The 70,851-nt window shown below is 43.5% G+C and overlaps 7 protein-coding genes across 13 annotated transcripts in view; 4 read left to right on the top strand and 3 right to left on the bottom strand.

The window, feature by feature from the left end:
• On the top strand, positions 27,400-29,874 carry LOC8079296 (S-type anion channel SLAH2). Its single transcript, XM_002440293.2, has 2 exons — positions 27,400-29,071; positions 29,175-29,874. The coding sequence occupies exons 1-2, from the start codon at positions 27,569-27,571 to the stop codon at positions 29,598-29,600; spliced, it is 1,929 nt and encodes a 642-aa protein (XP_002440338.2). The 5' UTR covers positions 27,400-27,568; the 3' UTR covers positions 29,601-29,874.
• On the top strand, positions 34,677-36,335 carry LOC8064752 (S-type anion channel SLAH2). The gene has a single exon (XM_002440294.2). The coding sequence runs from the start codon at positions 34,677-34,679 to the stop codon at positions 36,333-36,335; it is 1,659 nt and encodes a 552-aa protein (XP_002440339.2).
• Positions 36,963-40,822, bottom strand: LOC110430112. Of its 6 annotated transcripts, none has more exons than XM_021447109.1 (6): positions 40,335-40,822; positions 40,045-40,124; positions 39,880-39,943; positions 39,261-39,557; positions 38,110-38,190; positions 36,963-37,664 (listed from the first exon to the last, which is right to left on the bottom strand). In XM_021447109.1, the coding sequence occupies exons 2-6, from the start codon at positions 40,079-40,081 to the stop codon at positions 37,643-37,645; spliced, it is 501 nt and encodes a 166-aa protein (XP_021302784.1). In that variant the 5' UTR covers positions 40,082-40,124; positions 40,335-40,822; the 3' UTR covers positions 36,963-37,642. The 6 variants fall into 6 exon arrangements, 2 of the variants coding, with proteins under 2 accessions (XP_021302784.1, XP_021302783.1); XM_021447108.1 differs by having other exon boundaries at positions 40,045-40,259; XR_002447338.1 differs by adding an exon at positions 40,201-40,259 and having other exon boundaries at positions 36,963-39,562.
• Positions 44,326-47,353, top strand: LOC8064753 (probable protein ABIL4). Its single transcript, XM_021447749.1, has 9 exons — positions 44,326-44,927; positions 45,074-45,156; positions 45,779-45,929; positions 46,014-46,113; positions 46,207-46,287; positions 46,386-46,455; positions 46,571-46,605; positions 46,720-46,808; positions 46,921-47,353. The coding sequence occupies exons 1-9, from the start codon at positions 44,799-44,801 to the stop codon at positions 47,074-47,076; spliced, it is 894 nt and encodes a 297-aa protein (XP_021303424.1). The 5' UTR covers positions 44,326-44,798; the 3' UTR covers positions 47,077-47,353.
• LOC8064754 (calcium-dependent protein kinase 1) lies at positions 47,799-51,573 on the bottom strand. The gene is made up of 8 exons (XM_002441547.2): positions 50,689-51,573; positions 50,159-50,302; positions 49,870-50,022; positions 49,534-49,649; positions 49,261-49,428; positions 48,851-48,978; positions 48,657-48,756; positions 47,799-48,262 (listed from the first exon to the last, which is right to left on the bottom strand). Exons 1-8 carry the CDS (start codon positions 51,416-51,418, stop codon positions 48,176-48,178), a joined length of 1,626 nt encoding a protein of 541 aa, XP_002441592.1. The 5' UTR covers positions 51,419-51,573; the 3' UTR covers positions 47,799-48,175.
• LOC8079297 lies at positions 53,003-57,153 on the bottom strand. Of its 2 annotated transcripts, XM_021447748.1 has the most exons (3): positions 56,952-57,153; positions 55,439-55,552; positions 53,003-55,309 (listed from the first exon to the last, which is right to left on the bottom strand). In XM_021447748.1, the coding sequence occupies exon 3, from the start codon at positions 55,138-55,140 to the stop codon at positions 53,353-53,355; it is 1,788 nt and encodes a 595-aa protein (XP_021303423.1). In that variant the 5' UTR covers positions 55,141-55,309; positions 55,439-55,552; positions 56,952-57,153; the 3' UTR covers positions 53,003-53,352. The 2 variants fall into 2 exon arrangements, with proteins under 2 accessions (XP_021303423.1, XP_002441593.1); XM_002441548.2 differs by having other exon boundaries at positions 53,003-55,552.
• LOC8064946 (protein LAZ1) overlaps positions 67,865-70,851 on the top strand; it is a 5,273-nt gene continuing 2,286 nt past the window's right edge. Inside the window, exons 1-5 of the mRNA XM_002440296.2 lie at positions 67,865-68,125; positions 69,251-69,535; positions 69,632-69,688; positions 69,773-69,881; positions 70,749-70,851. The exon at positions 70,749-70,851 is cut by the window's right edge and continues 82 nt beyond it. Coding sequence (XP_002440341.1) covers positions 69,383-69,535; positions 69,632-69,688; positions 69,773-69,881; positions 70,749-70,851 — 422 coding nt within the window. The 5' untranslated portion in view covers positions 67,865-68,125; positions 69,251-69,382. The remainder of the gene's footprint in view (positions 68,126-69,250; positions 69,536-69,631; positions 69,689-69,772; positions 69,882-70,748) is intronic.

The raw sequence follows: 70,851 nt of genomic DNA on the forward strand, positions 1-70,851 counted from the left end.
CTCCCCGATTGGAGCCGCCGCCCACCCATCTCACCCAACCCCAGCCCCCTCCCACCCTGCGCCGCCAAGCGCACGCCGCCCGGTCCTCCTTGGTCCTCCCCCACGCCGCCCACCCCTGCAGGAAGCGCACGCTGCCCGGCCATCCACCCGCCCTACGCCGCTCGAATACCTGGAGGATTGGACGGAGGAAGACCCGCCCGTCCCTGCTCCCTTCCTGCGACGGCTGGAGGTCCTACGCACTGAAGGAAGCTGCCTGCTCTCTACCTATGCCTTGCCTGGTGGATTGGACGGAGGTAGCCCGCCCTCCCCTACTCCCTTCCTGCGGCCCCCTGCTCCATTCGTGTGAGGATTGGACGGACGAAGCTCCGCCCACTGAAGGTCGAGATGAAGCTGCAGCGATCGAGGAAGTCACACGTGAGGTGAGATATTTTTTCCCCTCCACTCCCATTCTTTCTAGGTGGTGGAATTCTTGGGGGCTGGTGAGACTCCCTGGCCGGACTGTTTCTACACTATGCCTGTATTGAACCTGTTGATTCTGATTTGCTGAACGCAGTGATAAAGGTGGGGCGACACTATAGATCGATAGGTCTCCTAGTAGCAGGTGGCGTTGGAAAGGATTCTGTGTTGCTTGATGTTCCTACCTGGTTGTATTGTTGTTATTCACTGACCTCTGTGCCTGCCTGTGAGATCCAAACAATGGCTTTGTTCTAAGAGTTTGTACCAATCTGCTTGTCCTAATTAGCGATAGTAAAGGGATAAATAATGGCACATTGTGTCCAAAATAATTATTTTAGAGGCCAAGTAGTACACAAGGAAGAATTTAGGCTTTTGTTTTTTTTTTCTAATAATGAATCAGAATAACCATGACTCGTGTAATGCCAAGTCCAAGTGATAGCAACTCTACATGTTCTGGTGGCAAGTGCTGAAATCTAAAATTAAGCTTCTTTAATTCTCTTGGCATCGATTGGTGATTATGTGCAGCAGTTATGTTCCTAGCTATTTATTAGTGATGTTAACTTGACATGAACTGTTCTTCTTTGCTCCTGGTATGGAAAGGGTGGAAATTAGCTTGACCATGCCTGAATCTATATAGTTTCAGTGAGCAGGCAGACTGCTATCTGAATCTTGTATTTGAGTGTTGGTTTGGTTTCAGTACAGTCAGGTGGTTCACATAGCGAATGAGGTCAACACTGTCAATTATGCTTTGGCAAATAAACATCGTGCAGTTCCAGTTCTGGTGGGCTACAGTGATGTTTTCATTCCTAAGATGGTTTTATCCTAAGAAATATGTGTCCCAAATTACTGTTGAATTCTGAATGTATGTATGTATGGTAGCAATTTTGAGGCCTTGATATATTTAATAAATTAAGAGATTGTTGTTTTCCATTGTTACAAGTAGGCATAATTGATTTATTCTTTCCTATTTATTTCAGTTTCCTAGGTGAAAGTACTATGGAGCTGCCCCACAAAACCCAACAAGTTGTAGATCTACTACATCGACGTCGCCCTCTTCTCATTGCTTGCAGCCAATCATGGCTACTGCTCTCAATATGAACATTGCATGGCCATTCAATAAAGTAATAAACTAGACTTGACTTAATTTGCACTTTGGTTTGATCTGTGATGCATGACCAATGTTACTAACTAAACCTATCTGTGATAGGTAAGGGAATGCAGGAAGAAGGAATGTAAGAAGACATCTATACCTCTCAAAGGCACTGCTGGTATGTCCATAAATTAGAGGCTGACAAAGTGAATAGAGGTTCCGGCGCGATGGGCCGAAGGATCGAACAGTGCCGGCGCTGGCACTGTTAATGTACAATGTTGTGAGTCAGGAGCAGTGGTATACACTTATAAGGGTATGGGGTAGATATGTAACTAAAGTTCACAACTTTCTGTTATTTATAGTAGATGACTATTTAACTGCATTAGGAGAAAATTCCTATAATTTGGCTTGAGTTTCTGGAAAATGGATGTCTACACTTGCTAATTATGCACATGCACAATACCTTCACATATTTCCTCCACTTGACTAATTATGTGGTTGTTATATTTTTCAGGAAGTATTGGGCAGTCTTTGGCTTGAGTTTCTGAAAAATGGTTCTGCACATAACCTGGTGGAGGCTTTAGTGTTGACAAGCCATTGCTTTTGGTTTTTGAGTTCCTAGAAATGATTGTGTGCACAAACCTTAGTATGTCAAACACAAACTAGTAGTACTACTTGTATATGCATTCATGTGATCTTTTGGTAGCTGACCATGTTATATGATGTATGCAAGACAAGATTGTATGTTTATTTGTATTGACCTCCATGTGATGTATGTGATGGACCATAAAATTGAATCCGGGCTGCATGTTTTCTCATTGTATTTTTTTTAATATTTATATTGTCCTGTTGAACGATCTTACGCTATAAATATATGGATTGTTGGATGATCTGTCGGTATATGCCTGGTAATGGGCCATCCGTCGCTAAAACTTGATTTTTCAAAGCGTTAGACGATCTGTCGCTAAAGGTGCTGTCTGACGCTAAAGATTTTTACCGGCAGGACTTACACCGGCAGTAGAAGTCTCTCGCTATAGGTTTTTAGCGTCAGATCATCTGCTCCTGTAACCGCTTTTGCCGTCAGGTCATCCATCGCTAATCTTGGTGTTGTGGTGTAGTGTGATTTTTGAATGTGAATTTTTAGGATGTTACAGCCGAGCCCTAGCTCGGACAAGGACACGACGATGGTTACACAAAAATGTGGGCAACATTCGAGCATTCAGATAAGGACACGTAAATTTTAAGACGCTTGTTTTTCACATCACTAATATGCTTCTTGAACCGTCACTAATGTTCTGTTTATCATGGTCGTGTTGAGTATCGGAGGGTTATAATCTGAGTTTTAGTTATTAGGGCATAGACTAGTCCTTTAAGTAGAGTCGAATGGCATCTAAACCATTACAACATATTTAGCATGGTGTGTCATCTAAGGTCTTGTTTACTTCCACCCAAAATCCAAAAACTTTTCAAGATTTCCTGTCACATCGAATCTTTAGACGCATGCATGGAGTATTAAATATAAACAAAAATAAAAACTAATTACACAGTTTAGTCGAAATTTACAAAACGAATCTTTTGAGCCTAGTTAGTCTATAATTGGACAATAATTACCATAAACAAACGAAAATGCTACAGTGTCGCGAAAACATTTCGAGAAGGAACTAAACAAGGCCTAACATACACTCCCCTCCGTCCCAAATTAAGTGTCATTTGAGGTTTCCGTGCCACAAGTTTGACCGGCTTTGTAGAAAATACGTGTAATATTTGTATCTCTAAATAAACTTGTTAAAAAACTAGACTCAAAGATCTTTTCAATAATACTAATTATATACCATAAATATTAATGTTTTTAATATATATTTAGTCAGAGTTATTTCTTAGAAAACATAAACGATACTTATTTTGGGTCCGAAGGAGTATATAACAAGTTGCAGAGCTCAACAAAACGAACTCGATACAAGTACGTCACATTGGTGTGTCGGCTATTATCTAACGGTTGACCTATGGTGACATGTATGTAGGTCCTGTTTTGACTTCGAGTGCCTGGTGACCAGTTTTTCCGTACAGAGCAGCAACCAAACAGGCCGTAGAGTGTGTGTTATTTGCTGACTAAGCATGGTGTAAGCATCATGTGCCACACCTTATTTATATATGTACTCAAGATCATCGGTCGTGGTATACTATTGGAGAAATAAATAAAAACAATCTTATTAGTTGGACTAGTCACGTTGACGTGGACTCGGTGTCGTTATGATGAATCAGCAGCAGTTCTTGCACTGGCATATGTGGGTCATAGTGCGTGGAGTAGCATTGCTATAGTCCATGGAGTGGAGGAAGCTTCCATGGACTGACCTGGCGCAGTACAGTAGTAGCTTCATTTTGTGGACTGATCTGGCGCCTTGCACATCAGAATTGAATGGACTGAGTGCACGCGTGCTAGCTTGTGGAATAAACTTTAACCTGCATTCAGCATCATGCTGCGCAGGATTGCAGGAAGCCGTCGTCGACGTCCGAACCGCGTTCCACTGCACCACCGTCGTCGTGGCCTGTGAAAATCTGTCTAGCTTACTGTACGATAGATCGGAGTAGCAATGTGCGTGCGTGTATGGTCTCACATGCATGGTCGTCGTCGTCGACGACGACGACGTTGAAGCTTAGACGTACGGCCGGATACCTGCCACTATTCTCATTTGCCGGCACCAAACTTCCACGAGGCGATATATGCGAGAGGATGCACACGATGATTTGCGTGTGGGGTGGGGTGCATATATGGTTCACAGATGACTGATCAGCTAATAAGGCCATCCTCATCAGCTAGTTGTTCATATATAATATGCATGGCCCGTGGCGCACTGGAATGCACGCGCTTACTGATAATGAATGATGGCGCGTGCATGCATGGCCCCGCATCCGCCAGAGACGGCGTCTGTCTGTCCAATGGGGCGGCGCACCTGCCTGCTTGGAATTTCCACCGGATCTCGTTTCGCCGACCGGCCGGTCATCGTCTTGCTTTTTACCGCACGTACGGTACGCACCAAGGCAAGATGGAGGCTACGACGGCGGCGACGAATTCGCCGTGTCCCGGCCGGCTGCGGCACGCACCATGCACCTTCTTGTTCGGTTCTTGCACGGCCAGCTTTTGCCGTCGGCCGGAACGCGGCGTAACCCAAAGCTTTTCTTCCATGCATGCACTTTTTTCTCTTCTCCGGCTCGCCTCTCGTACGTACAGGTGGCAGCCCGGCCACTCCGGCCCCCTTAATTTCGTCGCATTCGTCCACCCAGTCAACAAACAAACGCACACACATTTTTATTGGCTCCCAGTCTCAGAGGCTCCCGGCCGGCCAGGTCCTAGCTAGCCCCAGACGGCAACGCTGCTCCGCCGCGGCGACAAGGAAAGAGATGTACGTACGACGATGGTGCTGGCTGGCCCTGGGCCTCGTTTAGTTTCCAAAAAATTTTTGTCAGATTTTCCGTCACATCGAATCTTTAGACACATGCATGAAGTACTAAATATAGACAAAAATAAAAACTAATTGCACAGTTTGGTCGGAATTGACAAGACAAATCTTTCGAGCCTAGTTAGTCTATAATTAGACAATATTTGTCAAATACAAACGAAAAAGCTACAGTGTTTATTTTGCAAAATATTTTGGAACTAAAGAAGGCGGCGGAAATGCTGCATGCACTGGACTGGACTGCTGGGGGCATCTGCATGCTACCCGGCTGCAGCATCGCATGCATGCATGGCGTACGTACAGCCTCCGATAATCCACCAATCCGGCTGCGACGAACGAATCCTCCCTCGTACGGTCGCCGGCCCGGCCGTGCACCAGGCCGCAGCGAAGGAAGACCAGCCTCCTGAGTCCTGAAGCCCTGCTGCATATCTGCTCCTGCGCGCGTTCACACCGTCAACGTCGTCCGATATGAAAATGTCATGCACGCATGCTTAGTGGTTTTCTTTTCTTCACTTCGCTTTTAATTTCTTCTAGTAAGTTGGGGTAGCTACTACCGCTAGGCGTCTAGGATATTACGTCATCAGAGACAGTTCTAATACTGTAGTAACGTAGCTAACTACTAATTAAGTTATTCCTATATATGTATAGTTATTTTTTAAAAAACAAATTCCTATGTAGTTTCAAGCCTATTGGTTGGCCATAGAACAAGAACTGAACAGATATGAGAGCACAAATAGGAGCGAGGAGAATCAATAGCAAAATTTATTGTTAATTTTTCCCATCCCCATTCTTTAAAAGAGTTATATTATTTACACGCAGCGAAATTTATTGTTTTTCCCTCGGAGGATCGCCATCGCAGCCATTAACTAAGTTCTGTTGTCGACGCAACACGTACACATGAGACCACAAGATCGAGCAAGTCGAGCGAGACGTGCTGGAAGAAGCAACACATCCAAGACAAAGAGAGACTAGCTTCTCCATTGTCCGGCCCTCTGCGTCTAAACGGTTGACGATGCAGCGATGAAGTACACTGTGCATGCACCTAGCAGCTATATATAGCTACAGTCGTGTGCTGAATAGTCAGTCCACGTACTGGCCACTCGTTTCCCATGTTTTTGTTCCCCGTTTGCATGCATGCCGGCCTCATTTCATAAAATGGTTGATGATGCCTGCTTAGTTCAGGAGTACTTGCTATACACATATCGACAAGTGTTCAGAGAATTCAGACGGCTCCTGACAGTATGTCTCAAATATTTCGAAAGAACCAAATTAAACACATGTATGTGATGTGAGTGCCTAACGCACGTCCGGTACCTTGTAGCTTGTAGCTACTGGTCCCTCTAGCTATCCATCCACATCGCTGACATTGTGCACCATGTGACAACTCTCTCCGTCTAAAAAAATTTAATTGTATTCTTGGTTAATAAATAAATACCTAAATTATGACCAAATATATAGATAAAAATACTTAACTATTAGTAATTTTTATAAAAATATGTTCAAATAAATACCTAAATTTTTATAAAAATTTTAATTGTATTCTTGGTTAATAAATAAATACCTAAATTATGACCAAATATATAGATAAATATGTTATAAAAATATGTTTCATGATAAATTTAATAGAACATATTTAAGTACAATAACTATTAGTAATTTTTATATAAATATGTTCAAGTTTGACATACTTTACGTAGCACTGTTCTAGAGAATTGTATCCTTTTTGTGACGGAGGGACGATATAAGCAAATGTAGATGTGACCCCCATGTGAGGATACTGATGTATATAGTAATGCAAATCCACTAAATGACAATGAATGAGATGATAATATATAGCCAGCTGATGGAACAACTTTAAAATAATCTAATTAATCCCTGAAAGATGCATAATCTAAAGACATGTTTGGTTGGCAACTAATACGGTACACATTCATGGCTAGGGTTTATATAGCTAATCTTAGCCTTTCCATAATTTTCTAGCACAAAAATTGCCACCTATGCATGGTTAGGCAAGGAATAGTAGTCTATAATATGCATAAGCCAAGGTGGAAAATAAATTAAGATTTGTGGATGCCAGAAGTTAGGTGTGGCAAATTTAGTAGTCAGCAACCAAACAAGCCCTAAGTTTGAACCTAGGGGTATGACCTTCCTAGGGGCACTACTATCATATATCGTAGAATAACTCAAAGGACATTACTGTTGTGGATGCCAAAAGTTAGGCCTATAAAATGTAGTATGTAGCCAACAACAAAATAAGTCCTAAGTTGAAACATAGGGGCGTGGCCTCCCTAGAGACATTGTTATTAAGGTAGAATAATTCAAAGAACTTTATTTACTATTGTGGATGCTTAAAGTTAGGCATGGCAAATGTAGTGCCCCGCAACTAAACAAACCCTAAGTATATATATGGAATAGGGAAATGCATGGTGTAAACTATATCTTCGGCGGAAACATGAAAATGAATACAAGAAACATATACTTTATTTGGTCGCTCGGAATTTTTTGAAACATGACATATATATATATATATATATATATATATATATATATATATATATATATATATATATATATATATATATAGGCTATAGGACTATCTACACGTGTATTATTAGCACCTAGAAAAGAGAAGAAAATGTAAAATATAGTACTACATGACAAGGTTAATTGTCGGCATCAACTGATACTCTAATATAGAAAGTCCAATGCGTGCAAGCTGTTCGGGCAATAGTATGTTGGCTCTAAGATGGAGGAGTGTTTACTAAAGAATTTTAACGACTATAAGCTAAGCTATAGGTCCATCCACACATGCGTTATTACCACCAAGAAAAGAGAAGAAATAATAATAAAGTAGTCTACAACGTAACTCTACATGACAAAGGTGAACTGTCGTCATCAAGAGACGATACTCTGATATCGAAAGTCCAATGCAAGCGGCCGGGCACAATGCAAGCTAGTAGCTAGCGTGAGGCGCAAAGGTGACGTTCGATCGAGAATTCTAGCGTGCGTTGGGTAGTCTAGTCGTGAGTCGTCAGGATATATATATATATATAGACTTCAAAGTAAAAAAAGATACTTGTCAAAAAAAAACTTGTCAAAAAAAGATAAATTTGTTGATTGAAGTGCTCAATTATATTGACCTTTGCATCGCATGCATCTAGATTGTGGTGTACTTGTTCACGAAGGAAAAGACCTAACCTTTTCACATATGCCTAGCTAGGTAATAACGGCGCACGAACTGCACGTCTGCTGGGGACGACGGAGCAACAAATTAAGGCAATATGAAAGCGATCGATGGAAAGGCCGGCACACGCGCGCGCGTACGTGTGGTAAGCCATGACTGACTCAGTGACTCTGACCGCAACGACTGATCATTCCATTCGAAATTCCATGCACTATTATCGCCGTCGCCGTACGTGCGTCTAATAAGGTCTATCTAACCCGGGCGCGCACGGCGCGGCGGCAAGCTAAGGGTTTTCTTCTTTAATTTGCATGCATCTAGCTAGTCCGGTCCTGCAGACCGGACCTGCATGACCACGCACCCTTCTTCGTTTCGTTGCTGTTTCTTACTAGCTAGCAACTAAGTCATTTAAAGTCGTACCTCTGTAATTAAAAAGCGGCATCAAAATTCAAAATACGTACTATGCCCAATTCTCATTCTTTGACGTGTCCCTTCAGCTCGACCCTGATTGTTGTATTCCTATTCGCGCCACTACGTACTGTATCAGGCAAGAATATACTATATATACACCTTTTGAACGGCGTCGTCAAAGAACGAACGCATGCATACTATATGCTATATTGATCGATATGTCCCCTTTTCCAGACCTTAGTAGCTACTAAGAAACAGCAAGGAAAATGAAGAGAAGGCGCACGTACGTGTGGGTGGTGTCAGGGTCCGGTACGGTGATATGTAACGTATAAGGATGACCCTCTATCGTCCGTAGTTCTTGTTTAGTGTAATTTATAATAAACTAAATAAATATTTTTTTCTCTTATTTTGTTTATTTAATTCATTTAGTTACACTAGAAAAGAACCATGAACACCTGTTTAGAGCACCGTCTCTATCCTTATGTATACTGGATGCAATATTAATGCAACGAAGAATTAATTCTGAACCAATTAAGCTATGAGCAGCCGTGGGCGCGCGGGTTAGACCTTATTTGACGCGCGCACGGCAACTGCCACAATAATGCACATAGCCATATCATATCCAGGGGGAGCAGCTAGCAGTCAGGAGTCAGGCATGGCATGCTAGCTCGATCGATCCCACATTCTAGATGCAAGCAAATTAGCAGCTAAGCTAGGGTGCTTTGGCATCCTATCCGTCTTCAACTCCCCCATCGTGATCGAGTTCAGACTTCAGAACAGATGAACAATCCACGGTTAATTTACTGGCCTGACAAAAGCAAGCTACTGTAGTCTCCATGCATCATCTGTAGGTGCTCGACAAATTTCACAAGCGACGACGGTGCAAACGGATTCAGATCAATTCCGCGAAATCCGTTCAACTCCCGGGCCAGACCGTAGGGGATCGACATACATATCTGTGTCGCATTATATATATTCAATTTATTTAATCGAGCATGCACTTCAATTAAATTTAGGGTATTTTTTTTTAAAACAAAGAGAGATAAATTTAGGTTTACTTTGAAGTCTATATATCATGTCCAACACCCGTATACATTGTACTCTTTCTGTTCTTGAATAAATATATTTCTAGAGTAGTTGTCTTAAGTTAAACTTTTGAGTAAGTTGCATTTAGGGTCCTTAAACTTTTGGGACGTTACATTTGATTCCTCAAACTAAAAAAGATCCCATCTAGGTCCCTAATCTATGCTCGCTGCACACCAGCAGTCCAAAACCCGCCACGCCAGCGCCAACATCTGACATAGCCATGCCACGATGACAGCAAGACGCTGAGGCCGTGCCAACTTTTCTAAAACCCCCTTGTCCTATTTCTCTTTCACACTAATGGCTCCTTCTTCCTCTCTTGAACGAAGGATAGCGTCGCCTGTTGCCTGATTCTAGCCGCAAAAGGGCTCCATGGTGACGACGGTCCGACCAGAGGGGTGCACAAGCCCCACAAAGGACCTAGCGCCTCCCTAGGCTCCATGAGGGAAAGGTTGCAATGGTCCACCCGCGGGAGCAGGTGGTGAGCATGGCCGCGACCCGACACCAGCTTGGACATGGGTGCGGCGACATGTGCCACTCCCCAACGGCGGGTTGCATCGCACCCGGGTGGCCGCAGCAACGCGGTGGCGCCTACTCGCGTGCTCATAGCGCAACGCCAACCGCTCGCACGACATCATCACATATGCCATCGCAATAGCCGCCCCTTCCAAAAGTTCATCTGCCCCACTGCATCCTTCTTCGATTCCTCATAGTCATGTCTCCCTCACCTCACTAGTAACGCCCTTGACCTAGCTGCTCGCAAGACTGACGAAGATAATTGTTCAATTTGACAGATTTTGTGCCACCGGCCACCACAATGCCATAGTTCGAACTTCACATGCTGCCGCACAATATTTATGATATTAGATTTATCATATAATATATTTTATAAGGTTCTCATTTTATGGGACATAATAGTTTTAGCTAAACTTAAAAAGTTTGGAAAGGTACTAAACTCAATCTTGCATAATTGCGAGCCATATTATATATTTTTCTTTTTGTTTATATGAATAATCTTCCTTCAATTCTCCCATGCATGTATGTCCCATCGAGCGAGGTAGCTCACGAAGATTGGAACCGTTCATGCATGCGCGCCCACAAATGTACCCATGCTCGACCGGCGGTAGAAATAATAATTAAACTGATCGAACGCGCATGCATCGTCATGTATGATGAAAAGCATTGATCTCTGACGACTGACAACTACTGATCTGAATCTTAGTCCAAGTGCAAATCAAATGTTACAAATTAAAACGTGGAAATATTTATATTATAATTTTTATCTTTTATTTATTTACTAGCACGTATATAATTTTCACACGCCGCGGGGTTCATGTAGTTTTTTTTTTTCCCGAGAACGTGACTTCACACAGGCGGTCCCTGTAGTCATGTTGAAAAGCAAGAGCAGAGCTAACAGCATGCAGAGTAGTTGATGCCCAACCCAACACAAGAATTCTGGATCAAACGTCACCTTGCGCCTCACGTTAACTTTTGCCCGGTCGCTTGCATTGGATCCGACTTTCTATATCATCTGGGGATCACTTGCCTTTTTTTTTACGGCAGCTGTCAGAGGTATGCCCAGGGTGACCATCGGTGGCGTGGTGGGGGTGGTGATGCTGGTGGTGGTTATACTTGGCTAAACGGGCGGCCCGACTCTGTCACTATACGGCACTATGTGACACTATGTCCTATCGTGCCGTGCTGTCTCGGACCACCGTGCCAAACTCTCGGCCCAGACACGGCACTATGGCTCTATAATCGTGTCGTGTCATGCCGTGCCGATAGGCACGACAGCCCATCGTGCCCGTGCCGGCCCGTGGCTTCGAGAGGAGTCGAGAAGCTCGCTACGACCTACCTCAAGAAGAAGACGAGCGCCACAGCTATCGTATAGCCATGCGGGAGAGAGTGGCTGCAGCAAGGATGCGTCTGCGCTGCCGACTAGAGAGTTAGGGTTTGGAATGGTTACGTGATATTTATATACGTGACTCAGAATATATCCAATGGTCATGATCTATCTTCAAAGCATAAGACAATGAAAATAATCGGGCCAGCGTCGTGCCAGCCTATTAGCCGTGCCGGCACTGCGGGCCGAAGTTGCGGCCCAGGCACGACATTACTATCGGGCCGTGCAGTGCCTGGACCGTGCTTTTTAGTGTTGTGCTCGGGCCGGCCCATTGTGTTAGTGCCAGATAAAAATCTATAGTGGTGGTGATGAGAGGGAGGGGGCGGAGGCAGGAGAGAGAGGAAAGAGCTTTGGTTCTTTTTTTTTATTGATGTAGTTACGTGTCTTTTATTTATATAGTTTTTATTCGACTTGACTCACAAGTAAAACTGATAGATTCTTCTTTCCATCAATCAACTCTTCTATTTTTTATTTTAACAAAATAGTTTCAAACTCAGCTAAGACTAGATATGGTAATCGAATATGATACAGAAGGAAACGGTGGCAGCGGTAGCGGCGGTGCCCTCCCCGGCAAGCTCTGCCCTAGGGCAGGCCACCAGGCTCCCCAATGGGGCCATCAAGGGTACGGTGGCATCGCCCCCTTTACGGGTCTCTTCTGGCCCGCTCTTGCCGTCGATTGTTACAGGCTTACAGCCTGCGTTGGGCGTATGACAGCAGCCAACAATTAACCTTTATTATGATGTATATTATTTCTTCTCTTTTTTTGTGGTAATAATACGTGTGGATGTGCCTTACGATTCTTTAGCACCTCCATGTACATGATCTGACTTACCGTAGGAGCGAATATTAAGCAGATTGAAAAAAAAAAATCTGGTAGTCTATGAGAGACTTATTCCCTCCGTCCAAAATAAACATTTTTTTAGGTTTAAAACTTTATTTGACTAGAATAATGCTGCGTGCAGTGTATAGTGTCCTGGAGAGACTGTAGTTAGACTGCAGATGATGATGACAGTCTGTGCCAATTCTGTCATGCATATGTAGCTAATGTTACTGATCACACGACACCGTTTTATTCTTCACTAGGAAAAGAATTTTTATGAAATGAGGCATGAATGCAAAAACTGGGGACAAAAACATGGGAAACGAGTGGACAGTGGAGGTACTTTGTCGCTGCATATTGTCAGCACACAACCGTAGTCAACCATTTACTGATTTACCGTAGCTAGCTAGGTGCATGCACACAGTGTAGTGTGTAGGTACTTCATCGCTGCATTGTCAACCATTACGCACAAGGACTAGCTAGTCTACGTTTCTCTTCGATCTATTGCTTCCAGCACGTCTCTGTTTGCTATTTTCTGGTCTCGTGTTGACGTCGATGACAGAACAGGACATAGTCAGCCGCCGATGGCGATCCGAGGGTTTCTTTCTTTGTGTACTATAATCAATCCTATACTCTTTTGAAAATATCTTAATATCAGTTTTCAATGCTACTCCCACGTTCGACTATATTTTTTATATCAAAAATACTCCTTTGCTGGTGACTGAGATGTTGCAAATCCCCCGGTGACCTGCCTCATCCGTTTGATTCGCGCCTGCCCAATCCGGCGACTTAGCGTCAGTTGTACACACAAGGCGCGATCGAACCTCCTCCTTTTATTTTGGCCACAAGGGAGATTGCCATGGAATTCCTGTGGATGAAAGTATTGGTCTGTGCTCCTACTGTGCTCTACTTGGCTAGCTGCATGCAGCAGGCCGGCTCTATCCTTGGCCGGCCGCCTGCTGCACGTACGGGCGACCGTACGATCGATGAGGAGGGTTCGTCGTCGCAGCTGGCTGTACGAGGACGTACGAGTACGCCATGTCGCCAGCAGGCATGCGATGCGATCGAGCCCATGCAGGCAGATGCAGATCGATCGAGGATGCATGCATGTCCAGCACCAGCAGTGCAGTCCAGGCTAAATAAGTTGGTCGCCGCGCGTGCAAAGAAACTAAGGAAGAATAGATGCATGGCGCTGGCGGTGCATGCATGTTTATTTGCATGCGCGCGCGCAGCCGGCAGGCCGGGGACGACGGCGAATCCCCGGCCCACTCCCCCACCGTACCGATCGATCCACCATGTGGCGGCCGGCGTACGTCGTCTAGATCGGTGACAAGCAAGCGGCCGGCCGGCCGGATCGAGTCGTGTTGGACGACGACCCGATGCCAATGCAATCGATCGAGTTCCCTGGACGAGGCCGTCGTCCGAGCGTGGAGCCTGCCAGATCGGGTCCGGTCCGACTTAATTGGTGATGCATAAACAAAGCTAGCTAGAACCGTGAAAAAAAGCATGCATGGTCACTTTTGAATTCGATCAATTAACTAATCGTATAGGTCGATCGGTACGTCTCCATTATTCCACAAGATGAGCTAGCTAGCGCGCGCGTCATCTTAATTTTTACAATTTATTTCCAGTGCGCACGCCAACAACAAAGTCTCGTCGCAGCATCGCAGAGATTTTTTTGTGCTCTTCATCCACTGAACGTGTACAGATCTAGATGATATACCATGCATGCAGCTCAAATTCAAAAGGCACCTGATGACCTGACCTGACCCCAAATAAAAAGTCTACTCTTAGCATCAACCGTACGCCACCCTATAGTAGTAGCTTAAGGTGCTGTTTGGATGGGACGTTGGTAAGAGCAACTCCAACGCGTGATATGTGTTTAATTTAATAATGACATATATGAATAATTTAATGTTAGATGCCAACTTAACTGAGTTACCAAAGATTATCTACTATGACGACTGCATTTAATATAAGAAAAATCTCTAATTTAAATGAGGATATAGGAATTAATTTCTTTTGTACTTATAATTTGTGGCAAAGTTAGGTACCATTTTAGGAAAAATAATAGATTTGATAGCTGTTTTGTGCTTATAATTAGTGGCAAAGTTAATTAGGTACCATTTTAAATGAGGATGTAGGAATTGATGGTTGTGTTTCTTTAGTGTTTTAATATTTTTTATATCTTCTCGTTTTTAGTGTGTTTTTTGATGATTAATGTGGAGGCTTTTTTAGGACCTCCCTTCAATGATAGTAAAATGTTGCATATTGCTTATTACCTTAGCTTGGACAACTGAACTGGATAAATAGGAGGTAGCCATGAAAGAGAAATCCATAATCTCGATCGTAGTCGTATATCTCCGCATTAGTGGTCCGCTTGGGGTGATGCAAGTGGCCACCAAGTAAGCTTTAATTTACTCTTACATACACCTTTTAATTAAAAATAAAATAAAGTAAGCCACATTTGTGCAACGCCCTTTACATGCCATAATGCATCACTTTATTACCGCTGGGCCTAATCTCTCTCTCTCTCTCTCTCTCTCTCTCTCTCAGCATTTTCTCTCTTCTAGTTCTAGCATCTTGCAGTTCCACACGTGCCACTCAAATTCAAAGGGCCAATAAGGCGTAAATGATCAATGAGGCCATAGAAAAAAATGGTCCATTCGGGAAAAATAAGAGGGTAATGAAAAACATGTGGGCATCTATATGATGACCTACACCATGAATTAGATCTTATTATGATCAAAGCAGGAAAAATATAGCTATTATTGCAGCAGCATTCATTTTTCCAAGGAAACTTTAAAGCATTCACATATATTACATGTCCAGAGGCGCCCCTAAAACGAATAGACGGCGACCGCACGACCTGACCAGTACGTGTGATCACACATGCATATGCGTGACCATCATGAAAATGGAAATGGAAATGAAAATGCATGGAAGAAGGAATGGAGAGAGAGTCATGCATGGCATTATCGATACGTACGTGCGCTTTTGCTTGCTTTTCCATGGAAAGACAGACCGAGACTTGCATATGCATGTTCCCCGAAACGTGCGCCATATATTTTTTGTTCTGGTTCGGCAAATAAAGTCCGGATCGGACGTAGCTAGCGATGACCGGCCGGGCGGACAATGCGCACGACGGACTGCGTTCGAGACTTCGATCGAGATCGAGGTCACTGGCTGGCTCTTTCGTTCGTGAACCTATATATACACCACACACGCACCGTAATCGATCACCCAGCTGCAACACTCGGCAAAACTAATCTTTACCGAGTGTTCGATTTTTGCACTCAGCAAAGAAACTTACATTTTTGGCAAATTCCGTGAGTCGACGTCGGACTAGAATTTTGAGAATATAATACTAGTTAATTATTAGTATAGTCAGTCATGACATGTAATTTATATATATACTTCTACGTGAGGCAAAAAAAACTAAAAAAGTGTACTAGTGTGAATAATAATAAGCTAGCTACTTAAAGAGCATCTCCAACTGTATCTAAGAATTAAGCCTAAAAACCTTAGTATTGGAACATTTCTAAAAAAACATTTGATACAGCAAAAAACACTTGATCGACAATTTTCTTTTATTTGTTCCAATAAATGCTCTGGTATGTATCGAGGCACACCAACCGTCGACGAAATAACTCACAGTCATGCCTAGCTAGCTCACACATAAAACCTTTTTTTGCCTCCACTGTCTCCTAAATTTTTTAGATGTGAAAATAGTGTCCGTAGATTCAATTTCGACGAGCCATCTAGACGGAGACAATTAGACCATGGTCGGCCATCTCGATACCGTACGTAACTCACATCTAGAATCTCTTAAAATCTTAAAATAGTGGGTATAGTATTGTTTCATTTTGATTTTCCCGTAGTTTGTGGATGTCTCCAACCAAAGTTAGGTTCTATCGACTTTGGAGGTGGCGTCTCTTATTGTTCTTGTACCACATTTAAAACAGATTAGTAGGCACTAACTAGTGACATTAATTTCAGTCCCTAAGAAAATCTGGTGGTCAAATTTCAAATTTCAAAGTATAAAACAAAGCATCACATGGAATTAATCACACCTACTCCCTTCATCAACACATATATTCTAAATATGGCCCTCCATGTAATCTATATAAGCGTTGATAAGCTGCATACGCGCGGCAATGTGTCCCGTCCTAATTAATATATATATATATATATATATATAGGGTGAGTTTTCTATACTTCCAGGAGTAGTTACTCCCACCAAGAATGTATACAGCAAGCCGGTGTCCGCCTAGTTAGGTGCTAGTTAACGGGGTGACAAACAACACCCGTTTATACAGGAGTAGTATTTATCTGGAGGTATATACATGAATTAAAAAAAAACTCCTGGCCAGATAACTCCCGTACGTGAAAACCGATAATGTTGTTTAATGGATTGGCCGCTTGCGTATATATATACACGTATATTCGGACATTCGTCTGACCTGTTACTTTGTCACTAGTGTACATATATACTTTTGTGTGAATATATAAAGTATGGATACATACTTTAATAAGAAAAATAGGTATACTTGTATATTTGTTTAACGACACATACTTAAGATATATTCATACTTTTAGTTTATAAAAAAAGTATATATTCATACTTTTAGAAGAGGAGTATATACATATACTTTTTCTTATCTCTTGAAAGAAGTTTTTAATCATACTTTTTTTAAAAAGGAGTATGTATGTATACTTTTTATACCATGCATACATACGTCTAGATTTAGCTAATATGTATACATACTTAGACAACATGACTAGAGTATATATACATACATCCACGTATCGGGATATACAAACAACAAGAGTATGCATTCATACTATTTTGGGGAATAGAATATATGTGCATACTCCCGTGAGAATGGAGTATGTGTATATACTTTTGTAGCCACCATATATGTAGTATATGTAGGAAGAATAAAAAATGCATACGCATGTCACTGCCATCGGAGATATGATAGTAGCGGCTGATGGATGCACGGTAGAAAACGAGAGGTCCAGCCGCCGTCGTCCGTATTTATAATAAAATATACACCCAACCCGATGACAGAGACAAACAAACAATCAGATCCGTTTTTCTCGTAATTTATTTGCATGTCTCCTTATTATTTTATTTCGCACATATACTGTATTTAATAAAAGTACCTATATACGTGGGAGCGTATCAGGCTGCTGCCAATCCGTTTCTATTCAACCTGATAATACTAAGGGAGTAGCTACTCCTAGAGAGTAGAAAAAATTTACCATATATATATATATATACACACACAACCGTTGGATTATCCAGCATCGCCATAAGAAATACTCTCGAGCTTTTCTCTCCTTATGCAAACCCTAGATTCAATCATACAAATATCTAGTTCTTGAAACTTCTACACTTCACCATGAAGCATGGTTAACATCATTCCTTTGCCATGAAGCACATTCTACAATCGTTCATGATAAATATCTACTCGCATCGATCGCCTCATGAAAAGTTCAGTTAAGTTTGGGGCGAATGAGAATAATAGTATTAAGGGTATCACGTATCCATCTTCAACAAAGACGACGACTGTGGCTCTCCCCTTGGACCATGGAGACCAAAGTCTTGAGGATGGAAGCTGGTCTCTAGTCTAAACATGATGAAGCCACGTTATCAACCTAACCAGCTGGTCGGGGCGTGCTGGTTAGACATTTAGACGAATATGGACGGCGACCACACCACCACACACATCGCACATATACATGCACCCCATGGAAATGGAACTGCATTGAATTATAACTTGCCATCATGGCTGGCCCTCCATGGCACCCTAGCTCACACACAATCTTTTTTTGCCTCCTAGTATTTTCAGATTTAAAAATAGTGGCCAGAGATTCAATTCCCACTAGCCTTCTAGACATCAACAATTAGACCATGGCCGGCCATCTCGATAAAGTGGCTCACACATGGAATCTCTAAAATAAAATTTCCTCTATCTCTTATTCTCTCGGTATTCTCAAAATCTAAAAAAATAGTGGCCAGAAATGGTCCAAGCGGAGGCGGAGTCGGGGGCAATGGAGAGAGTCGAGGAAAAACCAATAGGGGGTATTGATTGTCCGCGTGAATGCCTCCATTTCTCCAAGCACAAATAAAGAACTAGATTGAGTTTTTTTCCATCACATACCAAAGGAACTGAACAAGATTGGAGATGGGTTTAAACTGCTGGAGATGCTACGCTACGCTTGCATGGTTTTCCATGGAGGAGACTTGCTCCCGAACGTGTGTGACATTACACCGTTAGTTAGGCAGGATCAGACGTCGCCACCGATGACCGGCCGGACACAATTCGAGAGCTCTAGTCTCGCTAGCTAGCTAGCTAGCTCTGTCATTTGTGATTCGTGAAACATGCACCCCACACGCACGCACACGGCACATCGTACGACGTCCTCGATCGCATCGTCCTTGAAAAGTTTAGGACCGGCGAACGAGCTAGAGAACAATGGTACATATGGTAGGTATCCGTCCTTCTTCAACAACACGACGACGACGATCGAGCTCTCAATTCCCATCGACCATGAAGACTAGAAGTAAATAAGTAATCCATGCATTGCTATAGGGCGATCCTATTGGAGAAGCTAGCAGACAGATTTTTCACAGGCGACGACGGTGTGCAGTGCGCGTGCAAAGACTGCCTAGCTGGTTCCTCCAGGCTGCAGCTGCAGGTAAAATTTTTCCATGCCACGAGCACACGCATGCATTCAGTCCATTCAATTCTGATGGACATGGAGTCCTTTTCGTTTGACTGATAAGTCGGCTTTGTTCATTTAGCTGTTGTTGGCTGATTTGTTGTGAGAGAAAAACATTGTTGAATGATAGATTTAACTGATAAGCTATTGGTATTGTACTGCTGTACTAGTACATTGCCTCCATTTTTTTTTATCTATATATGTATATGAATCTTCCTAGCTCGATCTCATCGAGACTGGAATAGGAAAAGTTGAATTTCAGTAGAGCTGTATATATACTAGCTAGCATCCATACGTGCAGATAAAATGTGCACGCCCTCCCTCTTATGCATGGCTCTATATCGGCGGCGGTGGTGTATGTGTATAGAGAACTGAAAACTGCGTGCTAAAGGGACAGAGCAGCTGCAGTAGGTAGTTACGCTCTGACGACGACTATATATACAGATGGTTTATTTGGCTCTAGTCTAGCTTAGCTTTCATGTCTAGGATTATAGGAATTACGTTTTTTCTTACTACACAAGAGCATCTCCAACAAGTTGGTAAAAATTACTTATCAAATCTTGAGTTTTAGCAAGTTGCTATTTCATTTGGCAAGTCAAAAAAAGATCTCTCTCCAACAATTTGCTATTACAACTTGTTAAAAATAGAGGATACCAGATTGGAGGTGGGTTTAAACTGCTGGGAGATTTTGTGATTTTGCAAAATTTATAAGGATAGCAAGTTATTCTAAGGAGTTGTTGAGTTAGAAAACTGAAAGCTGATGAAAGCACACGTACTTAGACTGCCAGCTTTTGATCCAATATATATAATCGTTTTTGTAGTATATATAAACTTTCTATATAATTGGACTAGTTTTGTTAGTCAAAAATTAATTACAAAGTTTAGACTTTGAAATGTGTGCACTTATAATTCAGAATGCAGTTAGTAGTAAGATATTCCCTTTATTCCAAATTATATGACGTTTTGGCTTTTCTAGGTATACAAATTATTTTATTATGTATTTAGACATTGTGTATATCTAAATGCATAGTAAAAAAATATAGATCTAGAAATTTTAAAATGTCTTATAATTTAGAACGGAGAGAGCCACGTCGCCAATGCAAGATCTCTATTGCTGATCCACCGACACCAGTGAAAGTCCAACGTCAACGCGATTATTAGTCCACCAATAAGATTCTTTTATTGTTTTCCCCCAATGGTATGCCACGAGATGGATGATCTTGTGACCACATATTTACTTGTGTAGCACATGATGCTTACACTACGCTTAGTCAGCAAACACATGTGCTACATAAATTACAAACTGAGATTGTATACAATAATCTCAACCGTACCGTACCGTACTGTTAGATAATAACCCAAGCACCCCAATGCAAGTTGTATCGCTTAAATTTAACGACTTTGTTTTGTTCCTGGAGCTCTGCAACAAGTATCTCTAGCTAGTACTACAAGTCAGAGATTTCGTTTGAAAAATACAAGTCAGAGACGTTTTACTTTTACTACGTGTGTCTTAGAAGTAAATATTATAGACGGCATAGAAGCAAATCGTCTCTGGATGATTTTTGACTTAATTACTACATCATCCGTCTTATAATATGGTGATATATTCAAAATTTGTTCCCAAATATAATGTGTTTTAGAGAACAAAAATCAGTTTTGCATTAAATATTTTTTATTTATCAACAAATACCATTATCACGTGATCATATCGTTTGATTAGGAAATAAAATGAAAGTACATGTATTTTTTATGTTCTCTCTTAATTTATCTTAAAGTTTCTAAAATGCACTATATTATAAGACAGTCATATCTTTCAAGTCAATTTTCATTTGACGACATGCATGTTTGGATGCACATATATCCACCTTATTAATGCTCTTTGTGCATCCAAACAAGACCTCACAAATTATCTTTGCAAGGATGACCCTATTGGTAAAGAACCAAAAAGGTAGATATACATATACTAGATATCATTCCTCTTCCTCCTCTGAGCAAATACGTGCATTCTATATTATCTTTTAATTGTTTAATTGATCAATTAATGATTCGTCCGGCAGATAACTAATTATATATATATATATATACGTATATTATAATGGTGCTTGCATGTATTGTTTCTGTCATTTTTGGCTTCTGCATGCGTGCATGCCTTGTATTGGGTGAGACGCACGACGACCGGGAGGCGGGAGCAGTGCATGCATATGAACATTTTTCATGGATCGCCGTTGAACACGCGCGCAGTCTGTGGAAGAAGACGAAGGGGCAGCAACAGCCGCCGCCACCAAACTGTCACGACGCACGTTGGGCTACGGAATTCAATTCTCCGTCAACGTCGTCGCTTGCGCCTTACGCTTTGGTTTCTATTTGGACTTCAATTTCTATCTGTTGATGCCGACATTCAAATTTGTCACTACTTGTATTTTGTCTATTTTCTTGGTGGTATATGCTTCTGAGTGTAATAAGCCGACGCTTATAATTTTGACATTTGCTTGGTAGACCCAGAGTATTGGTTTAAGGCCGTGTTTAATTATGGCGGTACTATGGTCACGTACGAATGGGTGGCAACAATAGTTTTGCCAACCAAAAACGTGCCCTTATTTAGCTTCTACTTCTCCGTTTTAAATTATATTTATGCCGCATAATTTTTGCCTAAAATTTATATATCTATAAAAACTAGAACACGTACAACCTACAACTTGGAATATAGAGAGTATATATATATTTTAGCGATTAGTAGGTCTCGATTCTAGCTATTGTATCATCGTGTATATACATGATCCCTTCATTTTTTTTAAAAAAAAAAAGCTTGTCAATTTGTTAGATCATATATATATCAGTGAGTATCCACGGAGAGTCGTCATCGGAGATCATATCTTGGTTGTCGTCAGACGGACGTTGTCATCGTCGACGACAATAACGTGGTTGGAGAATTACTGGGCGTGTAAGACACACATTTTTTATGTTCTTCTTCTCTCGATCTTGCCATTTCGTTGGACTTAAGCTTGATGATGATGATATGAAAAGTGTCTCACAAGACAACATTAACTACACCTAAAAGTCAAATATTTAGCTGGTTACACAACAGCTGCTGTCTGATACCGTATACATACTGCACATGCCAAGAAGTCTGAACACTTGTTTCCATCGTTTTGTTTTGTCTTGTCTTGTGCGGTTGACCTGAAAAACCGATCTCATTTTAGGTGATTTATTTTATTATTTTGTACGCAGCGAGATGAAACTGTGTTGCTTTGATTTGACGATCCACCACATCAGCACTTAAATAATTACTAGTAGATTATCAGATCTAGTGTCGTACTAACCATGCAGTCATCAGCTGATTTGTTTAGCTACCCGGTTAAGCAATGCTAGATAGGAGGACCCGTTCCATTTTTAATATTTCACCAGGGAATTATGCTTTAGGATCTCTCTGTGCATGCATGGTACGGTGCAGGTTCAGTGCATGCAACCTTTGACTCGGAAGGATAGCAAAGCACTGTCGATCGTCGTTGAACAGAGGCGTCAATACTTTATACGTACGCTCCTGCTCCTTCGATCTCAAATATCCATTTAGCCTTCATCAAATACAACAAACTAGTAGTTAATTAAGTTATCATTGCAAATTAAATAGCACAGATACCTATCTTTTTAAATTTATTTTTTAGTTGAGAATACTTTTTATAAATAGTTTTGTTTGCCTTTTCATTATGTTTTTTAACAATTATATAATTTTTCTCTCTCTATTCGCCTTTGTTGCATCCATCAATAAGAACCCTAGCTATAATCGACCAATTCCTTTCGTATCGTCATCTTCCTCTTCTTTTCTACTTTTCCTACTTTTACCCCGTGGTTCTGCAATTTTCTACTTAGACCATATCAAGGTGTCCTTTAGTTTTCTCTTAGTGAGCTTCATTCCCAAATTTCTATCCAAGTGTCTCACACATTATTCAGTTCCTTGATCCCCTTATATATTTAGATTTTAAACCATCTCTTGTTACCTTCTCCTATCAAACCATAGTTACCTTCTTCGTCTTTAACCGTCATCAGATTGATCATAGCACTGCACATATCTGCTGGAGTCACTTCCACCTCAAGTAGCTAGCCACTGGCCGATTACGTCATTGTCCCGTCATATATCATACCAATACCCATGAGCACCTTAAGCTTTTTCAAACACACAATGAAGCAACCACTGACACCAATCAATTATTGATCCCAAGCATGCTACCTATGTATGTTGCTCCAACTTGGTATCTATGTGCCCATGATTATCTTCTAGCGAAGAAAAAAATGATTTTTGCTTCTTGCTAGACTCTCACGCATGAGCATTGAAGAATCAATATAATGGACTGGTTGTATGTAAGATATCTAAAGTTGGATATAGGTTTTATGACTTTGTTGTAATCTTAGCTATTGGAACATGTTCAATGCTAGATCACCGTTCTAAAAACCATCAAACATGTTCTATTCGGTGGCATTCTAGACTCATGATTGACACGTTCCAACCACCCTAGCATGAAAGGGGGCGCATCCTTGGGGACCATCCCTGATCGCTTGGCTAAGGCACCCTCACCTAAGCATGATCACGGGGCGACGAGGGTACTGACAAAGGTGTCCATAGTCTTGCCACCTTCACCGACAGTTGCTAGCCCTATGAAACAACATCATCCTTTGAGGTTCGAAAGGAGTGCCGAGGGTGGAACTAGTGAAGATGCACATTTGATGGGAGAGACTGAGACATGTGATAGGAAGATGGAGCCTCGCATCTAGGACCTCGAAGGAATGCAAGCAGAGGCTAGCCCGTGAACCTACATATTAGTCTTCATTTTATTGATCGTCTGCTCGAAGCTGAGTGTGACGTGGATGAGAGAGAGGATGTTGGGTAGCGACGAGCAAATTAATAGTCAGGTTGTTTCTCATTGATTGAGAAAATGAGAAAATCCATGAGATCAAAAGATAAATGAGTACTAGGAGAGAAAGAAATCAAGAATTAGGGATTCAAATTAATATCTAGTCTAGATGAAATCTCATTGAGTCATTGGTCAAATGAAAGAGACGGCAGCACGCTAACAATTCACTCTTAGTTAGGCTCACACGTTCAAAAAAACTTCTCTCTCACAGCCTACGTAGTGGAGTACTCTAAACATTTATTATTATTATTATTATTATTATTATTATTATTATTATTATTATTATTATTATTATTATTATTATTATTATTATTATTATTATTATTATTATTATTATTATTGTTATTATTATTGTTATTATTATTATTGTTATTATTATTATTATTGTTGTTGTTGTTGTTGTTGTTGTTGTTGTTGTTGTTGTTATTATTATTATTGTTATTAGTATTGTTATTAATGTTGTTATTACTGTTGTTATTATTACTACTATTATTATTACTACTATTATTACTACTACTATTACTACTACTACTACTACTACTACTACTACTACTACTACTACTACTAACTAGTATTATTATTATTATTATTATTATTATTATTATTATTATTATTATTATTATTGTTATTATTATTGTTATTATTATTATTATTATTATTATTATTATTATTATTATTATTAAGCTAGTGATTTGTCTCTGTCACCATTACGGACACCCTAAACTAGCCAAGTAATAGGTCTAAACTTAGACCTATCAAGGACGTCCTAAGTTAGCCAAGCCTATTTTTTACTCAGAGCAAATAACATAGGCCTTGTTTAGTTCACCCTGAAAACCAAAAAGTTTTCAAGATTCTCCGTCACATCGAATCTTGTGGCACATGCATAAAACATTAAATATAGACGAAAACAAAAACTAACGAGACGAATCTTTTGATCCTAGTTAGTTCATAATTAGATAATATTTGTCACAAACAAACGAAAGTGCTACAGTACCGAAAAGTGAAACAAGGCCATAGTGTTTTATTTATCGCCGCAGATAGATCATGCATCATCAACTAACCATGCATATTATGTAGGGTACAGAGACTAGTCACTCACCTAGTCTCTAGTCTTTGTGCTGCTTCTTCCAGCATGTCTTGCGTTGCTCGTTCATCAATTCCATCTCCTATAGCTAGCTAGTCTCGTGTTGACGTCGACGAAAGGAAAGTCAATAGCGATGGCGACCTACGACGACGGTGGCCAAGGGTTTCTTCGCTTTAGTTCATGAAATTTTTTTGTTTTGGTTCCTATAGTACTTTTGTTTGTATTTGATATTTATTATCCAATCACAGACTAAATAGACTCAGAAGATTCGTCTTGTAAATTACAGACAAACTGTGTAATTAGTTTTTATTTTCGTTTATATTTAGTACTTCATGCATATGTCCAAAGATTCGATGTAACGAAAAATTTTAAATTTTTTTGGAAACTAAACAAGGTTGTACTCTTGTTCAAGAAAGGAAAGGAATGCAAAGTGCAATGACGACTGTGGTGTTTTCCCAAGTTGGTTTTCGTATCTTGTGGTTGTATTTGCTTTTGCACAGACGACACAAGAGAGAAAACCAAAATATGGTTATTATGGTACTTACTTTTAGCCAAGATCTATTAGACACTCAAGATAGCATTTAACAAGAAATTTGATACACATAAAAATGCCTTTATATATTATTAGTCTTACTACATATAGATACAGAAACACAATAGGTACCATTAGAGAGATTCTCTCAAACAAGGATTCACATTTTCTTTCGTACTCGTTGAATTGAAAGAATACATATATGAACTTTATTAGACAAATAAAAAGGATTCGTCTCGCAAAAAAAAAACAAAGATTCACAAATAACACGTGTCACACTCAACCTGTTATATATGAATAGTAGGTGTCCTTATAGAATACAGTTTTGCTCATACGTGCTACGTAGTTTCATGGATTAATATTGTCTTTTTTTGACCAATTATTAGTATACATATGTTGCTTTACGACGGCTGCTTTTGCTTATATGTTAAATACTGTACATGCCCACGCACATTAATATTAGTTTCTAAAGTGGGAGAAGCTTATAAAAAGAAAAAGTGAGGAGATGTAGGAGTATATTTATGTAAGCCTAACGACTAAAAAATCTCCTATAGGCATGCAACTTGTGCAATCAGCGTCGAAAATTATGAAATGAAATAAGGTACATATAGGACACGCTTTCAACGAATAAAATATCTTTCTGTTCGCTTAAGCTTATTTGCTGAATCTGTCAGTCATTTAATAATTTTTTTCATAATAAATTAGAAAATAGTACTTTCAACCATGACTTATCAGCCAAATGAATAGAGCGACTTTGACTTACCCAATTTGGGTTCTAAAAGTACGATATCTTCCTAGTAATAAATCAAACTGTTTCAAAATTAATAAAGTTTATAAAAAAAACCAATATTACTCATAGTACCGTAATAAGATCATTAGATTCCTCTTGAGATATACTTCTATATAATCCTTATTGGATGTCATAAATATTGACATCTTTTTATATATATAAATCTGTTATATGCTCAGAAAAAATATAAATTTAGTTAAACTTTATACAGTGTTTAGCTGAAAACAGCAGACTAGGAGCATTTTATTCCGGACAGAGGTATACATGAGAACCGTGAAGAAGAAGAAGAAGAATAATAATAATAATAATAAAGTACTTGGCGTCAGAAGGAAGAAAAAGATATATTACTTAAAACAGAGATGGAACAGTTAATAAGAGGATGATGGTTTGGTTTTTCTACGCGAGCAGTCCGTGCCAGCAGTGACCTCTTCGCCGTCGCTGATGGTCCAGAAACGACCGACCAGGCCCCCTCTCCCACGGCCGGGTTCGCCGTCGTCACGGGCGACGCCGGCAACCCACGGCCACGGGAGCAAGATCAACGGACCGACCGGCAGCTAGCTTGAGCATCACCGCCGGATCCATGGCGGTGCACATCGCATTCGCATCCGGTCATGAACTGATGACAGATCCAGCTTGATTGATCATACGTACGCTAGCAGAAAATATCCAGGGAATTTCGTTCACTCGTAGCAGTCCGTCGATCAAGTGGGATTCTGTGTACGAGAGATGCAGAATCCCCCTGACAACTTGGTGGATCTCACGAATCAATTCTTCCTCTCGCCTTCGTCACTGAATGTTCAAGTGGGATTCTGTGTATCGTATTGAATGAAAACAGAAAAATCCGAGGCCTCTACTCCTTTTATTTATAAATACAAATAAATTCGTAATTTTTCTCCGAGGAAATTACTGTACATATAGAAAATAAAAAAATATGAATTGAGATACGTGCCCGGAACGAACCTTCAAGATGCGGCCACGCGCCTGCTCCGACGTCCGCGTCCGTCGCTGACCGCCGGCGTCGCACACTGCTGCTCCACCTCTCTCTTTCACTTGCACGCACCATTCCGCAGACGCAGCAAGCAGTGCGCAACCATCTTCCTCTCCATGCCGCTCTTACACCTGACATGACCTCAGCTCTATATATACGGGCGCCGAGCGCGAGCTCGGCTGCACATCCTGGCGACCGAGCTGCCATGTCCACCAGCGAGAGCGTCCAGATGGCGAGGGTGGGCGACGGAGCCAGCACGGCGCGCCCGTTGCCGGAGCTGCTCCGGCTGCCGCTGCCGCAGGCGCGGGACACCTTCGTCGACGGTGGTCGCGCTCCCGGTTCCCCCGTGGCTGCTGCTGCCAGTGCCAGGACTGCGGAGTCGATGGAGACCCTGTACTCCGTCGCCTTCAGCGTGCCGGCGTCGCCGTCGGGGCTGCACCACGGCGCGTGCGCGTCCGTCGTCCGCAGCGTGACGCCGCCGACGCCACAGCTGGCGGAACACCAGCACAAGCACGCGGAGGCAGCGCCGCTGCCACAGCTGCTCAACCAGGCGAGGTACCACTCGCAGCCGGCGCTGACCATCCGGACCGAGGAACCCCCGCCCCTGCAACGGGTGCGCACCGTGTCGCGCAGCGACAGCATGCGCGACCGCCGCTTCGACCAGTTCAAGACCTTCTCCGGCCGCCTGGAGCGGCAGCTGTCCAACCTCCGCGGGGTGGCCGTGGACATCGAGCCCGCCGCCGCCGTCTCCAACTCCCACAAGAAGATGATCTCCGAGGAGGAGCTGGCGGACACCGACGACGACGGCGAGATCCCCACGGCCGACCGCTACTTCGCCGCGCTGGAAGGGCCCGAGCTCGAGACGCTGCGGGCGACGGAGGTGTCGGCGCTGCCGGAGGACGAGACGTGGCCGTTCCTGCTGCGGTTCCCGATCAACGCGTTCGGGATGTGCCTGGGCGTGAGCAGCCAGGCCATGCTGTGGAAGACGCTGCAGTCGGAGCCATCGACGGCGTTCCTGCACGTGAGCCCCGCCGTGAACAGCGCGCTCTGGTGGATCTCCGCGTCGCTCATGGCGCTCGTCTCCTTCACCTACCTGCTCAAGATCGTCTTCTACTTCGAAGCGGTCCGGCGCGAGTTCCACCACCCGATCCGCGTCAACTTCTTCTTCGCGCCATGGATCGCCTGCCTCTTCCTCGTCAAGGGCCTGCCGCAGCCGGTGGCGGACGTCCACCACGTCGTCTGGTACATCCTCATGGCGCCCATCCTGTTCCTCGACCTCAAGATCTACGGCCAGTGGATGTCCGGCGGCGACCGCCGGCTGTCCAAGGTGGCCACCCCGACAAACCACCTCGCCGTCGTCGGCAACTTCGTCGGCGCGCTGCTGGGCGCCAAGATGGGGCTCCGGGAGGTGCCCATCTTCTTCTTCGCCGTCGGGGTGGTGCACTACCTGGTGCTGTTCGTGACGCTGTACCAGAGGCTCCCCACCAACGCGAAGCTCCCCAAGGAGCTCCACCCGGTGTTCTTCCTCTTCATCGCCGCGCCGAGCGTCGCGTCCGTCGGCTGGGCAAGGCTCTGCGGCGAATTCAACTACGCCGCCAAGATCTTCTACTTCACGTCCCTCTTCCTCTACATGTCACTGGTACATACGTGTACATCTATTGTCTTTGTTCTCTTCCTCGACAAGCGTGATGTATATATACAACATGCATTTAGTGATCGTGTATATACGTATATGTATACAGGTGGTTCGTATCAACCTGTTCCGGGGCGTCCGCTTCTCGCTGGCGTGGTGGGCGTACACGTTCCCGATGACGAGCGTGGCCATCGCGGCGGCGGTGTACTCGTCGACGGTGACCAACGTGCTCACCCGGGCGCTGGCCGTGGGGCTGTCCGGGGTGGCGTCCGTCACCGTCGCCGGCGTGCTGGTGACCACAGTGTACCGCGCGTTCGTGCGCAAGGACTTGTTCCCCAACGACGTGTCCATCGCCGTGACGCAGCGGCCCAAGGCTAAGTTCGGCAAGATCCTCGCGCACATCCGCGCCTCCGGCGACGGCGTCAAGGACCTCGTCTTCGCCGTCTCTAGGCACGGCAGCGGCTCCGCCGACACCAACAGTGCTAGCGAGTCGCCGTCGCCCATGGCGCGCGGCCGCCGCAGAGCAGAGCTGTAGGCTACCGTCGATCTCCAAACAATTCTCTGCTACTTGTCTGTACAGGCTTCAGATAGGCTAGTAGTAGTTCTTGAATTTTCCATGCATCCGTGCAGCAGAGATTCACTGCACCTGCGCTACACATAGCGGTGCCTGCCGGGATTGGCAGCGATAAATGTGCGTCCTTTGAGCGATTGCCATGACAAGGATGCAATCACGGGATGACACTATTAGTTCAATTCAGTTTGTCGAATTATCTTGTTACATATATAGGATAATTACCTTTGAACCTTCATGACTGATTCTCTGATGTCTTTTGTAAACCTTGGGACACTGTACTGTATCATTCTCAGGGGTAGATAACGTGTGACCCGTCGCATGGAACGAGAGCATGTGACCCTGTCCCGTTCATCTTCCTCTCTTAGAGATTGTGAAAATACTGTTTTCTAATTTATTATGATAGAAAAACACTGTTAGCTAACAAAAAATATGACTTATAACCACGTTACAAGGATGTCACGGGCACGGTTCATTTTCCTCCCTTGACCACGCCAGGCCTGCCAATGCCCAACACCCCGCTGCAGCGTGCTAGCATCCACTAGAGCTCCACGGACGCGGCGATGACCTCAGAGCTCTAGCGAAACCTAGGCCCCTCCTCCCACGGTGGCAAGCTTCGACCATGGCATCCCCACCTTGACCTGCCTCGCCGCCATCCCCACCTCCCGGTTGGCCTTTCTCCCGCCCGAACCCCCATCTATGCCTGCCAAAGATGGAGAAAAAGAGGAGGAGAGGCTAGAGAGAGAGAGAGAGAGAGAGATAGAGATAGAGAGTTGAACCTTACCTGACGCCGGCGAGCTCATTGCCTTGGTAATGGTCGGGGTACACTAAAATGCTCAGCTTTAGTAAGGCTTGCTCACAAAGACTTGTGCTCAAACACTATTTCCTTTGTATACTAAATCATCTAGCCTTTGCATAATTTAGGACCAATTTGATATGCTCTTTGAAACAGTGCGCGGAGGAGCCGGAGGTGAAGGAAACAAACAATAGCTTTATTAGCTCCTAGTTTATTTTAAGAGGAGAAAAAAAAACCTCCCTCGTAGCAGTGCGAAAAAAATCGGAACCGGAGCCTCTCAAAGTTCTACTCAACGGACCTCAATTCAATGCTTCAAGTGACCGGCAAAACCGCAAAATTGAATAATAAAAGGATTGCTGGTACGTGGTATTATCCTCTAAAGCATGCATTTTCTAAGAAACCTTTCCGCAGGTTTTTTTTTTGCTTTTTCAAATAGCTGGAACCTTGTTTTTTTTTAAAAAAAAAAGAAGAACGCTTTTGACTTTGCACTTGTCCTGAGCTTTCCATTCAATGTTTATTCCTCGAAATAAAACGTATATAGATTTGGGCCTTTGTATATGTGTACGAGTTCAGCCCAGTACGATCGGGCCCATTATTACAACCTTGTTTTGGTTAATGCCTTCCATTGGATTTCATTTGCCCGCCCGGAAGCGACACCAGGCCCGGCCCTGGGGCAGGGCGAGCGGGGCGGCCGTTCCAGGCCCTCCGATGCCAAGGGGCCCTAGCGGCTATACGTGTACGTACATATTACATAGTGTAGCTTTTGTGGTTTGAGCGCTGCCCCAAAAGTACATGGGAGCATCCACTAGTACAAGCTGAAATTGATGCATTATTTCTATCCGCTGGAGCTATATGCCTGCACAACGACCATCACACTAGAGAAATTTGTCATCGCTATAAGTTATCGTCTCATCTTCAGAATTTAGGTCCACTAGTCACGGTTCAAGTGATAATTGTCCTAAGTGAAACATCTCTACCTTTAAGTAAATCTATAGATCCTAATCTAAAAAAAAGTAAATATATAGAAAATGCACTAATGTCTGCAACATCAAACAAGATTCTTTAAATATACCATATAAATATAATATATTTAGACAACATATTTTTTTGATATTGTAGGTTTTAATACCTTTTCTTTAAATATGATCAAAACTAGAGAAGCTTGATTAGGACAATTCCAATATGAACTACAATTTCAAATGAAGGGAGCATAAATTATTTCATCAAATATGTATTTTTTTTATATATTCCAAGTAATAAATATATTATGCATTATACTATTATTGTTACAATATTAAAATTAAGGGGTCCTAATCGCCGGTTTCGCTCTAGGCCCTAGAAAACACAGGACCGGCGCTGAGCGACACTGTAGACACTTGACAAGTTTTAATGGTACATGACGTCTTCATCTTTGCGCAATGCAAATCTATGTGCATGGCGTCAGCCTTGTTAGAGTAGAAGGAATAAATACCGTATATTCAACGTTGCATTGTTATCCAAAAAAAATATCTAGATTATTTGCTCAATAATTAGAGCCTATTTAGCATAACTTTTTCTACTTCTGAATTTTACAAAATAACTCTCTAAGGAAAGTAGTTATGTGGCTGAAACTGATTTTGTGTAGAAAATAATTTAGCCTCGAAAGATAAGGTGAGAAGATAGGTTTTTTCAGCTCACATCTTCTAGTTCGTTTCATGGAATCACTCATAGAATCAGTAGATTCATTTCTCTATAAAATATGGTTTGGTAGAGCTACTTTGGATCCAACTTAGAAGTTGCTTTGAGAACCCTCCCAATAATCTCTTATTAAGCAACTCTATTTGCACCCAAGCACCAAAAGTTAGCCAAAAACACCCGCCCGAGACATGCTTGGCAATTCCTTAAAATTCTCGTATGAGAAGAAACATCCTTACTATCATTTTGGTTCACCTTAATCATCGTTAACAACAATAGCCATCTCATCTAGCCTCTCTCTAAAAGTCACAATTATAGTTGACCTGAAGTATATGCCTTTAAATTATCTATCTCTATCATTATAAAAAAAAATAGTTCAATGCTTGCTTTTTAAATTGGCATCGCCTATTATGATATAACAAAACTAACCCAAAGAGTTCATGTCTTGCATTGCTCCACATGCTTTTCGAATAAACATTTTACTCCTTACTCCCTCCGTCTTGTAGTACAGTGCATTCTAGCATTCAAAAATATTTCATAAATATAACGCATTCTAAAGGACAACAAAAAACATTGCATTAAGTACTTTCCATTTATCAACAAATCACCATTAATCGCGTTGATGATAGTGTCTGATTAGGAAATAAAATGAGGATAAATGCGTCTTTTATGTTCTCTCTTAATTTATCTTAAAATTTCTAGAATGCACTATATATTCAAAACAATACCATTATTATCTGTACTTGAACGCTGATACTCTCTGTGATTCCAAAATAGGATAATCCAAGCAAGGCAGTACCAATTTCATGGCTTGACTCCATATCTAATAAGTACTGTATTAGTTTTGGAGCACTGCTATCTGATCTGAAGCTGCACCTTCTCAATATAGCAAGCAACAGCCTTCACAAAATAACCCCTGTCTCCAGCAAGCAACAGCCTCTGCTTGCGCTGTCTCCGCCCTCGTAGAGTTTTGAAGCAGGTTTGGAGTGGCCCTTTTGCAGGTATAAGCAGGGTTTGATGCATGGACACCGTTGCGTCGATCACCCACCGGGCTTATAGCTCCAAACCGCAGTAGCTAAGGCGGCTGCCTGCATTGTCCAATATCTCTTTCTTTGCGTCCCTAATTCTGAATTGAAATTTCCATGGATTTATCTTAAGATAGTAGTAAGGCTAGCTCTACAGAGAGCTAGCTATCAGTCAGCTATATATATTTTTCGTTGCAGCTTGCCTGTTTCTTAATTAAGTAGTACACATTTGATGTTGGGTGTCGACTGATGTATCATTAGTGCAATATAAATAGTGGTCATCGGACTGTTTTGCTGTAACGTGATTCGTTGGTCTGGGCACTGTATTTTGCCAAAACACGCTCAAAATAGACCCCAGTTTAGCAGTTCGATCTACGCCGTTCACGAATTCAGTTTGACTGGTGCCCGGAGCAAGGTAAGCAACCTATTCTCAACTTCAACATTTTAGCTTAGGCTGATGCTGATGCTAATACTGAAATGTCAGCCAAATTTCAGCGAAACAAACAATAAGGTATTACTGCTCAAGGCGGACCCTTGCCTCTTTTTAAATAACAGCAACGTATATATGACTAGACTAGATCGTCCTCCCACGAGCCAGCTAGGCCCGGTCTAATTCAGGAAACCAATCACGTTCCTAGTGTATATAGGCCTTGTTTAGTTCGTAAAATTTTTCAAGATTCTCCGTCACATCGAATCTTGCGGCACATGTATGGAGCATTAAATATACATAAAAACAAAAACTATTTGCACAGTTCATCTGTAAACCGCGAGATGAATCTTTTAAGCCTAGTTACTCTATAATTGGACAATGTTTGTTAAATAAAAACGAAAATGCTACAGTACCGTTTTTCACAACTTTTTGCGAACTGAACAAGGCCATAACATTCCAGTGTTCATGGAGCATAATAAAGTATAGCTATCTATTAGAGAGCCAAGTAAAGTACGTTTTTGTGTTCCTTGAGCGGGTCGTTATCATCATCAACTAGTAATAAAAATTGCTAAGCCTAGACAAAACGGCGAGGGGACAACCTGCTGAATGAAACTTTTAAGCCTGTCCTAGACTCTTCTTTTTAATTTTTTTTTCTTGGAAATACAATCGCAGAAAACTAGAGCAATGTCCATGTCCCATCGTGCTGTCGATGAGCTCGAGTAAATTATGTGGCCGACGGCGGCGGCAGAGGCTGCGCGCGCTGAATCTCCATGTATATATACATATTTGTTGCTGTTGTGATCTGAGATGGCTGCGTTGCGTGCCCTCAACTTTTGACTGCTGCTCTTGTTCTCATCTGTTCTTCTGTCAACTCTTTTCTACTGCGTCCCTGGCTTTACCAGCTCGCCGAACACATTCACCTGCCACTTCCGGAACATACGTATATGTATATGTATATATATATATATCCACCGTGTCATGCTTTCCCCGTTCTCCATGGACGGTGTCTGCATCGTCGTCGTCGTACATCGAAGGAGTGAGTGAGGAGCTCTTCTCGTTCACGGCAAGCAGTGCAGGCTTTCACCTTCTCTCTAGCGTCAGCTTCATTCACCCAAATGGCAGCACCGCAGAGTGATCACTCGCTGCCGTACTCCATTTCGATCAGCGTGGCGCCATCAAACGAGGCGAAGCTCGACGCGCACCGCCCCGACGCCGTGCCGGCCATGACCACCGAGGAGGTGAAGCAGGCGCGGCACCGCCCGCAGCCAACGCTGACGATCAGGAGCGAGGAGCCGCCGCGGCGGCAGCAGCAGCAGAGCCAGGGCACGCTGGCGCACAGCGACAGCACAACAGGGGAGCGGGACCGGCGGTTCGATCAGTTCAAGACCTTAGGCGGACGCCTGGAGCGGCAGCTGTCCAGCATCCGCGGGGGGTCGCAGCACCCGGCCGCCGCCGTCGCCGACGACGACGACGAGGCGAACAGGGACTCCGAGGCGGAGACCGACGACGACAGCGGCGAGGTCCCCACCGCCGACCGGTACTTCGCGGCCCTGGAAGGGCCCGAGCTCGAGACGCTCCGGGCGACGGAGGTGCCCGTGCTGCCCTCGGACGAGACGTGGCCGTTCCTGCTGCGGTTCCCGATCAGCGCGTTCGGGATGTGCATGGGCGTCAGCAGCCAGGCGATGCTGTGGAAGACGCTGGAGCAGGAACCTTCCACGGCGTTCCTCGGCGTGAGCCCCAGCGTGAACGACGTGCTCTGGTGTGTCTCCGCCGCGCTCATGGCGCTCGTCTCCTTCATCTACCTCCTCAAGGCCGTCTTCTACTTCGAGGCGGTGCGGCGCGAGTTCCACCACCCGATCCGCGTCAACTTCTTCTTCGCGCCGTGGATCGCATGCCTCTTCCTCGCCAAAGGCCTGCCGGAGCCCGTGACGACGCTGCACCACGCGGTGTGGTACCAGCTGATGGCGCCCATCCTGATCCTCGACCTCAAGATGTACGGTCAGTGGATGTCCGGCGGCGAGTGGCGGCTGTCCCGCGTGGCGAGCCCGACCAGCCACCTCGCCGTCGTGGGCAACTTCGTCGGCGCGCTGCTCGGCGCACGGATGGGCCTCCGCGAACCGGCGCTCTTCTTCTTCGCCGTCGGGTCCGTGCACTACGTGGTGCTGTTCGTGACGCTGTACCAGCGGCTGCCCACCAACGTGCCGCTGCCGAGGGACCTCCACCCGGTCTTCTTCCTCTTCGTGGCGACGCCGAGCGTGGCGTCGGTGGCGTGGGCCAGGATCAGCGGCGAGTTCGGCCTCGGCGCAAGGCTCGCTTACTACGTCTCGCTCTTCCTCTACGCGTCGCTGGTGGCGCGCGTCAGCTTCTTCTTCAGGGGCGTGCGCTTCTCGCTGGCGTGGTGGGCGTACACGTTCCCGGTGACCAGCGCCGCCATCGCCACCGCGGTGTACGCGTCGGCGATGACCAGCGCGCTCACCCAGGCGCTGTCGGTCGGGCTGTCGGCGGTAGCGTCAGTCACCGTCGCCGGCGTGCTGGCCACCACCGTGTACCGCGCGTTCGTGCGCCGGGACCTGTTCCCCAACGACGTGTCCATCGCCATCCGGCGGCGGCCCAAGGCCAAGTTCGGCAACATCCTCAAGCGCATCCGCACCTCCAGCGCTGACCTCAAGGATCTCGTCGTCTCCAGGCACGGCGGCGGCTCGGCGTCGGAGACCAGTAGCGTCAGCGAACCGCCCACCCCGATGGTGTACGGCCGCGGCAGAGCAGAGCCGTAGCCCGTAGCCGTAGGTGGATCACTGGATCATATTCATATTGGCTGCCTCTACAGTTATTTGGGCCTTTTGTTGGTGGACCATGAACTGGCCCAGCTGTAATAATCCAGCCCAATTAGGTTAGGCCCAACTAAAATTCTTCCCATTCACGAACTACTACAACTACTATTGCAGTACTGAAATTCTCCCATGTAAATCTTATATAAGGCCTTGGCCTTGTTTACTTCCACCTAAAAATCCAAAATTTTTCAAGATTCCCCGTCACATCGAATCTTTAAACACATGCATGAAGTATTAAATATATACGAAAATGAAAACTAATTGCACAATTTGGTCGAAATTGACGAGACGAATCTTTTGAGCCTAGTTAGTCTATAATTAGATAATAACTAGGTAGCGTGTCCGTGCGTTGCTACGAGATAACAAAATTTTTATACTAAAAATACACGGATCGTATGATAAGATAATAATAATATAAAAATAAATACCAATAATATATTAACATTTAGTCTGAAAAAGCAAAGTTCGTAAAACTTAAATTTCATATGACAGAGAAAATATAACAACCAAATTATGAGCCTAGAAAACTTAAATTTCATCAAAGACAAAAAAAAAACCGCCTTGCCTTGCTCATGAAACTTTGTAGCCAACTTTTTCATTCTAATTCTTTCTATTTTTAATAATTATATTACAACTTTACTAATTACAACACAACAAAATATATGATGAAAAATATACATTGTTTGATCTCTAAAATTCTTTTTGACAAAACTGGCTATACATTTATTGAAAGATTAAAATGATGGTGGACACCCTATACCATTGTAGCCCGTGCCATGCCACCTCGGTCGTGCCCCTGTTGATCTCCGGCGTGCGGCACGCATATGTCCATAAACAATACTGTTCTGAGCCTACTCTCTTTGATCCTTCCTTTGCCCAATTCAACAGCTCGTCATCAGCAGCGCTCCACTGCCAAATCCACTCCTACCACCCTTCACATGCAGACTCCGCTGACACCGACACCACACCACCTACCAGGCCTCCACCAACCATGACCAGTGGCGACCGGCTTCACATCTTATCCAAATTCCAAAAATCCCAAGATTTATAGGGAGGGTCTCAAATCCCAAGTGACATATGGTTAGCTTTTTTTGCAATCGCAATAAAAAATAGACAACTAATTTAACTCACACAAGAACACAGGCAGTTGTAGAAAAGGACAAAGCCTGAATATAGATAACATAGGTAATCAAGCTGATATAAGGCATCAAAGAAAAATATAGATACCATTTTCTTTGATGCACAGAAAGTTAGAAAGTTGATATAAGGCACCTGCAAGAAAAACATGACCTACATTAGTAGGGTCATAAGATGCTCAGGAGATGCAAATGACAAAACTTGTGCACATCATATGGCAAATAGAGCAGTTGAAACCTATATCAAACTACTCTCTTTCTACCTATGCATCAGTACACCTATACAACATCAAACCAAGCAACAAAGCCTTACTAATATAACAAAGCTAAGCGTCAGTTTTAAAATCCGACTTTCTTTCTACCTATGCATTATAATATTTGATCAATCTAACTAATTGGTAGGAAGGTGAATTTGCTAGACCGTGCAATAGGGACGATGATGTTTGAGAAGGGTACAATGATGCTGCAGTGAGCAGGGGTAGTTGTATCTGGACGCCAATGGCAATAGATGGCGTTGGTAGTGAAGTTGTAGAGGGCAAGCAAAGTTTAAAAAATTGGCACTGAATTTGCAGAAAGCTCACCAAGCATTGTTGACCAAGGTATCCTGAATTTGCAGAAAGCTCACCAAGCATTGGATATGGAAGAAGCATATATAGGAACACCTGTTAGCAAAATTTCTCCACTAAAATAACACACGTTATCTGCCGATGTAAATCATCAGAAGGTCATTTTGTTTCTTTTCCAAAGTTGCTTCAGAGTGTTGCATTTAGGCTAGGTTACATCAAAGTGATCTGCCAGCGTATGCTCATCCTGTTAGCAGACTACTCTGCCTAGCAGCATCCCAAATTAGTTTAACATAGGTTCTGTTCTATTTGCAGGCTACTCTCCCTAGGAGCATCCCAAAAAAGTATATGTTTAAACTAAAGAGCAATGTCTAACGATATTTTTGAACTTCCAATTCCTCAAAAAAAATATGCCTGAACTTTCACCCCGAATAATAAATATCAAGTACAATAAGCTCCTATGCTGGAGGGGCCACAGAGATTAGTGTGTTTTGATGCTCTTCCCCCTACAAGGCGCCTAAGCATCGTCAAGGCGTACCCCCAGTGCCCCATGACGCCGTAACGCCTTAAAAACCATGGTTCTAAGTATATTAACTTTTCAGATTCAATGGTTAATCTACTACACACTGGCTGAATTTTAGTCAACATTTTTTCGGATAGTGTCTAACTTAGAAGAATAATGCATGTGGTCATGCATGATTCTAGGCTTGTCAATAGAACAGTTCTAGCGATGAACAAGATGATATTATTCTGAATCAATTTGACTTTGATGAGTTTTCTAGAGCGATGTCAAACTACTATAGCCTGATAATAATTGGCCAAACAAATACACCTCTGCTTTTATGCATGTCAAGCTAATAATTCTAGTGATATGGAATAAGCTATTCCAATTGGTGCCTCTAGTTGCAATGTATCATTCCTAATAAATTAAATGCACTATTTTTTAAAAGCAAATATCAGCATATGCCAAATGCTAACTAAATACAAGTGTACCATACACCTTGGCAGTTTAGCATACTGCCAAACAGGGTTATGGGAACGAAGGCTTCCACAAAATACAAGCTAGTTACTTGCACAGATATCCTGTTCATCAGCGATGCATAGATATCATGCTTTGCCATCAGATAGGACTGTGGAGGAACTGGTGAGGGAGGAGACGGGGGACACACCTAGGCAGAGCGGTGGCGCGCGATAGGATTGTGGCAAGTGGAGATGGGACCTTCCTTTTCTTCGGAGCGCTGATCACGGTTGGCAAGTGGAGATGGGAGCTTCCTTTTCTCCGGAACACTGATCTCGGTGAGCCGGGAGAGACGATGTGCGAGTGTGACGTGAACACCTCCGGAGGCCATGATAGCGGGGCGAGCGAAGCGGGAATCACAGCTTCGGCAGACCAACGGCATGGGGTGCTTGTTGTCGGTGAAGGCCCGACAATGACCTTGTGAGGGGACTGACAAAAACCTGAGTGCCTGGCCTGCGATAGTGGCGGAGCACTGTAAGATGTCTCAAGTATTACTAAAAAAACATAAGCATTACTAAAAAACATGTCAAAAAATACTAAAAAAATAATAGAAAAATACTAAAAATATAAGCATGACAAAAACATAAGCATTACTAAAAAATACTAAACTTTGTTATCAGACTGTGTCAGCACTGTAAAGATGTCTCAAGTTTATATAATACCAGAGTCGTCTTGTAATTGGGATATTCAAGATCACAACTGACAAATATATATATATATATATTGAACCATGTCAAAAGACCTAAAAACAATTAGAAGAGAACATAAACCTTTTTCTGCAGCTATCATGTTCTCCATAGTTACGACCAAACTCGATTTTAACCACCTGTGAACCTGCCATGCCATAGACAAAGAGGACAACAATGTCTAAATACCGAAAGTAGAGTTTATCGAACACTTGAACAATCAACAAAAAAGGAGAGGCAAAAAATTACCATACGAACATTTCATCGAACACATGGTAAACATCATTCACGTCAAGCTCGAAGCCAAAATCAGGTTCAATCAGTAGCAGCTTCAACAAAATAATAGCAAAATCAACATAGATACAACGAGTGCCAGCAATCCATAATTGTATCCGGTTCTCGTACTCCTATATAAAACATTTGTAGTGGTCCCAATGACCCAATCCATGGTTCGTCACTTCGTCCTAAAATTTTATATCAATATCAACAAAAATTCTAAAATAATCTATCTCTTGGATAGTAGTGAAGATACAACTTACCCGTTGGTCAAATGCAGCTGTTGCCTTCTAGCTCGTTGCATGCTGCCGTCGGCCCGTGGAGGGGGCCGCGCGCCGTTGCCGTAGCCGAGCGCCGCAAGTAGAAAAGCCGCGCGCACAGCCGCCGGCCGTCTGAGGGGTTGCTTGCGTCGCTGCTGTGGGTAAGTGGCCGAGCGCTGCTGGCCGGGGAAGAGAGCCGAGTGCTGCCGAGAGAGGCGGTCCACGCCGCTGGACAAGAGAGGGATGGAGCGCCACCGCGAGGGAAGCCGCACGCTCCAATTTGGATTGCGAGCAGGTCAGAGGCAGGGCACTGGCGTCGCGTCCGACCGGCGAGGGGTGATGCAGTTGTGGCGGCGCTAGGACGTCGTGTACGGTGGCATCGGAGATGAGTGGCTTGCAGTGATTGTGCGGGATAGGGTTTTCCTTGTGTTGCGCCAACTCGGCGGTCGAGGGGCGAGGCAAGGTATCGCAGGGGGAGGGCAGACGGACAGGACGATAGATTGTCGCACGAAACCAATGTCCTCCTTTTTACTCTTTTTAGTCGTGAGAGATTACCACAAACAAACGAACATGCTACAATGTCACGAAATTTTTTCCTTCGGAAAGTAAACAAGGCCCTTGTTTAATTCCCAAATTTTTTTGCAAAATTTTTTAGATTCTCTGACACATCGAATCTTGCAACACATGCATAAAGTATTAAATATAGATAAAAATAATAACTAATTACATAGTTTGCTTGTAATTTGCGAGACGAATGTTTTAAATCTAGTTAATCCATGATTTGATAATATTTATGAAATACAAACGAAATTGCCAAAGTCCTCATTTTGCCAAAAATTTTGGAACTAAACAAGGCCTAAAATTTTGGAACTAAACAAGGCCTAAGATCACAACTTGTCTCTTCTTGTCATATTAGCGCAGTTTTTTTTGGAATAAACATCTGGTCTGCGAACCTTCTACATTTTTTAAAAAAAAAACCACAGGGGAGGAGATAAACAGCAAACCACCCCCTGGCCTGTTTAGTTTCTAAAAATTTTCTTTTCGTCTGATTACATTAATTTTTTGACACATACATAGAACATATTAAATATATAAAATTATATATATAATAACTAATTGTATGAGCCTAATTAGTTCATAATTAAATAAAACAAAAAATACTAGAGCAGTCAAATCTTGCTCGGAATCATTCCGAAATGAGTCACTTTGATTGACAGGATGAGCGGTGGCATGATTGCTGGCTTGCTGCTGCATATGGATCCAGCAAGCGAACGCAACCGCTGGTCGAGCCGACAAGCATTGATGAACATCACCAACCGCTCGTCCTCCTGGTGCACAGCACAGCTCGGACACCATCAACCGGCGGTCGTCCCCCGGTGGTCCGGTCCGGTCGCTCGTCCAGGACTCGGACAGGACACAGGAGACGACGACGATGTGCAGGCGCCGCAGTGCAAATATGACCCGGTACTGTCAGTACATGGCACCGACGGTCGGCCCTCACGCTCCCTCTCGCGCCGAGGCTACCGTTCAGTTAATTTGGGTGAAATTAGGCCTCGTTTAGTTTACCCAAAAACTAAAAATTTTTAAAAATTTTCTGTCATATTAAATCTTACGGCACGCACATATATGGAGCATTAGATATAGTCAAAAACAAAAACTAAGGCCTTGTTTAGTTCACCCAAAAACAAAAAAAACTTTTCAAAATTCTCCATCACATTAAATCTTACGACACATACATAAAACATTAAATATAGATGAAAATAAAAACTAATTGTACAGTTTGTCTGTAAATCACTTGAGAAATCTTTTAAGCCTAGTTACTTTATAATTGGACAATATTTGTCAAATAAAAATGAAAGTGCTACAGTATCAAAATCCAAACAGTTTTCCGGATCTAAACAAGGCTTAACTACACAGTTTGCCCTGTAAATCGTGAGATGAATCTTTTGAGCCTAGTTAGTCCATAATTGAATAATATTTACCACAAACAAACGAAAGTGCTACGTGTCCAAAAACTTTTCATTTTGCCAACTAAACAAGGCCTTAGTTTGGTGAAAACGGTTTTAGTTTTAGTTTTGAAGAGATGTTAATGGATTTTTTGTCAATAGACTAATAACTGACCACACACTTGATTTTGGTTAAATTGGTTCGCCTAATCGATTAATCATTATACATACTCTCTCTGTTCATGAAATAATACAATTATGAAATCCATTTCGGTCAAGCCGGCACATGATTTGATCAAGTTTTATAATAAATAATATTAGTATTTATGTCTCTAAAAGTAATTTTGTTATGAAAATATATTCTGTAACTAATCTAATGATGCTTTTTTTGTATTATCAATGTTGATATTTTTTATAGAAATTTATTTAGTGCTCAAATTGTTTGACTTCTCGAAAAATGAGAATTGCATTCTTTTGTGTACAGAGGAGTATTATAATTCTACAAGAGTTAATGCAACAACATTAAATGGAAAAGTACAAAGCAGAAATGAATCATTTGAAAAATAAAAAAAGGAAAAGTAACAAATAATCCTTCTAATAAATAAAGTCCCATACGAATAAATGTGTATAGTGTATTTCAGGTAGTCACCTCCTCATATAAAAAGGGAAAGGGTTAAAACACAATAAGAAAAAATATTACAAGCAAAGTCTTTTATTGTTCTTCCAACTATTCTTGTCTAAAATGTCTAAAGCAACGACCTCTAATACTCTTCGAGCCTGCTTGGTTGGTTTCCAATTATTGTCGAACCAAAATCATGATAAGGCAAAACTCAGGCTTGCTAAAATCAAAACTTGACAAAGTCAGGGCAAAAAACATAGATGTGCAATTGGTTGAGTAGTCGAAAACACATTTCTCTCTTATGCAATTTATAAGAAGTTTCTACAAACTTATCGAAACTTTGACTATAAACATTAGTGTGTCAATTCTTTGACAATGCGATAACTAAAAGTTTCGGCTTACCATGATTTTGGTCTGCCAAAGTTAATAGGCTCCTTGTATAGTCCCCAAGTTACAGCGACACCGAAATTGCAACAGGTATGTCCCTAAAAGTAACCTATATAAAAGAAAAAAAAGTTATCGTTTTGCAATATCATCTGTGCACCAAATTTGACCCCGCAAAAATAAATTTTTTGCAATATCATTATCTGTGCACCAAATTTGACCCGGAAAAATAACTTTTTCCAGTCTTCGGCTAATCCAGTTAACCAATTTCCAAATATATTTCGGTGGGGTTAACATAACAACTACTCCTATTTGATTAAAAATCTTAGCATGCTGATATTAATTATTTCGTTGTTACAATCACAAAAATCTGATATTAATTGTCTCGTTACAAGAACAAGTACAATAATTGGCTTATAATCAAGCTAATTAATACTTTTACTGATGTGGAAGAGAGAAGAACGGAGAGAAAAGAGAGCCTGACTCTTATATAAGCGATAAGCTAGGTACGCAATGGGTCCCAATAAAGATGTACGTGAAAGGAAAAGGAAAGATAAAAAAATATATAATAAAAAAATTATAGATAAATAGAAGACAAACTATTATATAGCTTGGCTTTTATAATTTGACTTATCGTGAAGTACTTAGCTCTATTATTAACCATGCTCTAATTATATCAATCTGGCATTAATTGTTTCGTTACCATTTGCAAATTTTTTCAGCCGTCACATCGAATCTTTAAACGTATGCATAGAGTATTAAATATAGATGAAAATAAAAAACTAATTACACAGTTTGGTCGAAATTGACGAGACAAATTTTTAAGTCTAGTTAGTTTATAATTGAATAATATTTGTTAAATATAAACGAAAGTGCTACTATTTCTATTTTGCAAAAAATTTTGAAAGTAAACAAGATCGTAGCATGAAAATCTTGCGGTGAAAATGTCGTTCACAGAGACAGCGAAGATCCATCCCCGGCGGGTCCGGGTACGGTCAGTGCGCCGGTGGTCAATCAGACAAGCGAAGCAACCAAACAACCAGCGAGGCAGGGGAAGCGCGAGTGCGCGATGAGTGAGCAATGATTCCCCTGCCAAATCGCAAAACCTCACCAAGCCAATCCAATCCAGAGACCAGACCGGCGGCGGCCCCGCGCGCCCGTCGCCATCAAAGCCACCGCTGCGGTCGCTCGCTCCTCGCGGACCCCTCCTCCTCCTCCGCGGACCACCGCCAGCGCTCGACGGCAACACGCGCACGCGGCACGCCCCACGCGCGAGGAGTCAACAGGAGAGAGACTGGCGGTGGCAGTGGCAGTGGCAGTAGAATAAGCTTGCGTCGAGTGGGAGTTGGCGAGGCATCGCTCGCTCGCTTCGTTCCGCTCCACCCCACTCCGCCCACCGAGTCAGTGCCAGTGGAGCGCTTCCTTGACTTCCCCTCTCCGCCTCCTTCCCTGCCGGTGCCCGTTCTTTGCTCCCTTCGCCGGCACGCCCGCCGCCGGAGCGGAAGAGAGTAGGGGGGAATGCAGCCGCCGCAGCACTGCCTGCCGGCGGCCGGCGCCTGGGGTGGGGTCGCGGGGGCCGGGGCCGGCCCCACCACCGTCGACGAGGCGTCCATGGAGCGCAGCAAGAGCTTCATCAAGGCCCTGCAGGTGCTCCCCGAACCCCGCATTCCTAGATCCATACACTCGCGCGCACAAAAATGTTTCCTTTTTTTATAAAGAAAAAATAAAACTAGTTCCTGCTCCGTTTCACCGGGGATCCGGCTGAATTTCTGCTTCGTGATGATGGTGTGCAGGAGCTCAAGAACCTGCGGCCGCAGCTCTACTCCGCCTCCGAGTACTGCGAGAAGTCCTACCTCAACAGCGAGCAGAAGCAGATGTGAGTCGCGTTCCTGCTCCTGCATATTTCATTGCCAACAAGGGTGAAGGAATTACCACGCACTTCTTACCACAGCGGCCAGGCATGGTTGCTCCTCGTACAATTGCATCTTGCATGTTGTATGTAGCGCTATTTTGTCATTTCGCCTAATGGTTGAAGAATTCAATCGAAGTGTGGGTGCCGCATGTGCTGGTAGCAACTACCCAACTACGTATGATAGGTGTAGAGGACTGAGCCAACTAAGGCAAGGACGGCAACAGGTGTGAGCAAGGGACTTGATATTGAGATGTGGCTAGAGAACAAAACTCTACTGGCTAGAGAAGGATATGATTTTTTGTTATCATCTGGGATTTTGGTGTTACCTGACAACTGTCTTTGTACTGTTCCTAGTCTGAATTTTGTCACTGCATTGAAATTTTAGCAGCAGGGACCCACTCTTATTTCACGGCGTCAGAATAAATTTCAGAAATACAGGATGTGCACTTTCATATCTTTTAATGAATCGATAGTGTACTGAACTCGAACTTACAGTATACTCTTATTTCAACACAGGACATTTTCAATTGTAACATTCAGATTCACTGACCATATCATGATAACTGAAGTTGTTAATTTATGTCAGGGTGCTGGACAACTTGAAAGATTATGCTGTACGAGCTGTCGTCAACGCGGTTGATCATCTGGGTACTGTTGCCTACAAATTGACTGATCTTTTCGAACAGCAAGCTTCTGAGGTGTCAACTTATGAACTGAAAGTCGCACGACTGAACCAGGTAATGCCACTTATCTGTGACGCTTGCATTGTAGGGCGAGGAAACCATGCCAGTTCAAATGCTGATCTATTTTCAAATCTGTAGCAAATCTTCACATGCCAAGTCTACACAGACAAAGAAGGCCTCAGGCAGCAGCAAATGATGACAGCAAACATAAAACACCACAAGCACTATATCCTACCACGTAAGTGAATTTGATACTGAGGGCTCACACACTGTTTGATTACAAAAGAAAGGGTGCTGAATTTTGACTCTCCATTTTTATCTGCCAAGCTAGCTGGTTATAAAAGATCTCCGGCGCATGGACACCTGCAAGCAGACACTGATCAGGAATCCAAGCCTAGGCCTTATCCCTCTGGTGGGCCTTCTTGTTTATTCTCTTTGCTCATGATGAAGTTTCAAGGCATGCAATGTACCATATTAAAAAAAATTAACTTTTTTATTTTGCTGTTTCAGCAAAAACTCTTTCCTGGCATCTGTCTTCAGAGAACAGCACCAAAGCAAACACACATAAACCTACATTTGCGTAAGAATTCTTCCATTTCTTATTCAGCTTTGTATGGAATTCTTATTGTTTGTTTGTTAATGCAATGGGATTTATGTACTTCTGATTTAACTAGTTGTCATCTGCTTCTGTGCAGCCTACTGGAGACAGCACCATCAACACCTGCATCAGGTGATTGAATCCTTCTGTGTCATAACCACACCGCAGTTTAATTTCCTGAATGTTGTTTTCTGCTTAGTTTGTGTACAGAGATTGAATGATCTATATGAACCTCTCATGTTTCAGGTAAGGAGCGGTCTGCTTCTCCTATGCGCAGGCCTCTGCAGTTTAACAGGAGCACCAGTTCTGATGCTATGCAAAAGGTTGGCACTAAGGTAACCTCGAATATGACATAATCTTTATCCTTTTTGTTTAAAAGGTCTCACTGTGCATAGTTTGTTTGTTTTATTTCACCAGTAAATTAATAAGCCATGCCTTTATTTTCAGAACCAATCTGGTGTAAAGGAATTTTCAACGTTTCATTCCTTCGACAACCCTAAAGGTCGTGCAATCCAAAAGGCCCCTGTTGGCACTAAAAGCATGCTAGCGGCTCTCTTCATCAAACACAAATCATCGAAGATGAAAAAGATCGCAGTTCGTTGACAAGCTCACGTTTGATTGGGGTGACATCACTGTAAATTGCATTTCGTGCAGGAACGGAAGCCTGTTATTGTACATCTGGCCTATCGCTATGTGTTGGGTATGCTGATGGTTTAGATTCTGAGTATTCTGTAGTCGTATTTCATTTCAGAATATATCATCTTGCAGATGACCGAAATGTAATGATTTCACATAAGCTCATACAACATCCTCGTCGTGTAATGCTGCCTGAAGCTTTGGCATTTAGCATAAATAAATGCATTTTGGAAATAGCCTTTCAGGGATGATTTTCTATTCTGCAAGAGCAGTTGCGTTTGGCTGATGAATGCCTGCCCATTTCAAGATATGTACATGCCTTTTAGACAGTGGGCAATTACAATGTGCTCCTGTGTTAATTGGAGAAAGCGCCGAAAGTGTTCAAACCTGCTCATGTGAACATGTGAAGTGGGTGTCCTGTACCAGCTATCAGCTTTCTGCCATTCGAACTACTCTACAGCAACGAATTTGGTCACTAGAAGACTTAAATATTTGGAAGTTGAGCTATTTTAAGTATGACACATTATGATTCCAGTACTTTTTACTGTAGGAAATGGAAATTAAAAGTCGAGCTATGTTCGTTACAAAGTATAATCTTGTCTGGTATCGTCATCAGGGACCGTCATACAAAGCCAGGTCTCTCACATATATGATCCAGTGACCAAAAAGAAAAGAAAAAGAGAGAGAGAGGATCAGAAGGCACATCGCATTAGTGCATTACTTTTTGCCTGATACTATATGATAATTTGGAACTGTTTTAGAAGCCCATTTCTTACATAAAAGATCCAGTAGGAAGGAAACATTAGACCATAAGGCACGCCTCATTAAGGATACATGGAAAAATCGTAAGATGAGATGGTAGAACATGGAAGCACCAGAAAGAACCTCCTACCATCCATGTAGATGGGCACACAAAGGCAGTAAACCATGATTGGTAACTTGTCCAAGTATGGAATATCATTGCACAGATGCCTGGCTGAGTTCCACTTCAGAGTAGTAGTTGCTCTCCTCTCTGACCCTGGAAATATCTTAGAAGCCTTTTTTTTCAATTAAATGTAGGAGAGACTTAAAACATGCGCCTCCGATTGGGAACAATATCAGAGCTATTATTCTTCATCATGGCAACAAACTCCTGGTAGTTGATTCTCCCATCCTAAGTAGTAAAACAAAAGGACATACAACAGTTAGCGACTGGACTAAGCAATTCATGTAAATTTAAATAGCAAATATCACAATTAGTTCACTCATCTTGAGTCTTTTCTTAACAATGTGAGCCATATAGTTCAAATTGTTAGCATACCAGGAAATGTATAGTAAAGACAGTGGTTTCTTGATTACTGGTGAAACAAGTTGAACCACTGTTCAGACTCAAGGAGCTTGTATTGGTTTAAACAAATTTTGTTACTTTATTGCATTAAAAAACACAACTGGTTTTTAAAACAAAACCTCCTTGAGTGTGCCAAAAGTCTCCAAGATCAAAACAGTGATAATGCTTCGCGTGAAACAATATCAAGTGAGATTATTTTGGGTTGCTTGGAATTACTCACATGATCTGTATCTACTTCAGCAATAATTTCTTTAATTGTTGCTTCATCACCCATATCATACTTCTTCAGAGCTTCTTCCAACTCATCAACTGTAATGTGCCTGTACAGGAATGTGCAAGCAACAAACAAAGTTAATGTTACAGGTCAAACTCAGTACATAAGTAACGAAAAGTTAGAGTTCGAAGTAAAATTACCCGCTATGGTCCTTATCGAAATACTCGAATGCTTTAAAAATGTGATCCTCTTTCTCTAGTCTATTCATGTGCATTGTTGCTGATATGAATTCAACATAATCAATGGTACCATTTCCATCAACATCAGCCTGTTCATGAATGGAAAACAATGAGATAATGACAAGAGCTGGAACGAAAAGCACTGGATCTGTCAGATTACTAGAAATGTGAGGCTCAAATTCACATGATGTCATCATACTGACTAAAGTCATATGGTATATTTTATTTCCTCCCTTATCAAATAAGAGCAAATCCGTTGCAGCCCTTTTGTGTACTACTGGGATTTTCACATAACAGGTAGTTGCATCACATTATGAGAATAAGGGAAGCATTATGATTTAAGGCTATGGGGCTACAAGATAAGAGTTTACCGCTTCCATCAACTGTCTTATTTCTGATTCAGAGATTTTGGTGCCGAGCTTTGGTAAACCAGCTCTCAGTTCTTCCAGCGTTATTGTCCCACTGTTATCAGTATCCAGGGATTTGAACATTTCTTTCAAGCCCACAATCTCTTCCTCTGACAAGTTCTCTGCAACGACCTGATTGAAACAGAAGCGATGTCAAGATGTATCATGTATTGTTAAGGACTGGTGAGGCGCTAAAATATAGAGAAACAGGAACTGAAATACAGAAGATTCATTTACCTTCAAGGCAACCTTCTTAAGCTTGTTCATTGCCCGGAACTGCTTCATTCTGCTTATTACTGTAATGTCTATTGGCTTGTCTGGCGCCTCTCCATCCTCCCTAATCCATGGATGGTCTGTGTGCTTAATGTATTAGATCGAGACACTATACGCAAACAATGCAAGAACGAAGGCTCAGTTGCAAAGACAGCATAAAAAGCTTTTATACATAAGAAGATAGTAAATCTGGAGTGCACATTGGCATGATGAGCAGCACCCCAATCAGTAGAACCAAGATTGGCAATGGATGGAAGGGGGAAAGGGCCGAGTTTGATGATAGCGGTAGCGAATACTTACTCAAAATTTCAGCAGCAGTAAGCCGCTCCTTGGGATCTTGGCGCAGCATCTTCTTGACCAAATCTTTTGCGCTATTCGATATGGAAGGCCAGGGATCAGATGCGAAGTCAATATGACCTCGCAAAACAGCATCAAATATGCCATCCTCGTTCTCTGGTAAAACCAAAACCAAAACCAAAACCAGGGGAGAAAGAAGACAGAGCATCCGTGGCATGTTAGTAAGGGGATAATGGCATTGGCATCACCATGTGGCTGTCTTCTTCATGCAGCAGGGCGCAGAGAAACGTACCGGCCCAGAAAGGAGGAACGCCGGATAGCAGGATGTAGAGGATAACTCCGGCACTCCATATGTCCGCCTCAGCTCCGTATCGCCGCTTGAGCACCTCCGGGGCGACGTAGTAGGCGCTCCCGACAAGATCCCTGAACTGCTCGCCTGCATTGCAATCCAAATCCAATCATCGATCGTTTTCAGTTTGAGTTGAGTTGGACACGCTACAGAGTGGGAGATGAATCGCTGAGACCAAATCAAACAACAACGATTCCTCATCTAGACTCTAGTTAAAGCACAGGGCAATCAAACATCAATGATTCCTCGTCTTGGTATGTGCTGAATTCCCACAAGAGGATGAGGATGAGGATGAGCATCTATCTATATCTATGGAATCCAATCGAAGCTGAATCATGCATACAAAGTGAGTAATCGAATCGAAGCAGAATCACACATAGTGAGTAGGACTGAAATCGAAAAGGCATCAGAAACCGATGGATATCCCTACGAACACAGTAGTGAAGAGCGAAGGGGATTAGTTACATATATACCGGGCTTGAAGAAGACGGAGAGCCCAAAATCCGTGGCCTTGAGCGGCGAGTCCTCCCTCTTACTAAGGAAGAGGAAGTTCTCAGGCTTGAGGTCCCGATGCATGACCCCCATGGAGTGGCAGCTATGAACAACGGAGACGATCTCCCTGCAGAGCGACGCGGCGGCGCGCTCGGAGTAGTGCCCGCGGGCGATGATGCGGTCGAAGAGCTCCCCGCCCTCACAGAGCTCCATGACGAGGTTGACGGAGTGGCGGTCCTCGTAGGCGCCCCGGAGCTCGACGATGCTGCGGTGGCCCGTGAGGTGGTGCATGATCTGCACCTCCCGCCGCACGTCCTCCACGTCGTCCAGGTGCGCGAGCTTGCGGGTGGCGATGGACTTGCACGCGTAGCGGCGGCCCGTGGGCTTGTGCGTGGCTAGGTAGGTCACGCCGAACTGGCCCCGGCCTAGCTCACGCCCGAACGTGTAGGATGCCCGCACGTCCTCCATCGGCCGCCCCAGCACGCGGCCGATGTTGGTCGCCCCGCCCTGGGTGGGGGCGGGGGCGGGGGGAGGAGCATGGTGTGGCGGCGGAGGACGCGGAGGTGGGGGCTGCTGCTGCTTGGGCTTATTGGGGTGGTGGTGGTGCTGCTGCTGCTGCTTGGGCGGCGGCGGCGGCGGAGGACGGGAGGAGGCGTGGTGGGAGGACTGGTCCTGCTGCTGCGCGCGGTGGCGGGAGGCGCGGCCACCCATGGCGCGGGAGCGAGTGTGATCAGCCGATCAGGAGGCGCGGGGCGGAAGAGGATTGGGAGCAGGAGGAGGGGAGTGGAAGGAGCATGAGCAGTTGAGGTGGAGGAGGAGGAAGAGGAAGCAGCATTGGTAATGGCTGGCTTTGGTTCGGTGACTTTGGACTTTGGTTTGCGCGTGGGCGTGGAGGGGAGGAGTGGAGACGCACGGGGTCGGCGGGCGACTGGTCTCCGTGACCACGGACGCCGGTGGGGCGGGGGAGCCAGCGAGCTGCTGCAGCGTTCGAGTGTGCGCTTTGGATAACGAACGAGGCAGGCAGTTGCGTCGCGGTTTCCGGGCGTTGACGCCTCGACGGAGACGGACGCCACCCTCCACTTGCAGTGGAACGAGATAATAGTTGCAGACACCGGCCGGACGCCGGCGGTCCGGTCTCGCGTCGTGGCTGCCTCTCTCTCTGAACCTTCTATTCTTGTCCTGCGTCCGTCCGCAGCCTGGACAAGCCACCTCACTCGCACACTAGTGTCCTCACCGTAGACCGCACGTAGCGACGGCGGGCTCGCGTGGCGGGGACTGTTCGCTGAGATGAATAGTGTTGCATGAACCAAAAGCCTTCGTTCTCCCTGTATCCTGTGTCCTGTCCATGGATCCACGATCCATCCCTGTATCCTGTGTTATGGCAGCTCTCACAACGATCTGTCCGTCCTCACCACATCCATGGGCCGCATGGGCGATGGGACATAGCAAATCAAGCTCAACCAACTGACAACACTTGACCAACCTCGTCAGCACAGCGCGTGGCGAGTCCACATCAAATCCTGTCCTGTCTGTCCACCTCTCATGGCATGGATGCCGATGGACCTCTCGCGCCTCGGCGAGACCACACGACGGCGGGTCCGCGACCGGCGCGTCGTGGACCGGCGTCGCGACCCCCGGACGGAACGGAGCATAAAGCGCTCTCCCGATCGGTCGGTCAGAGATGAACACAGACACGCACTGGCAGTCTGGCTTGGCCTTCTACCCCAACGACTCCTCCACCCGTTGTCAGGTCAGAGGCAGAGCTACTTGCTTGGCTTCCCTCCTCTCAAGGCAATCCGGACACGGACAGCCCAGCGCGGCGCCAGACAGATCCCCCCAATGACCGCCACCGGCATCGGTGTCAATTCATTCCTTAGCTGCAACTCTGATTTCGACTGGCTGGCTGAGACGAGGATCGATCGCGGGGCGACAACTAGAATCGCTGACCGGGGCAGCAGGTTAACTGTAACTGCGAGGACTGTGTGCTCAATCGCTGCTTCCCTGCCGGCCTTCCCTACAGCTTGCAATGCAATAAATACACCAAAACAAGCCCATGTACATCTCAACCTAGAATGGAAACCCATGACTTGCCATGAATATTGCTCTTAACAAACCGTTTCTTGCAATCACATGATGGCACACCAGGTACTCAAGCTTCTCAACATCCAACCATACCAGCAGAAGCAACATGAATTTCTGATCAGAAAACTAAACGAAACAAAGGTTAAATGGTCTGTCCCCACCCTGCTTCTCACTTGAAAGACTCAAACTTGCAGCAATGCACACGACACAAACTACCACAAGGATACTAGTACTTCACAATGGAAAGACCAAACAAACTTGAGATTTCTGTCTGCTAATAGAGCAGTCAATCACGGGCAATACAGAATCTGGACGCCACGCTACACAGAGACACCACCACAACGGCACTAATCAGTACTAATTACAACAATAACTGGATAGACTTCACACTATGACCTGGCCACCCTCTTTATTTCTGCTACATGGGGCAGCTGTTTATGCGGGATCCAAGCGTTGCGGCAGCGACAGTTTTGGCGATCCCTGAGACAAACACGACACTACTCACACCTCCAACCCAGGAAACCGATGGACCGATCCTCCACGAAAATTGCTTCCCCTCACATTCACATCCAGGTGCGCATGGCAGACGAAGTCGAGGCGCCATTGTCAGAGCAGCTGGCGGCACTAACATGGCCTCTACCCGAGAGCAGAGCTAGCAGCCCACTGCCATGGACCCTGCCCTCTGGGAGCGGAGGTGCGCTGGGCTGCGCCTCGACGTTGTCATCATCATCGTTCCATCCCAGGAAAGCTTCGTCTTCTCCATTCGCCATATCAGCATCATCCTTCATTGCAGCGGCTTGAATCTCATCAGGGTTGCAATCAGCTGTCAACTGTCTGATCGCAGGACCTAACGAGCCACCACCGTGGACGCAGTGATCCTCAACCAAAGCGCTGTGACCTGCACAAAGACCAATCTTGCTACGAGCAAACTTGTCACACGGCGGCCCACCGACCCCAAAGCTTGAGCCCTCCTGGCCCCATGAGCAGCGTTTGCCTCCACCATGGGCCTTGCAGAAATCAGTGCTCCCCTGCGCACTCTTGGCACAGCCCTCAAACTTGCACCTCTTGCCACCGCCGTGGCGGACACAGTATTCTGTCCTCCCTCTGGCACTCTTGGTACAGCCTGAGACTAAGCACCTCTTCCCACCACCGTGAGCAACACAGTACTGCGTCCCACCATGGACACTCTTTGGGCACACACCGCCACCCTGGTAGGCGCAGCGCTTACCTCCACCGTGCCCCTTGCAGAGAGAAGTGCTACCTTCAGCTCCTTTGGTACAGCCAGGGAACGTGCAGCGCTTTCCCCCACCATGTGCCTTGCAGAACTTTGTGCTTCCCTGGGCACCCTTTGTACAATCCGGAAACTGACAGCGCCTTCCACCACCATGAGAGATGCAGAGGCCAGAATATCCTTCTGCACTTCTTTTGCAGTTCTCCCTCTGGCACCTCTTGCCGCCTCCATGCTTGATGCACAGGCCAGACTTTCCACGTGCGGCGCGTGAACAGCCTTCCTGACTACAACGGCGACCGCCACCATGGGCTATGCAGTGGTCAGTGCGGCCTTCAGCACTCTTCGTACAGCCAAGATACTGGCATCGCCTACCACCACCATGGGCTTTGCAGTAGATGGTCCTTCCCTCAGCTCCCTTCTGGCAACCAGGTTTCTGGCATCGCCTACCACCTCCATGGGAAATACAATAACCAGAGGCTCCTCTTGCTCCTTTCTCACATCCTGGGAACTGGCAGCATTTAGTGTTAATGCTCCGTTTCTGGGAGTTAGTTGCCCCAGAAGTACAGGCAGCCGGGCTTTTCACACTCACTGTAATGGCTGATGAGACATCTGGAGAAGGCACAGCATCATCAACCTTTTCGGGTATCTTTGGCAATGAAAAGTTGTAGGTTGCTTCAGAAGCATATGATGATGAAGCCATGTAATGCCTGAAAATCCAACTAGAGGAGGGCTCTAGTTTTTCCCCAATAGCATCTGTCACCAAATTAGGCACCACTGTCTCTAAGCCATCATTAACATTTATTGATGCAGTACTTGCATTGGTCACAGCTGATTCAGGAATACAAGTGGACAAACTCAACTGAAGATCCAATTTCGGAGCACCTGCTGATGGCACATGCTCAGCACATGGCTTCTTGTGATGATGTGCAGTATCATGACCAAGACAAAGATCAAAGTTGAGACCAAGATCCATCGATGACTCCTCATCAGTCTCTTTCACTGAAGATGGAGACATCATACAAGCTGTGGGGGAGCTAACCTTGCTATTTTCGGAGGAACTTGGTGAACGGCCCAGACCAAGGGTGAGCAGTGGATTTTCAGGACCTTCCACTCCAGCCATATCAACCCACTTCCTTTTCAGTGCTCTCAGATTGTCCCTAGAGAAGTTGGAATACACTAGTGTGCCAATGGCAGTACCTTTGTACTCAACTGCTTGCTGAACTGTGCTCCAGTGACAAGGATCGTTCAAGGAGTTAATGTTACCACCAGATCCAAGGTTTAGGGAGGCCCTGTCCATTCCAATCAAGAAACATAACCAAAGATGAAAAGAAAAGAACCCGCTGCCTGACTGCCGGAAATCAAAACTCTACTGTCATCTACTGTACTGGGTTAGAAGTCTCGGCAGGAATGTTTGCAACCTCCACTAACAAAGCCAGCCACATCATCACGATCCATTTTTCGCCACTTTCAAGAATGAGAGGGAAACGGTGAGGTTTTGAGCTGAGCTTCAGTTTCTGAAAGGGCAAATAGACCTGCAGATTAACAAAAGCAATAGTAGATTAGGAAAGGCCAGGTAGAGCGTAGAATCTGATATGAAACCAGCTTTTGAAAAATTGCACATCCTATTGTGTGGAAGTACTAGCGCCACGAAACAAATCCACAGTACTTCAGAGAGAAATAGGGGAGTTCCACAGTGGGATTAGGCAACAGGTTCAAGATAGCCCACTGAACAAATCCCACATGCCTTGTGTGGTTGATATAGCACAAAGTAGTACGAAACAACAGTTGTTTAACCATAACCCTGGATTATTGTACCACTTCAAAAATCTGTTTATACGATGTATATGAGTAGAAAGGTTATAACAAAGGTGACCACTAGGCAGACAGGGGGGGAAAAAGGTTCGGTAAAAGATGATGGCAACTATGACCACGCGAAACCACAGTGCAGGACTGCAGATTGCATGATGCTAGATGGGCAACTACAGTCTATTGCACGTAGCGAGTGCTGTGCAGATCGCACTACACAACTTGCAGCGCAGATGTTTTCCTTTTTTTTTCTATGGCACGGCGCAGCCACTTTCACCGTCCGTCTGTCTGCCGTTTGCACTTTGCAGGAAATTTCATCAGTGTAGTAGTATAGTACGAGTAATAGGCAGACACTTTTATCCGACAAGAACAGCTAGCCCAAGGACGGCACCAATCTTTTCACTTGAGCGTAAAAAAATATCCTTTTATTTATTTTCCTCCTCCAAGTGTCTTCTTTCCAATGGAGAAGGAATACCAGAGCAGGTGAAATTTGAAGACAAACAAACTAATTGGGGGAGGCAAGAACAAGTTGACAATAAGAATAGAAAAAAAAACTTAATAAAGGAGAACAATTTGAACTCGAACTCTAACCGAAGGAATCGGCAGAGAAGATCTCGTGGAGCGCATTGGAAGCAACAGCCAAGGACGCCGCAGAGGGAGTCGTCAGGGAGACAGAGACAAATCCACCATCGTTTTACATGTTAGACACACGGACTGCGGTGGCTACAGATCCGGCCGGAGCCAGCAGCGCCTCTGCCGAAGCGGAGCACTGGGTACCTACCGGACGGCCGACGCCGGGAGCAGACTAGATCTCTTCTCTGCCTAAAGCTAAACCGGGAAACGAAATAAGAACAAGAGAAGGAACGAACTAATGGAGAAGCTCCTCGTTTCCTTCCGGCGCCGGGAGGAACGGAATTGGTGCCAGACTTTCAGTCAACGCGAGCACGAGGAACTGAGGAAGGCAGGGGGTCGCCGGTGGCTACCCCCGCTCCGTGACCATCCCGAAAGCCAAGGCCCCTCATGCGTTTCCCAAGCTCCAGCACCGAATCCAGCGACAGATAGAAGGAAGCGCCAAACAGCACAGGAAGGAAGGAAGGCGAGGGAGGAGGAGGAGGCGTAGCTCACCTGCGGCAGCGGAAGCGGCGGAGACGAGGAAGCCCGGACGGACGGATGCGGCGGGCGCGCGCGGGAGCCGGAACGGAGACAGGGATGGGGGGCGGCGGCGGGCGGCGTGTCTGGTGGACGGTGTTGGTGTGCGCGGGGCGGCAGTGGGGGAAAAATCGAGCACGCGAGGCGAGGGGTGGGGGTGGGGAGGGCAGCCGGAGGGGGCGCAGCGCAGGCGGCTTATAATAAAGCGGCTGCGGGAGGAGGGACGTGGTGGGGTGGCGCCGCAGCCGCCACGCCCACGCCCCGGCCGCGGCAAATCGCTGGAGCCACCCGCCCGCGCGCCGCGGAGAAAAGACGATGCCTTTTGTTGCGCTCTGAGGTCTGCCTCTGCTCTGCTGCCCATTGACTTTCTTCCTCCCGCTGCAGTTACTGTACATTTCTTTCCTGCGTTTTCTTTTCCTTCCTCGGCAAATATATGTATAAAATTCCAAATTTCAATTGAAGCTCAGTTTCGTGTTTTTTATTTAAATTCACCTCATCAAATCAGTCAAAACCACAGGAGGAATTCGCTTTGCCACGACGAATTGCTCTACGCGGCTGCCTTTTTTACCATTGATGAGCGGGTGAGAGAATGGACGTCACGTCGTCGTGGGCTGGGTCCCACGGTGGACACGGCCCCAGGCAGATACTGTTGCGCGGGCCCCGTGTGTCCGTGTCACGGGGCGGGGCAGCATCAGGGCATCATGTGCGCGTGTGCCGTGCCGGCTGGCGGCGGCAGCGGTTCGCCGCCCACCGTCCGTGGTGCGCGCGCCCGGTGGGGCCCGCCGCCTTTGGCCGTGGCCCGTGTTGGTGGCCTGCCGGTGCCGGTCAGGGAGAGAGGAAGGAAAGCCGCCGTCTGCTCCAGCTCAAAAGGCACTCCAGATCGTTATAAAAATTGTACTATTTCTTCCTAGCAGATTGGTTTTACAAACTTATTACATATACAGTTCTCACTCTCCAAGTAAATATTTTTAAAAATAATAAATCTACTTTCAAATAATAATATGTGTATTTTTATAGCACATCTGTTTGAACCTACAACATTCGCTGATCTGAAAAGTCATGACTGAAAATACTGATTGCTGATTTATTATGAGAAAAAAATACTATTGGCTGACAGAAAAAGTACGGCTTATAAGATAAGCGAACATAAAGTTAACAAAGGTTGTAGCAAGAAGTAGTAAGCTTGTCATGAAGTAAGCATAAAGTTACTCTAAATTGAACTTTAGATCTCATGATGATGATGTCTACTAAAATAAACCTTGTTTAGTTGCTACCCAAGTATTTTTTACTCCATCTCAACAAATGTTTGGCAACATGACTAACTGCACAGCTTATATATATTTTGCGAAACAAGTCTTTTAAACCTAGGTAATCTATAATTAGATATTAATTATTATAGTTATAAACGTGCTACGTATCAAAAACTTTTCTTTTCTCGGAACCAAACGAGGCCTAAAAGGAAAAGGAAAAAAAGGACAGTGCATTTATATAATATAAGTAGTACTCGTTTAGGTATGTGTGTTGACCGGATGGGGCAAGTGATGAATGGCGGTGCTTAACGAGCTGCGCATGGCCGCCCCTTTTGGATGCCTCCTTGCCGTGCGTGCTGCCTGACCGAACAAATTCCCATTCCTTGTTGCTGATGACCGGACGGATGATGAGGCGGCTTCTTCTGTATCGTCTAGCCCTCCCTTTTGGCGGCTAGACTAGCAGCATCAGTATTCAGTCATGAGATATATAGTAGACAGATCGAGTCGAGAGATAAGGAGGACGTACTGGAGGAGGAGCAAAGGAGCAAAGCCAAAGCTTGCGGCAACCGGCAATGGAGAATCTATCTATCTATCGTCTATATCCTTTTCCTTGCTTCGGACCAGCTCGCCCATCCATCCATCCATCGGCTCAATAATGCTACGCTATCATATGCTATATGCTATCACCCTATCACCTGTCTCGTCGTTCCTTGCACAAAATACTGTCACTCACTAGGGCCTTGTTTAGATGTGAAAAAAATTCGGATTTCGCTATTGTAGCACTTTCGTTTGTTTGTGGTAAATATTGTCTAATTATAGATTAAATAAGGTCAAAAGATTCGTCTCGCGATTTACAGTCAAACTGTGTGATTAGTTTTTATTTTCATGTATATTTAATGCTTCATGCATATGCCGCAAGATTCGATGTGACAAAGAATCTTGAAAACTTTTTGGATTTCAAGGTGAACTAAACAAGGCCTAGCTAGAGTACTGCGTAGCTAGGTGCCTAGGAGTAACGTACTGTATGTACTCCATGCTTACCGGCCGTAAGCTAAGCTACATGCTGTGCTCGGTGGTGTAGCTAGGCAGGCAATAGCATCTGTGCTGTGCACTCGTCTTTACCCTCTCTAAGGCCTTGTTTAGGCCTTGTTTAGTTCCAAAAAATTTTGGGAAATAGACACTGTAGCACTTTCGTTTGTATTTGACAAATATTGTCCAATTATAGACTAACTAGGCTTAAAAGATTCGTCTCGTCAATTCCGACCAAACTGTGCAATTAGTTTTTATTTTCGTCTACATTTAATACTCCATGCATGCGTCTAAAGATTCGATGTGATAGAGAATCTAAAAAATTTTGCAAAATTTTTTGGGAACTAAACAAGGCCTTAGTTCTAAAAAAAATTTGCAAAATTTTTCAGGTTTCACGTCACATCGAATCTTTAGACGTATGCATGAAGTATTAAATATAGATGAAAATAAAAACTAATTGCACAGTTTGGTCGAAATTGACGAGACGAATCTTTTGAGTCTAGTTAGTCCATGATTGGACAATATTTGTCAAATACAAACGAAAGTGCTACAGTGTCGATTTTTTCAAATTTTTTTAACTAAACAAGGCTATTGTCGATACTGTACCCATTGCCCATTCTCACCGGAAAAAGGTCCATTACCAGTTTTAGAAGCTACCTTTTTGTATTCAGGCCTTGCATACAAGGTTTGCAAAGTAGGGTGGATGTTTAGGCCTTGTTCAGTTTGTAAAAATTTTTGGCTTCGGGTACTGTATCACTTTCGTTTGTTTGTGAAAATATTCTCCAACCATAGACTAACTAGGGTCAAAAGATTCTTCTCGCAGTTTACAGGTAAACTGTGTAATTAGTTTTTATTTTTATCTATATTTAATGCTTCATGCATGTATCCTAAGATTCGATGTAACGGGGAATCTTGAAAATTTTTGGTAGTTTTTGCGAACTAAACAAGGCCTTAGTTTAAGAAATAAGTTAGTCCATTGTCTACTCATTCTTCACTTTTTTTTTGTTTGGTCTGTGCAACCTATTTTCTCGCAAAGGTAATAATTAGTATAAGTATGAGAAATAAAGTCATTAATTCCACCAATTTTGAGGAATCGACTCATGACACACCACTTTATTTAGAACAGAGTGATTTCTTCAAACCAAGCAAGTACTCCTTTTTGTATCCTGGAAGGAGTGCAATTATAGATTTGCGTCAAGTTAATTTTTTTTGTTTTTCTGAGCATATATAATATAAAGGGCCTGATTGGTTTACGACCAAAAATTTGCCATGTCAAAGATTTGGCAAACCGAAGCTAGGTAAAAAAAAGTTGTCATTAATTTGGCAAGGCAAATGTGAGAGTTTGGTAAGTTTTGGTAGCTAACCAAATAATAGCCAAAATCATGTCTTACCAAATCTTTGATTTAGCAAATTTTAGAAGTCAACCAATCAGGCTCAAAAATATAATGTCAACAGTTATATTCCAAATAGATTTACTAGTAAAATATATATTATATTCAATCTAATGGTATTTTTTATATTATAAATGTTAGTATATTTGTTACATAGATTTAGTTGAACTTAAATCTATTTGATTCTAATAAAATAATAAAAAAATATACTTTTTTCACCAAAACCAATCTCCAATCCCCACATGGCACATGCTCCACCGGCTGTGGCAGAGTAGGAGCAGGATATCTTTTCTGCTTGTGTTGTGTTGGTGCAGGAGCAGGTCTCTGCATTCTTGGCACGTCCACGTCAAAAGCAGCCATTTTGGTACACATTCCATATGAGCATATCCTCTCGCTGATGCCCTCTTCCGTTATCAGTCGTATACAGTGAGTGCTGCCTCTCAAATCATCACTCCTTTCTCTATTTTCCTTTGGCTGTCTCGCACTCTAGCTACTGCTGGGGTTACTGTGGCCCGCCGGCTGATAACACGGACTTTAATTGCTGTTTTCTAGTAGCTCATTTTGCACTGTTACTATTATTGCTACTGTAAAAAAAAACTTTTTTTTCTGTCTCTCTGTCTAATCCTCATTTTTTGACTGGCTGGTATGGCTCAAAACAAGTAGTACGAGGATGCTATATATGATGCACAGACTCGCACGACCTCGAGGATGTGATTTGTGATTCTGGGCATGGGCAGCTCGATGACGGCAATTCAGATTATTCGCTTAATTCCAGATCGGCAGATCCAATTGTTGTTGCTTTCGTCTTAACGCCTTGTTTAGTTCAGTAAAAAAACAAAAACTTTTCAAGATTTCCAATCTCGTGACACATGTACGAAACATTTAATATAGTCGAAAACAAAAACAAATTACACAGTTTATCTATAAATTGTGAGATGAATCTTTCAAGTCTAGTTAGTTTATGATTAGACAATAATTATCAAATAAAAATGAAAGTGCAACAATATCAAAAACCCAAAAAAATCGGAACTAAACAAGGCCTAAACATGCATGTCGTAACGCAAAAATGGGGCGACTAAATGGGGCGACTGACACTATAATGGGATATATATGGCCTTGTTTAGCTCTAATTTTTTCTTAATAAACACTGTAGCAATTTTGTTTATATTTGATAAATATTAACTAAACTTAAAAGGTTCGTCTCAAGTTACAGATAAATTATATAATTAGTTATTTTTTTATTTATATTTAATATTTTATATATATATCGTAAAATTTGATGTGATAGAAAATCTAAAAAAATTTGTAAAATTTTTTAGAACTATGTCTATGTCGCTGTCACGTTAGTTGATGCCCAGGAATCTTTCCGAGTAGACGGTGTACGGTGGATTTCTTTTCTTTCCTCCGCTCATCATGCATCCGCTGATGCTCATGCTTTTCTTTGCTCATCGATCTATCTGTATCTGACATGCCACTTGTCGCCTTCTCCCTGCCTTGCCAAGCCAAACCCACATGCCGCCACATGATACATCTCACATAAAAAAATATGTATCTATCAGTGGTCTCAACGAAGATTTTATGTTATAATTTTCAACACATCTAAATTTTAGAAATAGTGTAGAAAGATTTCATCCTCATAAAATTCTCTCTACTTCTATAAAATTATTATCATCTCTCTTTATTAATACGATATGACATCAATATAATTAATGTCCATAAAACTCTGATAAAACTCAACTGAGACTTGCCTTACAATGAGCTACTAGTAAACTCACACCCCTCGGATCTTAAACTTTAATTTCTTTAATGAGCACAAAAGCTAGAGAGGTGAGCTTGCAATTTCACAAAGCCAGGAGCAAGAGGGATAATAATACCAATAGCTAGAGAGGTGAGAGGCCTAAATTGTTTTCTTTTTCATTCTTTTTTCATGGGAATGAAAACAAAAAATTGATATTACCGCAAAGGAAGACACCACCAGTATCATGGTATGTCAATAATGGTCAGTAAATGATAATGGATAGTAAAGAAAGAGTCTATAATATCATACCATACATAAGAATGCTAAGCCAAATCTTCAAACATGTTTTACTGATATTGCTTCTTAAACGAACAATCATATTTTACTACTCACGCAAGTCCACATAAACATGTGAACTAATAAGTTCAAATAGCACAAAAATGTAGGAGTTACGATATATGAAAAACGGTATAATATTTTGGAGATTTTTTTGTCTGAAACTGTAAACCAATAGAATGGTCAAGAACAGTAGAAACCGTTATCATTCCTGTTTTTTCTGATAAAAGGCGATAAATGAAAACCTAACAAAATGTGCCCCGGTAAACGAAATGTATCCCGTTTTCACTTCCATCCCTGTCAATAACGCCGCAATACAATGATCTGTTCTGTTTGGATTCTAGGAACTTTTTAAACGGACGGTAAAAGCTTTTTCATTGCTTATCAATAGTAGTATTATGAGAAGAGAACCTGACTCTGAGAAAAAGGCTAGAGCCTAAGAATTGGCACTGCAGAATTAGCCAAAAAAAAAAAGAACTGCCACTGAATGAAATACTGTAAATTAGAAATGGTGAAAGCAGCAATAGAATGGAACAGTGCGTGTGCGCGTGGCCCAGACATGGTGGGCTGACCTGTGAGTGACCACCATGCATCGATGATCTCACGGCTGTCTGGAATCCATTTTAAAATATAAGATGGCTAACTTTTTTGACATCAAGCTTGACTGCTCGTTTTATTTTAAAAAAATCATATAAAATATTAATATTTTTGTCATAACTTGATTTATTAATAAAAGTTCTTCAAAAATAATTTAAATTTAACTATATTTATATAAATATTTTTGAATAAGACAAGTGGTTAAATTTAGATAAAAAATCAAACATCTTATAATTTAGGATAAAGGTAGTAACCCAGCAAGATACAATGCAACGCAAATCTTAATTCAAACAAAAAAAGTAAAATAATTCTAAGAAAATAATATTTGCTCTGTGCAAACAAGTTAAAGTGTCGCTAGATTAATCATAGAAGAAATTTTTATAATAAACTTATTTAAAAATAAAAATATTATTTTCTATAAATCTAGTTAAACTTAGAATTATTATTGGAGAAGCAAGGTTTTGTTCAGACACAGAGGAAGCATATAGCAACGTGCTCTGATTGTTGTTGTTGTTTAATTATGATATATATGGAAAACGACGTGGTTTGACGAGTCTAATCGCCGCGATTATCGCCTGTAGCTTTGTGAGTTGTGACCACTAAAGCAGGACGACGATAGATGATGCATGAGCATGATGCCAAAGCGCCGCGCGCAGATCAGATCCATCTTTCCCCCATCCGATCGATCCGTGCGTGCATGTTCATCAAAGGCGACGCAGATTTGACGACGACGGATGGGGGGAGGCCACTGAGGGCGGCGAGCGTCGCTGTCATGGCGATCTGCTTCCTTCTCGACCGATCCATCCCTCGATAGGACATACAAAATATATATATATATATTTATGCAGTGCAGCAAAGCGATCGATGGGTAGATAGATTTCTGCAGCACTTGTAGTATGTTTCATGTTCATGTTCATGTTGATGCATGCATGTGAGGTTCGCTTTGTGTAGTGGCCTGGAACTGGAGCCCGGCCGGCCGGCCGGTACTGCTGCCTCTTTCCTCTGATTTGGGCTTCACCTAAAAATAAAAAAAAATTCAAGATTTCTCGTCATATTAAATCTTGCCATATACATGTATAAAGCATCAAATATAAATAAAAGTAAAATTAATTTTAAAGTTTACCTGTCAATCGTAACATGAATCTTTTAAACCTAGTTACTCTATGATTGAACAATATTTGTCAAATAAAAACAAAAATGATACAATGTCAAAATAAAAAAAAAAATCTAAACAAGGCTTTGATTTGATGCGTCGCAGGCAGGGGCATAGCATTGCCAATTGCCATGGATGGCTGGCTGGCTGGCCTTTTGCTTCATCATGGAGCCAACTATGCGTTGTGCCGTTCCTGTCTGATGCCTTGTTGGATTCTGTGGGGGCGGCACTTGCTCTCTGGTCTCGTCTCTGCACACATCAACCAACAAACGGAACGGCCGCCGGTGGACAAATATACATGGCACCTTTCTTGTCTCTCTGTCACTAGTGGTGCTTGTGTGATCCTGCAAACTAAAATAAAATTTGTGTTTTCTCTCTCTTGCTTTTAAGACCACGTCAAACATACAGCAGGCACGAAAACAGTGTCAGGTTTAATTTTTTGGTTCGAGCCTGACCCAACGCACTAGCAAATAAATCAGGTCAGGCTATTTAACGTTTTTTTTTTAAAAAAAAAAAGCTTTCACACCTTCGCTTAGGTCTTTTCAGGATCTAAAAATCATGACCCGAATCCAATACTGGTGGGTCGGGTGACCCATGATTAGGTCTATTCTATCTATATAAATATATGTGCAATAAGGATCAATAAAACAAGCAGGCTTTTTGTTTCCTTTATTTACTTAAGAGCCTTTTGATCATCAGCATGCTTTAGATAGAGGGAAAAGGCAACAACAGATGCATGTACGTACGTCTATGCATGCCACTCTTTCTTCCATTGCTGAAGTTGACATGATAATTATTCTTTTTTTATCAGAGTACACAAGCTCATGACTCCGTAGTAGAGTAGTAGTTTGGAATGGAGACTAGAAACCGTGTGTGTGCGAAACCGATGCGTGATAAAATAAAGCAGAAGAAGCGGAGGACGAACTGAACTTGTCCACTGTCGGTGAACATCTTGTAATTGTGGTCAGACAAATACAGTAGCACCACATGGCAAGGAGTAAGCAGAGTACTTTATACGGCACAGACAGATATTATACTCTGATGTTCATTACGGATCACTGAAAGTGCATGCAGGCTTGTCAATCAAATCAAATGAAATCAAATAGAAGAAAAATAGTGAAGGAGATGGAGTGGAATTCCTCCACCTTGCTGTTTCAGTTTCCTCCTCAGATCGTCTCAGGTGTGTCTTGTGTGGATGGTTGAACAGTCTTCAGTAGTCGTGTTGTGCCAACCACTGGTAGAGGGAGGGAGTGTGTGATTGCGATTGCCCTGCCCTGCTCTGGCCTCTGGCTAGCTAGCCATATTCCAGTTTTCCTATGGCGATATGATATGATATGATATGAGCAGAGATGAGATGAGAATCTGAAACGGCATAAAGTGATATGGCTCAAGCCGGTGCTAGCTGCTCTCTGTACGCAGTAGGTTGTAGCAGACCGCCGATCAGTTCTGCACAAGAGCGATCGAGGGATTCAGAAAAAGGGTGTTGGTGTGCATGTTTAGTTTTCAGGACGGAATTCAATTCAAGCATAGTTTGGAATTTGAATATGTTCACCGAGAACTGCACAGTTCCTGACGATCTTGGTAGAAGTCGAGTACGATTTCAGATTTTTCAGTCCAGAAAGAGAACGATCTAGCGATCATGCCCTTGCTGGAAATTAACTGTCACTGATGTGATGTTCACTTGGCGCCAGAAGGCAACGGATCTCTGTAGGTGGTTTGATTCAGATAAAACGTCTGCTCGAAATCAAAATTCCGAAGGGTCGATCAAAGGCTCTTGATGCTTCAGGGATTCCATGGGCCGAGGCCCATTTACAGGTTTATCTTCCCTCCAATTCCATGTCGGAATGACACTGCACTGCACGTCTGACTCCATGGGCCCTTTAGATTAAATATTTACTTTTTTCATTTCTGGCGTCATAAAACGTATAGGCAGCACCGTACGTGGAGCTGCTGTTGCACTAACGTCGAAGTAGATGTAGGGCTCGTTGCCCTTTTTTTTTAGTGCTAAGTCTATCTCCAACAACAAATACCACCTATTCTATGATTTGATGAGTCGTGCACAGAAAAAATGTAACCAACCCAAAACTTGTCTTCTCCAACAACATACGCAAAAAATCTCCCAAAACATCACCGAATCTTTGAAGGAAGAATGCCGCCCACCACCTGCTTCTCGCCATGCCGACAGCTCCTTGCCGCGGCCGCCTCCCCACCTTTCGCTCCCCTCCCTTCTCCCCCTTCCATCACCTCGCAGGAGCGGATGTGAAGCAATCAATCGAAGCAAGCAGACAGTCGCTCGCCCATCGCATGCCGCGCCTCACCGCGGCCACTCGCCCCATCGCGGGCAGGCCTCACAGATCCGCTGCGGGTAGGCCTCGCAGACCTGCCGCGGACCTGGCTCGTCGCGCCGGCGGGAGCGGGAGCGCCGGTGGTGGCCTCGGACCTGGCTTGGGGCAGCACGCGGGGCTTGCATTGCGGCAAAGGCGCAAGAACGTGTGGTGCAGCGGCGGGGCACACCAACAGCGGCGCGGGAGCCTCGGCGAGCACCTCCCTCCCTCCGGCGTTCCTTCCCCTATGGGCCCACCAATATCAGCGCTGGAGAATTGCGTCTTCGGTGAGAGACAACACATATATGCGTTGTGGTTTGACGGGTACGCAAAATGCCTTCTGCCTTTGTGTCATCTGTTGGAGGCCGCTAAGACACCCTAAACGACGCATTTTGGGTTTGCGTCGCGGTTTGGGTGATCTGTTGGAGTCAGTCTAAGATATCTAAATCCACACGTGATGCTAATTTCACTAGTTGATGACATAAAATACACCAACAACACCTAAAAATCCATGACAACTCCATCCCAACAATGCCTTTGTTGGATTCAGAAAAGATTTCCATTCCTAAGAACAAGGAGAAAAGTCTGATTGTTGTCCATCAACAGAAGTCGCACCTCAAGTCTTCTTCGTTTTGGACCTGAGCACGCCATCGAGGAGCATGGAAGTCTAGGTCCACCGACCATAGCGTAGCAAAGCTCACATCGCCAATGCCAACACAAGCCATACTCATATCACGGCAGGTGTGTCTTGTGTGGAAGTCTAGGTCTTCTCAAAGATGCTAAAAAACACTTGCTAATTTTGTATTCGCCCTTTCTACTTGTCACGAAGGATAAATAAAGATAGTAAATAAATTATTAGGAATAACCTTATGTAATACCCTTTGACCTCACAATTGACCAGATTTGGATCACATTGCCGATAAAATGATTCTACAAGGCAGAATTATATTTTTATATATTTTTGAGAAATTTTTTTCTGGCCTCGACCTCTGATTTTCCTTTTTTTGGAGAAATAATTTCATTTTTATTTGATTGGCTGGTTCTGGTCCAAGTCCTCCTCTCTTCACACTTGTCTAGCGCCGACTTGCCGTGCCGGCTCCCAACTTTTCAGCTGGAGCCGCGTCTTCCTCGAGGCTATCGGCGCCACGTCAGCGGATCCCCCACCCCTCTCTTGCCCTGACCCGCGCCGCGACCGCGAGACGCCGGCGCAGCGCCGTTCCCCTCTTGTCGCGGAGTAAGCAAGGCGCCTCCGGCCGCCGCCCGAGCCCCCCGGTTCGTTCTTCGAATTGGTCTCGATTCCTCGAGGCCGTTTCGACACCGGCAGCAGCTCAGGTGCTTGATTCAGCTTTCTCTTTCGCTTGAGGGTTTCGAGTCGAATCGTGGCTAATCCGCTCATCCAGCTAGTTTAGTATAACGCGTGGTCTGATTTGAGTGGAATTTAGCCGTCCCTTTTGCTCTTCCCACACGAGGATGATTCCAGTGGAATGGAGCTTCACCCGCGACTCTGGAGGGTTTGGCATTTTGCTGTTTGTCTGCATGGTCGAGGCCTTCATCTCATCTGTTCGCTGGTTCCACATCAGAAAATAATCTCACCGGGTTTGTTGGTTGAGCTATATATATGTTTGTAGGAATAGGATGGTTGTATTGCTTGTCGTAGCCGTGAGGAGAGCGTTGCCTTCAGGAGATGACACTTCTATTTTTTTTTTGTTCTTCTAATAATAGAAAAGATACTGTTAACAATGGCTTCATTAAGTTTATCACGTTCTATTGGTTGCTAACATGCTTATTTGAGCTTGCATTTTGTATGACTAGCGACTCTTAACTTATCCAAGAGGATTTTTCAGATTTAACTTTTCAATAATTTGAGAGAGAGAAATCTTTCGTTTATATGCAAGTGGTAACGTGGCATATCTTAGGTCATATATACTTGCAAATCACTACTTATTATAAGGCTATTTATTTATTTCATAGTTTTGTCTATGAATACACCAACAACAACACCAACAACAAAGCCTTTTAGTCCCAAGCAAGTTGGGGTAGACTAGAGTTGAAACCCAACATAAGCCCCTAGTCACGGTTCAGGTACGTCGATAGCTGCTTTCCAAGCACTCCTATCTAAACAAAGATCTCTAGGTATATTTCAACCCTTTAAATCTCTTTTTATTGCCTCCCCCCATATCAGCTTCGGTCTTCCTCTACCTCTCCTCACATTGATATCTCGACTTAGGATCTCCACAATGCACTGGTGCCTCAGAAGGTCTCCTTTGGACATGGCCAAACCACCTCAACCTATGTTGAACAAGCTTTTCTTCGATTGGTGCTACCCCTAGTTATTGTTCCGTTGTCTACGAATGGATCTATTTATTTGGCAGTCTATTTATCGTCTGAAATATCTTATTGACCTGTTAAACTTTTGATCATTTATCTAATATATATCTTAATACACTGGTCTTGCAGACAGTAAACTCAACATGATTTGCACTGTAATTTCATCAGTGTTCTTGGCATGCTCAGTCTTATAGCGAACGTGTAGCTATATAATGTTGATGACTAAGAGAATTGGAGGTCAACAAAGTGCTATCAGCTTCCATGAGGGTCAATCTTGGGCTTCTTTTGCCCTTGATGGACAAATACGCAGCGCCCACCTGGGCCATACTCATATCAGGATTCTTTATGCTTCTTTCTGTTTCCCTCTCGATGTACTTGATATTTGAGCACCTCTCGGCGTACAACAATCCAGAGGTTTGTTTTACCACCACACCATGCTCAATAATGTTCTCCCTTTTTATTGTTTGTAAATAATCAAATATCCATCTTGTCATGTTTGCTCTGTTGCAGGAACAGAAATTTGTTCTTGGTGTTATCTTAATGGTCCCTTGCTACGCTATTGAATCAGTAATATCTCTAAAACAACTTCTAGCTCTTTGCTGATTGGCTATAGCTCATCTAGTTGTTTATTTGTTGATCTCTCTGCAACAGTATGTTTCATTGGTAAATCCAGACACTAGTGTCTATTGTGGCATCTTGCGTGATGCCTATGAAGCATTTGCTATGTATTGCTTTGGAAGATATATAACTGCTTGTTTAGGTGAGTTTTTTTCCCTGAGGCTGAGACATTTTAACTTCTAAATTGCCACCCTCAGAGGTTGCTTGCATTGTTACACCTACTTAAAGGTTCGATGTACACTTTCTGTTATCAATCTGTAACATAAAAGCTGTTAGATACATATTCTTTCCCCTTTTAAGGGTACATGGGTCATGGATATGAAGCTACGCTTAAAATGCAGCTATTTGGTTTTCAAAAAAGGCATGGTTTCATTTATTGTTTTAGATATCGTACGGACATCCATAAACTGGAACATGTTTGACACAGTTTATATTCCTGAACAACTGATATAATAGCATGCTCGGATGGAGGTGATCTTAGGTGTGAAAGGGCTTCAACATGCTTGTGCTGTAGTTTATTCAAATATAACAGCCTATTTTTAGTGTTGTTATCAGTGGTTTCATCTGGCAAAAAGGTCTCTGCAGACTTTCTAAGAATTCTCTTTCTGAAACCACAAGCCTTTGTTAGTGCATCTTTCTTGCTATGCAACTAGATGAAGTCACTACCTTTCATCCAAGGACTAAACAGTGGCTCATATTGACTTTGTTTATATTAGGTTATAAAAGATATGCTATCTAGAACTCATAGGACGCCAACACTATTTTTATTCACTTTTTGTTTCTTCTTGATAAAAACAAAAGAAGCATTGACTTGTTAAAGATATCATATGAGACTGATTTGTTAGCAGTTAGGTTGATATACTCCTGTGCAGTTTTTTTTTTAAAAAAATATACTTATTTCATTTGGGGTAATGTATACAGTTGGAAACTTGGAATAGCTTACTTGTTTCCTTTTCAATTGCCACTGCTTGTTTACTATGGTTCACTGTTTACTGCAATTGGAATATAGGTGGTGAGGATAGGACAATCGCATTTTTGAAGAGGGAGGGTGGCGAAGATTCCGGGGAACCTCTGCTGCATCATATCTCTGAAAAGGGAGTCATTCATCATCA

The sequence above is a fragment of the Sorghum bicolor genome, chromosome 9, assembly GCF_000003195.3.
Source record: "Sorghum bicolor cultivar BTx623 chromosome 9, Sorghum_bicolor_NCBIv3, whole genome shotgun sequence".
Taxonomy (NCBI): domain Eukaryota; kingdom Viridiplantae; phylum Streptophyta; class Magnoliopsida; order Poales; family Poaceae; genus Sorghum; species Sorghum bicolor.

Excerpts from the sequence above, each read along its gene's own strand:
- LOC8064754 (XM_002441547.2), bottom strand. The coding sequence starts at position 51,418 with ATGGGTGGCCGCGCCTCCCGCCACCGCGCGCAGCAGCAGGACCAGTCC. Across the intron at positions 50,303-50,688 it reads CTCCGTCTTCTTCAAGCCCG|GCGAGCAGTTCAGGGATCTT; the intron begins GTATATATGTAA and ends ATTGCAATGCAG. Across the intron at positions 48,979-49,260 it reads TAAGACAGTTGATGGAAGCG|GCTGATGTTGATGGAAATGG; the intron begins GTAAACTCTTAT and ends ATTCATGAACAG.
- LOC8064752 (XM_002440294.2), top strand. The coding sequence starts at position 34,677 with ATGGCAGCACCGCAGAGTGATCACTCGCTGCCGTACTCCATTTCGATC.
- LOC8064753 (XM_021447749.1), top strand. The coding sequence starts at position 44,799 with ATGCAGCCGCCGCAGCACTGCCTGCCGGCGGCCGGCGCCTGGGGTGGG. Across the intron at positions 44,928-45,073 it reads GCTTCATCAAGGCCCTGCAG|GAGCTCAAGAACCTGCGGCC; the intron begins GTGCTCCCCGAA and ends GATGGTGTGCAG. Across the intron at positions 46,114-46,206 it reads CAAGCACTATATCCTACCAC|CTGGTTATAAAAGATCTCCG; the intron begins GTAAGTGAATTT and ends CTGCCAAGCTAG.
- LOC8079296 (XM_002440293.2), top strand. The coding sequence starts at position 27,569 with ATGACCTCAGCTCTATATATACGGGCGCCGAGCGCGAGCTCGGCTGCA. Across the intron at positions 29,072-29,174 it reads TCTTCCTCTACATGTCACTG|GTGGTTCGTATCAACCTGTT; the intron begins GTACATACGTGT and ends ATATGTATACAG.
- LOC8079297 (XM_002441548.2), bottom strand. The coding sequence starts at position 55,317 with ATGGACAGGGCCTCCCTAAACCTTGGATCTGGTGGTAACATTAACTCC.
- LOC110430112 (XM_021447109.1), bottom strand. The coding sequence starts at position 40,081 with ATGATGTTTACCATGTGTTCGATGAAATGTTCGTATG. Across the intron at positions 39,558-39,879 it reads CATGATAGCTGCAGAAAAAG|GCACTCAGGTTTTTGTCAGT; the intron begins GTTTATGTTCTC and ends ATCGCAGGCCAG. Across the intron at positions 38,191-39,260 it reads CGCGCCACCGCTCTGCCTAG|GTGTTCCTATATATGCTTCT; the intron begins GTGTGTCCCCCG and ends TTTTGCTAACAG.